This window comes from Apium graveolens, chromosome 2 (assembly GCF_009905375.1).
Source record: "Apium graveolens cultivar Ventura chromosome 2, ASM990537v1, whole genome shotgun sequence".
Lineage (NCBI taxonomy): Eukaryota > Viridiplantae > Streptophyta > Magnoliopsida > Apiales > Apiaceae > Apium > Apium graveolens.
In genome coordinates this window covers 308,192,428-308,264,516 of record NC_133648.1, presented here as the reverse complement: position 1 = coordinate 308,264,516, position 72,089 = coordinate 308,192,428, and the positions used below count along the sequence as shown (strand labels likewise).

At 36.6% G+C, this 72,089-nt stretch overlaps 5 protein-coding genes and 1 non-coding gene across 7 annotated transcripts; 3 read left to right on the top strand and 3 right to left on the bottom strand.

The window, feature by feature from the left end:
- The first annotated feature begins 20,734 nt into the window (after nt 1-20,734).
- On the top strand, nt 20,735-23,151 carry LOC141708692 (uncharacterized). Its single transcript, XM_074512444.1, has 3 exons — nt 20,735-20,888; nt 21,644-21,844; nt 22,452-23,151. The coding sequence occupies exons 2-3, from the start codon at nt 21,651-21,653 to the stop codon at nt 22,921-22,923; spliced, it is 666 nt and encodes a 221-aa protein (XP_074368545.1). The 5' UTR covers nt 20,735-20,888; nt 21,644-21,650; the 3' UTR covers nt 22,924-23,151.
- A 4,100-nt stretch (nt 23,152-27,251) lies between these two features.
- On the bottom strand, nt 27,252-31,105 carry LOC141708691 (putative UMP-CMP kinase 2). 2 transcript variants are annotated; one of them, XM_074512442.1, is made up of 9 exons: nt 30,771-31,105; nt 29,686-29,739; nt 29,295-29,349; nt 28,865-28,982; nt 28,614-28,770; nt 28,382-28,468; nt 28,168-28,275; nt 27,825-27,889; nt 27,252-27,641 (listed from the first exon to the last, which is right to left on the bottom strand). In XM_074512442.1, the coding sequence occupies exons 1-9, from the start codon at nt 30,834-30,836 to the stop codon at nt 27,638-27,640; spliced, it is 714 nt and encodes a 237-aa protein (XP_074368543.1). In that variant the 5' UTR covers nt 30,837-31,105; the 3' UTR covers nt 27,252-27,637. The 2 variants fall into 2 exon arrangements, with proteins under 2 accessions (XP_074368543.1, XP_074368544.1); XM_074512443.1 differs by having other exon boundaries at nt 28,382-28,462; nt 30,771-31,104.
- A 767-nt stretch (nt 31,106-31,872) lies between these two features.
- LOC141708690 (putative serine/threonine protein kinase IRE) lies at nt 31,873-41,181 on the bottom strand. Its single transcript, XM_074512441.1, has 17 exons — nt 40,514-41,181; nt 40,169-40,236; nt 39,918-40,094; nt 38,418-39,749; nt 37,698-37,870; nt 37,252-37,501; nt 36,808-36,900; nt 36,578-36,718; nt 35,953-36,045; nt 34,677-34,881; nt 34,481-34,566; nt 33,841-33,929; nt 33,584-33,635; nt 33,446-33,502; nt 33,190-33,360; nt 32,802-32,882; nt 31,873-32,622 (listed from the first exon to the last, which is right to left on the bottom strand). Exons 1-17 carry the CDS (start codon nt 40,917-40,919, stop codon nt 32,533-32,535), a joined length of 3,564 nt encoding a protein of 1,187 aa, XP_074368542.1. The 5' UTR covers nt 40,920-41,181; the 3' UTR covers nt 31,873-32,532.
- Nucleotides 41,182-42,068: 887 nt separating this feature from the next.
- LOC141703098 (G-type lectin S-receptor-like serine/threonine-protein kinase SD1-1) lies at nt 42,069-42,982 on the top strand. The gene is made up of 2 exons (XM_074506702.1): nt 42,069-42,340; nt 42,535-42,982. The coding sequence occupies exons 1-2, from the start codon at nt 42,069-42,071 to the stop codon at nt 42,980-42,982; spliced, it is 720 nt and encodes a 239-aa protein (XP_074362803.1).
- Nucleotides 42,983-44,643: 1,661 nt separating this feature from the next.
- On the top strand, nt 44,644-45,930 carry LOC141703091 (F-box protein At5g07610-like). The gene is made up of 2 exons (XM_074506697.1): nt 44,644-45,352; nt 45,524-45,930. Exons 1-2 carry the CDS (start codon nt 44,644-44,646, stop codon nt 45,928-45,930), a joined length of 1,116 nt encoding a protein of 371 aa, XP_074362798.1.
- A 2,920-nt stretch (nt 45,931-48,850) lies between these two features.
- On the bottom strand, nt 48,851-48,957 carry LOC141709110 (small nucleolar RNA R71). The gene has a single exon (XR_012569703.1). It is a non-coding gene; the product is annotated as a small nucleolar RNA R71 (small nucleolar RNA).
- Nucleotides 48,958-72,089: the final 23,132 nt, after the last annotated feature.

Here is a 72,089-nt window from a genome sequence, read left to right as displayed (position 1 = left end):
TCTGATAGCTTCAAGTCTTGCAACAGGAGCATATGTCTCATCAAAATCTATTCCCTCTTGCTGAGAATAGCCTTTAGCAACCAATCTGGCTTTATTCCTTATGATAATGCCATTTTCATCCATCTTATTTCTGAATACCCATTTTGTATCAATAGGACTCTTGTTCTTTGGTTTGGGTACCAGCTTCCAAACTTGGTTTCTCTCAAATTGGTTTAGCTCTTCCTGCATAGCTAATATCCAATCTGGATCCAATAAGGCTTCTTCCACTTTCTTAGGTTCCTCCTGAGATAGAAAACTACTATACAGACATTCATCTTGAGTAGCTCTTCTTGTTTGCACTTTAGATGATGCATCACCAATGATCAGTTCAAAGGGATGATTCTTGGTCCATTTCCTTTGAGGTGGAAGATGAGCTCTAGATGAGGTGATCTCAGTATTGTCATGATGTGAGATAGAGTTTTGATTAGTTGAAACTCCCCCTGAGTTGTTGGTCCTTTGCAGGGAACTTGGAGTTCCATCAATTAATGATGTAAATTGATTATCAGTTGATGAGCTATGATCAACGGATGCTTCATTAAGTACTTCAACGGATGATGCACAATGTCTTTCAACGGATGCTGAATTTTGTGCATTATTCAGGAGCAAATTTTGTATTCCTTTTGAAGTGTCGTCTCCATCAATCTCTTCTTCACTATCATTACAATATATTTCAATATTGTCAAATTTGAGTCTCTCATAATGTTCCTCATCTGTTAGTCCATCAATCTTTTTATCATCAAACACAACATGCACAGATTCCATAACAATGTTGGTTCTTAGATTGTAGACCCTATAAGATTTTCCAGCTGAATAACCAACAAATATTCCTTCATCAGCCTTTGCATCAAACTTCCCTTTATGGTCAGATTGATTCCTCAGTATAAAACATTTACATCCAAAGACATGAAGAAAGTTTAGAGTTGGTTTTCTTTTCTTGAACAACTGATAAGGAGTCATGCCTTTAGCTTGATTGATCAAAGAAATATTTTGAGTGAAACAGGCACAATTAACAGCTTCAGCCCAAAAATATGTTGGTAACTTTGATTCTTCAAGCATTGTTCTGGCAGCCTCAATTAAAGATCTGTTCTTTCTTTCAACTACCCCATTTTGCTGAGGTGTTCTTGGAGCTGAGAACTCATGCATGATTCCATTTTCTTCACAGAACAGCCTTAATGTCAAATTCTTGAACTCAGTTCCATTGTCACTCCTGATGTTTCTTACCTTCAAGTCAGGATGATTATTGACTTGCCTGATGTGATTGATAACGATTTCACTTGCTTCATCCTTTGATCCAAGAAAACAGACCCATGAGAACTTTGAGAAATCATCTACAATCACTAAGCAATGTCTTTTTCTTGCTATTGACAATACATTGACTGGTCCAAACAAATCCATATGTAGCAGCTGTAATGGTTCATCAATTGTTGTTTCAAGCTTCTTCTGAAATGATGCTTTCCTTTGTTTGCCTTTCTGACAAGCATCACACAGACCATCCCTTGAGAATTCAACAAGAGGAATTCCTCTTACTAAGTCCTTTTTGACTAGATCATTCATTGTCTTGAAATTCAAATGGGATAGCTTCTTGTGCCATAGCCAACTCTCAACTGAACTTGCTTTGCTGAAGAGACAAGTAATAGATTCTGCATCTGTAGAGTTGAAGTCAGCTAAGTACACATTTCCTTTTCTAACTCCAGTTAGAACCACTTTGTTGTCTTTCTTACTAGTGACAACACAGGCTTCAGAATTGAAGGAAACTGTATTCCCTCTATCACATAGTTGACTGATACTCAGTAAGTTGTGCTTGAGACCATCAACTAATGCAACTTCTTCAATGATGACATTCCTTGTTGAAATCAAGCCATATCCCATAGTAAACCCTTTGCTGTCATCTCCAAAGGTTATGCTGGGGCCAGCTCTCTCTTTAAACTCTGTGAGCAGGGAGAAATCTCCAGTCATGTGTCTTGAACAGCCACTGTCCAAGTACCATAGATTTCTTCTATTTTCCTGCACACCACAAAATCAATCAATTTGATTTTGGTACCCAAGTTTCCTTGGGTCCATTCTTGTTAGCCTTTCTCCTAGACTTCATTCCTCCTGCATCTTTAGACTTAGGTGAGTTTGAGTCAACCTTGGTCTTAGATGTGGTTGGTTGAGGTGTAGAGTTAGTCACAACATTATCCAGCACATTTATAGAATTATTGGGCATGGATTGTGCATACATGTTATTCCACATTGGCATATTGTATGGCAATTGAGGCATACTGAATGCAGCAAGATAAGGATTGTTAAAATATGGCATGTTTGCAAAATGTGCATAAGGATTTTGTTGAGACATAACAGGCATAGCATGTAGAGGTGATACAGACATGTTAGGCATGGAAGAGGGTACAGTTATGGGAGATTTCTTAATAGATTTACAATTAGCAGATAGATGATTAACACTACTACAATGCACACAGCTTTTTCTAGGAGCATACTTATCAGGTGTGTAATTGTTATGTTTGTTAACTCCTACCTTCCCATTTCTGTTGGATTTCCTTTTGGATTCCTTTTTATCCTCAACCATCTTGAGCCTATTGTTTAACTGTTCTAAGGTCATGTGCCCTACATTCACCTTTCTGACATCTTTGGATGTGCTTGCTTCTTCTTTGACAAAGTTCTTTGAAGTTGAACCAAACTTTTTGTTGAGTTTCTTTAGATTTTCTCTTTTAGAAACATCTGCCTGTTTTAATTGAGGAACCTTCAACGGATGTTCCTTTTCTTCCTTCAACGGATAACTTTCATCATCCGTTGATTCCACATCCGTTGACAGTCCATCAATTAATTCCAGTTTCTTTTTATTTTTATCCCAGGCAGTTTCACAGAATGATTCAATTCCTTGGACTTTGGCAATTTGAGCACTTACATCCCTAGATGTTTTCCAGGCTTTAATCACCTCTTGCTCTTTCTCTAATTGATTGGAAAGTATTTCTACTTTCTTAACAGATTCAGCTAGTTCATTCTCAACAGATATACAATGCAATTTGGTTTTCTCTAGGTCAATCAACTTATTTTCTAACACATTATTTCTATTGCTTAAAAACAGATTGTTCTCTTTGATCCTACTATTTTCTTTAGCAAGAGATTTAAGAGACACACGCAAATGATACAATTCAGTAGACATGTCATTGAAAGCATCATTGCACTCTTCTTTAGTAAGTTGTGTTAAATCAGTAGTGATTACCTGATTGCTTGATGAACTAACTTCGTTTTCTTCAGAATCAGCCATGAGAGCAAGGTTGACATAATCCACATCTTCATCCTCTTCATCTCCATCAGCTGCCCAGTCCTTTTCTTGAGTAATGAAAGCCCTTTCCTTCTGTCTGAGTAGATCAAAATATTTCTTTTTGTAATCTACTTGTTCAAATTTCTTCTTTTCAGAGGTTGGCTTTCTGCACTCACTTGCAAAGTGTCCACTTATACCACAATTAAAACACTTGAACTTGGATTTGTCCACCATGTTCTTATAGGGTTTAGTGGCTCCAGTGTTTTTCCTGAACTTCATCTTTGCAAATCTCCTGGACAGAAATGCAAGATGCTCATCAATACCATCAGAGTCATCTTGACTGGAGTTGTCTTCATTTTCAGCAACTTGCCCTTTACCCTTGTCTGATTCTGGATTTCTTACACCATCTTTGGAGCTTGATGTAGATCTCACAGTTTCTTTTCTGCATTCTTTCTCATTTTCAGCTACCAATGCAACTGAACCTCCTTTCTTTCTCCCCCTCTCCAATACCTCATCCTGTTCCAACTCTAGTTCATAAGTCTTCAAGATTCCATATAATCTTTCAAGAGTAAAGTCCTTATAATCCTGAGAGTTTCTTAAGGAAACAGTCATGGGTTTCCATTCCTTTGGTAAGGATCTCAAAAATTTAAGATTTGAATCCTTCACCTGGTACACTCTACCATACAGCTTCAGTCCATTCAACAGTTTTTGGAATCTATTGAATGTGTCATTTAAAGATTCATTCTCTTCAAAATGAAAGTACTCATACTGTTGAATGAGAATCTGCATTTTGTTCTCTTTTACTTGTTCTGTACCTTCACACAGCAGCTGAACTGTGTCCCAAACCTCTTTGGCAGTTGAACAATTTATCACATTATCAAACATATCCTTGTCAAGACCATTAAACAAAATGTTCATAGCCTTCTTATCCTTGTGGACTTCTTCTGTGTCTTCCATTGTCCATTCTGCTCTAGGTTTTGGAATGGATTGACCAACAGCAATTGTGGCCGTAGCAACTGTGGCTACTTTGTGGGGAATGTGAGGACCATTCTCAATGCAGTTTACATAACCTTCATCTTGGGAGAGTAGATGAAGGTGCATTTTCACCTTCCAGTGGTGATAACTGTCTTTGTCAAGAACTGGGATCTTTACTCCAATATCCTTCTTACTCATCTTTGTTAGATTCCAAGATCTTTAAACTCTTTGTGTGTCAAGAGCTTGCTCTGATACCAATTGTTATTCCTAGAGGACTAACAATGAGATTTACAGAAGGGGGGTTGAATGTAAATCTCAAAACTTTTTCAAGTTTTGAGAAGTTTATTAAAGCAGTGTGTTCTAGATGAACAAGTGTATGAATTGCTTTGAGCTAATGCAGACAGATATATATTCAAACACAAAATGTAAAGAACACAACAAACTTTAAAAACTTTTCTGGTGGATTTGTTGTTCCACCAGAGATGGTATATTAGAAAATCTGTGTTCAACAATGTTGATCACAGCTGCATCCTAGTACAAACTAGATGAATTTTCTCTCAAGATATTTCTTAACAGCTCTGGAAAATTCTTTCTAATTACTAGCTTCTTCTTGGTTTATATATATTACCAAGTGTACAAGTGAAAAACAATATAAAATTACAATAGTAAAATAAGTTCTTCACTTGCTTCTTTTCCTGTTCACTCAAGTACTTTGTTGACTATTGCAACTTTGTACTAAAGAAGAACGGCTGCTTTTTCTGTTGATCCTGAAATTCGGCTACCACATCTCAGGTTTTCTCTGTCAACCCACGTGCCTCTGTTTGTAGGTACAACTACCACTTATCAACGGCTAATTAGCAGAACATCCGTTGAAGCTTTCATCCGTTGATGACTTCATCCGTTGAAGGATGTTATCCGTTGAAGCTTTCATCCGTTGATGCTCTCATCCGTTGAAGGATGTTATCCGTTGAAGCTTTCATCCGTTGATGCTCTCATCCGTTGAAGGATGTTATCCGTTGAAGCTTTAGAGACATCCGTTGAAGCTTAGCTTCTCATCCGTTGAAGGTCTTTTAAGTCATCCGTTGATACTACTTCATTTATACAAAATTACAAGGCATGAAATATTTACAATTGGCCTTCCTATCTGCATATCATCTAGTAGTCAACATGACTCATAGTTTCTCTCAACTTCTAAGAATTACAATTTTAAATACAGAGACTGAAATATGCTACAATACTAGACTTATTTCTAAGTAAAGCTACACCATCAACGGATAGCCAAAGTGGTCTTATCCGTTGAGGCTACAGACACTAAATTTCTACTTAAGTGTTTTGTTAAACATATCATCAAACTAATGCACATATATTCCTAACAGGGGGATTCTTTTTCAGCCTTAAGAGCAACTGTCCTTGACTTTCCTCCTTTCCTCTTGCTTCTTTGTTCCATCTCAAGCTCATGAGTCTTGAGCATTCCATAGATTTCGTCAAGAGTTGTTTCATCAAGATTGTAGTTGTCTCTTATTGTCGTTGCCTTCAAATCCCAGCATTCAGGAAGAGCTAACAGGAACTTAAGGTTTGAATCTTCAAGATCATACTCTTTATCAACCAATGACAAATCATTCAAAAGTTTGACAAATCTATCATATAAATCATTCAATGACTCATTAATCTTTGAGTCAAAGTGTTCATTACTCTTGAGTGAGTATTGTCTTCCTGTTCTTCTTAATTGTCTCCGTTCCCTGACACCTTGTTTCCAGAGCATTTCATATCTCCTTAGCAGTCTTGCAGTTGATTACCCTGTTTGACATTACATTATCAATGGCACTATGCAGTAAGTGTCGTACCTTGGCATCCTTAGCAATTGATGCTATATCTTCAGCAGTATAATCACTCTTCTCCTTTGGTACAGTCTTTGCTGCTTCACCTGCAACTGCAACTGCGAGCTTGGTTGGTTTGTGAGGGCCTTCCTTGATTCTATCAAGGTATTCTGGATCTGTTGCTTTCAGGAACATGGTCATCCTTACCTTCCATATGGGATATTCAGATGGTCTCAGTATGGGAACTCTGATGGTCTCATACCGACTCTGAATTTGTGTCTTTGGTTTTTGGTAGGCTTAGTTGGAGTTTCTGTGTCCGACATGATTGTGTTTGGATCTTTAACTGTATGTGTGTTAACAGATAGGCTCTGATACCACTTGTTAGGTCACACACACACTGTAGAGGGGGTGAATACAGTGTATTGTACACTCAAATCGAACTTTAAGAACTTAAGTAACAGAAAACAAACTTTATTGAAACAATAAACTCTGTTACAGTATGGAACTGTTACCTCTCAGTGATGAACAATATCACGAGAGCTGCTAGGGTTACAATGAATAATCTTCTCGAATTATGATAACACTTATAGTGTAAACCCTATGTCTGTGTTTATATACTACACAGTTACAAGATAATCGCTAATTGATATGGAATATAATTCTGCTTCCTAAAATATATCAATCAGATATCTTTTCTTCCAAGTATTCCATTCTTCACGGAATTCCTTCTTCATGTATATCTCTTCTTATGTTTATCTTGATCTTCTTTCCTTTAATCAGCTACTGTCCTTATCTGATCGTCCTTCAGCACTTAAGTTCTGATATCTATCTTCTGATGATTATCTCCTGATAACATAAGTACTGATATCCTTAAGTCCTGACTTCCAGTATAAGTACTGATCAACAGTTAAGTACTGATTTATCCTGTTCAAGTAAAATCTGAAAGCTAAACATAAAACATATTAGCCATGACATTATCAAATATATCTAACAATCTCCCCCAACTTGTAAATTAGCATAATATACAAGTTTAACAGATATTTGATGATGTCAAAAACATTAAGTACAAATGCATGAGAATTAGACTAGATAACTACAACTTACAGTCCTTAAAGCTTTACCAATATTCAACTTCTGATAACAACTTCAGTCTGTACAAATATCAGAATTTAAGCAGTTGTAGATCTTCGACTTGGCTTCATTATTTTCTGATCTCTCTGATGTCAGGAGTTGTTCTGAGATAGTTCTTCAACAAACATTTCTCAGCATATCTGAGTTCGTCAATCATTCTCCTTTTGACATCTTTAAGCTGTGCAGTATCTTCACCAGTTTGAAAGATTGCAGCTCTGAGATCATTGATCTTTGCTTTTCTCAACTCCTGATCTAGTCTTATGACATAAGCTTTGTCAGACTCCAGATTGAATTCAAGTCCCTTAATACCAAGATATGTTCTGATCTGTGCAGTATTAGGCTTCATATCAACAATATCACCATTGTGATCTCTGTACTTTGGAACATATGTGCTGTCAGACTTAACAGAATAAAGCCTTTTCTGTCTCTGAATCTGTTCTTTTAAGTAGTTTGCAGCAGTCCCTGTTATTCTGTCATCCACTTGAAGTAAGAAAAGTACATGCTCCAGTTCTTCAAAATACTTCAATGGAATGGCATTTTGTCTTATATGATAAACCCTACCATCTGTCATGAAATACAACATGATGTATTCTTTCAAGTAGGTATGGTAAACCATCTGTACAGATTCCAGTTGATTCAATCTCTCAGGAGTTGCTCCAATACCCGGTTCACTCAAGGAAGTTGGATCATTGGTAGTGTTGTGTACTCTTCTTTCATCAGCACTTCCCAATCCAGTTTTATCTCTTGCTTCCTTTCCAGTAACTACTCTTGCTTCAAAACCACTTGCAGTAGTCTTCAAAGATTGAGTCTGTTTTGCTTTAGTGAATCCTGGTAGGAGTGTCTTTGGTCTATCTTCTGATATCAAGTTAACTTGAGCTGTGTCAGAGGTTACTTGCTTCTTTTGAATATCAGAACTTACAATTTCTTGACTCTGAACAACTTGAGCCATGTCAGAGGTTGTTTTGAGAACTTTTCTTGAAGTCAGAGCAAGATCATCCTTTTCATCAGTAATTTCTTCATCCTCAGGAGGTACATAAACCTTGATAGGTTCACCAACCTTTTCTTTACCCTTGGATCTATCTGTGGTTGTGATCTAGCCAATGTTGCTTCAGTATGTGTCCTTTCTTTGATCACAATGCCTTTGAGTTTTGGAAGTGACTTTTTACCAGAAGCTTCAGATTTGGATGTGACTTTCTCTGATTTAAGTCTAGCTTCTTCTTCCTTTAAACTTTCCAAGTCCATTCCTGGATTTTCTTGAAGAAATAACCGTATTGACATTTCCTCATCAAGATCTAAAAGTTCATCAGAACTTAACTTTTTATCAGCAGCAGAACTTATTCTTTTCCCAGTATCAGAACTTGTCCTGTGACTAGCTTGTCTTGATGTAAACCTTCTACCTTGACTATGACCGCTACCCATTCCAGAGTATCCTTGGTCATCATTTCCATCATCCTTTCCTTGCTGTGTCTTGTTAGTTTTGCATTTGGACTTAATTACCTTCTCCCCCTTTTTGGCATCAGCAGGTAGTAAAAGAGAGATAAGTAATTCCACTGAAGATTGGATTTCAGTAAGTTGCGATTGCTGAGAAGCTTGATTTGTCAGAATTTCATCAATCTGAGCTTGTTGATGATCTTGAGTCTTCTCAATATAAGCAATCCTGTCAATGGTAGGTTGGAAGAACTTTTTCTTATCAATTTTCCAAACTTGTTCTTGTTTGATAAAGTTCTCCTGAATCTTGTGTAGCTCTGCATGAGTAGTTGAATGAAGACCTTGTAGATGTTTAGTACTCAATGCAGTGACCCTAAGCTGGGTTTTAAAATCATCAGAATTTAACATTGCATCAGCTTTAGTCAAGTGCTCAGCAAGATGTTTTTCAGTTGGAACACATGAAACTGAGTTCCATTCCTTAGTCCATTCCTGACCTGCAGGAGTTTCACTCCAAGGTACTGGTGCTTCCCCGGTAATAAACTGCTTAACCAATTCAGACTTAGGAAGAGTCTGTTGAGGAGTATGTCCGGAAGGACCTGCTGCATCAGTATCTACAACATGAGAAGTTGGAGCAGCATCACCAGTATCTCCAGCATGTGCAGCATCAGAACTTAAAGAATCAGTATCTTCTGATAAGACAACAGTGTGAGTAGCAATGGAGGCTTCAGCATCCTCTAATTACTGATCTTGTTCTAAGTTCTGATCAACAGCCATATCCTGATGCTCACCTAAATTCTGATCATCAGCATCTTGATGCAGAGAAGGTGTTGTTGATAACTCTGGAGTTTGAACATCATCAATAACAGGTGTTGTGGAAGGAATATTTGTTGTTGGAGCTTCTAAGAGAATTACTGCAGGCACAACCAAGTTTTGAACATCAATATCAGCACTTGTGCCTGGATCAACAGAAGACACAGAGAGTGTGTTAGCCTTTTCAGAAACAGCTTCCTGAGATGGAGTTGATGGAGAAGAAGTGACTGGAGCAAATTCCTTGTCTTGTGAGATCAGATATTCCTGATCCCCTTCCTTAGCTGCTTCCTCTTCATCATCTGAAACTGGCCTTTTTGCCCTCTGTTTCTTGTATCTCGTTGTTGATTTGGATTCCTTGGGAGTTTCAGGAACTGTCATTCTTCTAAGCCGTTTGAGAAGCCTAGATCCCCCAATTCCAGAATCCTTCTGAGAAGTCACTTTCTCAGCTTCACCTACAACAGGTTCTGAAGAAGGAACCTGTTCCTCCGTATCAGATTCATCTCTCAGTACAGTCCTCCTCCTCTTTTGAGGTGTTTGAGGAATAGTTTTTGTCCTCTTTGGCTTGGAGGATGAGGGTTGAACAGTCTGTGAAGTAGAGAGATAGGATTTGAGTTAAGTCCTGAGGGTAGGTTGAGTAGTATGAGTGGTAGGTGCTGAGGATGATGGTTTTTGGGTGTTTGTGGTTGGTTGGACATCAGAGTAAACAGATCTATAAGTATCAGGATCAGCATTTACTAGGATCTGTTTTACAGACAGAGGAATCTGTAATGGTCTAACCACTGTTTTCTTTGTATCAGCATTTACCAGATCATTAAAGTATCGTTTTGCAACTCTAAAAGGTGGGGTTGAGGAACTGACTAATTGAGGTTCATCAGTACAAAAAGTATATATAAGTTGACAGAATCTAGCAAAATAGACAACATTTCTATCCTCTGTCATCCTATCCCCAATAGAACCAATTATTCCAGTTGCAAAATCAAAATGAGTTTGATGAATAATAACATACCCTATGTGCTGACTCAGAATTGGGATAGCATCAAAATTCGAACATTTGTTCCCAAAAGCTTTGGTGATGCAGTCAAAGAAGAAACTCCATTCTCTTCTGATATTAGCCCTTTTTAACTGCCCAAGCTTTGCCAAACTCTTTTCATATCCCAAATCAGCCATTAACTCCTGAAGTGCTGATTCCTCTGGAGTTAAAAAAGTACAATTATCTGGGAGATGTAGAGCTTTGCGTATTGTACCAGGAGTGACTGCATAAGATGAATCACCCACTTCAAAAACAATACTGGGAGTGCCATGTTTACCACCATCATCAAAGTGCCCAGTCCGCCAAAACGTCAGAACTTGTTGACTTGAAAAGACTTCAGGCTGAGTTAATGCATACCCAATCCCACTGTGTGCAAGAAGATCTTGCACAAAATGTAATTCAGATGGAGCTTCAGCATGATCAAGAATTGCAGCGTAGTTGTTTGGAACAAACTTAGCTTCATCAATGATTAAATCCTTAGGTGCCATGTGAAAAATTGAGATTCAAAAGTGGCTGTTAGGTGTTTGATAAGATGGCTGTATGAAAAACCAACGTGAGAAGAAAGAGAGTAAAAGTAAGTAAAGAGAAAAAAATACGAAGGAAATAAAAGATTAAAGAAATCCTCTCTCTGTTGTACTTATACTCTGAACAAAAATGTTACCGTTGGACACCTGTCAGACATGCAGTAATAACGGATAGTTACTGGGCTCGAGAAAACAGGAATCATTACTTACCCATTTGCCTAGTTTCAAGGAAAAACCGTTCCATTTATCAAGAGAAACGGTTTTAATTCAAAATTTAAACCGTTATCACTGATTGAATTATTTTTCACTGCATCATTAATATTCTGAAAATAAATCACATGAAAATGACCAAGATAAATTAGATAAGTGCTGAAAACGAATCAGAACTTAATATAAAACAAAATTTATAAGGTCATCAGAATATCAATCAGGATTTATCAACACAAGATAAAATAACTCAGAGACAAAATCTTGAAGTAAAAACAACTTTCATTAATATATCAAGACAATACATTCATGAAATGGAAATTACATCAATACTTATTTTGCTAAAGAGCTGTCATTGTCCTGAAACCTACTGATGAATGAGTTCATGCTTGAGTCCACCTCAACTGTTTTGTGCTAATTTTATGCATCTTTTGAAATTCTATTTTACAGTGGCTTCTCAGTGTAAGTGAGTCACGACTGCTTATCAGAATTTATGCTATTATCAGAGTATTTCTCCAGTAATCATAGAGTGTGAAAAGTCACCAAGAAAATATTTTGCTTTTCTAATGCATATTTACTTAATACCAGCAATGCACTTGGGTCGTCCCTTCCACATTTTTACTCTAGATCTCAAAAGAGTACCTGATTTTATTCTTTGATCTTTTTGCTTTTTCTTTTGATAAGTGAGGTTTATCAGCACTTAGTACATTCAACAGTTTTACTAGTATCAGAACTTAACAGATGAGTAGCATTATTCTAATTTGTGACTTAGTAATAAGATATACAAAGTAAACTTAACTAAGCTCAATTATCAGAATTTGCTAGTGTCATTAGATTTCCACTGAAATAATTACTTCTTACATGGAATCATTTGTTTATTGAAGACTACTAGGTCAGTATCTAGCACAGTTATCCTCATAGGATTGAATAGTTACTTGAACAGACATATCACTTATCAGAGTTTAGAAACATATATCAGACAACAGTTAGTACTTAAAAACATTTATCAATTAAGCACAGAATACACAATGAGATTAATTCTGTAAATACTGAGCATAAAGTCTGATAACACAGAACAAGACTAAGCAGATTTAGAGAAAGAACCTGAAACCATTCCAAGTTCATTTACCAATCTTGTAAAAGTAGCTTCACATAGTGGTTTTGTGAAGATATCTGCTAGTTGTTGATCTATGGGAACAAAATGCAATTCCACTGTACCTTCATCCACATGTTCCCTGATGAAGTGGTACCTGATGCTGATGTGCTTTGTCATAGAGTATTGAACTGGATTACCTGTCATAGCAATAACACTTTGATTATCACAGTAAATAGGGATTTTGAAATATGTTAACCCATAATCCAGTAACTGATTCTTCATCCAAAGAATCTGTGCACAACAGCTTCCTGCAGCAATATACCCTGCTTCTGCAGTTGATGTGGAAATTGACTTTTGTTTCTTGCTGAACCAAGAAACCAATCTGCCTCCAAGAAATTGGCAGCTTCCACTTGTGCTTTTCCTGTCAATTTTGCAGCCTGCAAAATCTGCATCTGAGTAACCTATTAGTTTAAAGTCTGATTCTCTAGAATAACACAATCCCAGATCAGCTGTTCCTTTAAGATATTTAAAGATTCTTTTCACAGTTGTTAAGTGAGGTTCTCTTGGATCTGCTTGAAATCTTGCACAAAGACAGGTAGCATACATGATATCAGGTCTACTAGCAGTTAGATAGAGTAGAGAGCCAATCATACCTCTGTAGTCAGTAATATCTACTGATTTACCAGTATACTTATCCAGTTTTGTTGCAGTGGCCATGGGAGTGGATGCACTTGAACAATCTTGCATTCCAAATTTCTTCAGCAAGTTTCTGGTGTACTTAGATTGACAAATGAAAGTGCCTTCTTCATTCTGCTTGACTTGAAGGCCCAGAAAGTAGCTAAGTTCCCCCATCATACTCATCTGATATCTTGACTGCATCAGTTTGGCAAACTTCTTGCAAAGTCTGTCATTTGTAGATCCAAAGATGATATCATCAACATAAATCTGGACAAGAAGTAGGTCCTTTCCATGGTTGAGGTAGAATAGTGTTTTGTCTATTGTTCCTCTGTTGAATCCACTTTCCAGAAGAAACTGAGCTAAAGTCTCATACCATGCTCTAGGAGCTTGCTTAAGTCCATAAAGTGCTTTATCAAGCCTGTAGACATAATCTGGATGTTTGGAATCTACAAAGCCTGGAGGTTGTTCAACATATACTTCCTCCACCAATTCTCCATTGAGAAAAGCACTTTTCACATCCATTTGAAAGACAATAAACTTTTTGTGAGCAGCATAAGCCAAAAATATCCTTATGGCTTCTAACCTAGCAACTGGTGCAAATGTTTCATCATAATCAATTCCCTCCTGTTGAGAATATCCTTTTACGACCAGTCTTGCCTTATTCCTTATAATTATGCCATCACTGTCAGTTTTGTTTCTGAATACCCATTTTGTACCAACAATAGATCTATTCTTTGGTCTTGGCACTAGGGTCCAGACTTTGTTTCTTTCAAATTCATTTAATTCTTCCTGCATTGCTTGCACCCAATTAGCATCTTGAAGAGCTTCTTCAACTTTCTTTGGCTCAGTCTGAGAGAGAAAAGAATTGTAGAGACATTCATTTGAAGTACCTGTTCTAGTTCTGACACCTGCATCAGGATTTCCAATTATCAAATCAGGTGTATGTGATTTTGTCCACTTCCTTGCAGATGGAAGGTTGTCTCTAGAACTGGATGCTCCCCCATTATCCATGCTATCTTCATTTTCATTTTCTGATGCTCCCCTTGAAACTATGCTCTCTGAGTTGGAGTCTTCAGTATTTAGATTTTCAGCATTATCAGAACTTGGCTTATCAGAACATGACGAATCAGAACTTGAAGAGCCAAATGTATGTTCTGATGTTTCTTGAGTTGTGGTAGGATCTTGAGTATGCTCCCCCTGCATAGGTGCATCTTCCTTTGACGTAGTTACCACAGTTTCAATAACATCAGAGTTTAATCCATCAGAGTTTACAGTATCAGGACTTAGACTGTCAGGAGTTTCAGTATCAGAATTTGAGTCTTCATTTTCAAATCTCAGCTGATCATGGTCAATGAAATCTTCAAGACCAGTAATCTTCTTGTCATCAAAAGAGACATTGATAGATTCCATGACCACTTTTGTTCTCAAATTATAGACTCTGAAGGCTTTTGTGGAAAGTGGATATCCAACAAAGATTCCTTCATCAGCTTTTAGATCAAACTTTGATAGCTGTTCAGGATGAGTCTTGAGAACAAAACACTTACATGAAAGTATTTCAGATTTGGCTTCTTTTTCTTCACCATCTCATATGGTGTTTTTCCATGCTTGTTAATGAGTGTTGCATTTTGAGTAAAACAAGCAGTCTGCACAGCTTCAGCCCAGAAATAGGTTGGAAGCTTTGCTTCTTCAAGCATTATACGTGCAGCTTCAATGAGAGTCCTATTCATTCTTTCAACAACTCCATTCTGCTGTGGAGTTCCAGGAGCAGAAAATTCCTGCTTTATTCCATGGTTTTTGCAGAACTCTTCCATTATCAAATTCTTGAACTCAGTGCCATTGTCACTCCTTAAAATTTTCACAGAATCTTTGACCATTTTATCCAGCTGTTTGACATGATCAATCAAGATAGATGCAGTTTCACTTTTTGTGTGCAAGAAATACACCCATGTGTATCTGGTGAACTCATCCACTATGACCAACGCATACTTCTTCTTTGCAATAGACATGACATTTACTGGACCAAATAGATCAACATGTAGTAGATGATAAGGCTCAAGAATTGATGATTCAGTCTTGCTCTTGAATGAAGATTTTCTTTGTTTGGCCTTCTGACAGGAATCACAAAGACCATCAGGAGAAAATACTGACTTTGGCAGTCCTCTCACAAGATTTTTCTTGACCAGTTCATTTATATTGTTGAAATTTAAATGAGAGAGTTTCTTATGCCAATTCCAGCTTTCTTCAATTGATGCTCTACTCATCAGACAAATTGCAGAACCATCAGTAATTGTTGAAAGCTTAGCTTCATAAATGTTACCACGCCTGTATCCTTTTAGAACAACTTTGCCTTTAGATTTACTCACAATTTCACAGTGTTCTTCAAAGAAATCAACATGATAACCTCTGTCACATATTTGACTTATACTCAGTAGGTTGTGTTTAAGTCCTGAGACCAGAGCTACTTCTTTAATTATGACATTTCCAAGATTGATATTGCCATATCCCAATGTTTTTCCAATGTTGCCATCTCCATAAGAAACACTTGGGCCACTTTTCTCCACAAAGTCTGATAGCAGGGCCTTATTTCCAGTCATATGTCCTGAACATCCACTGTCCAGAACTAGAATATTTTTCCTGTTGCCCTGCAATCACAAAGACCACTAATTATTAGTTTTAAGGACCCAGACTTGCTTGGATCCTTTGGCCTTATTAAGTTTGTTAACATTTGCAGCGGATTTAGCATCAGAGTTTATGTTAACATTTTTCTTATCAGAACTTACACTATCAGACTTTGAATCAGAATTTATACTAGAAGGAACAATGGAAACTTTCTTCAAAGAAGGTTTTATTTGATAATAATCATAGTACAAGCTATGATATTCCTTACAAGTATAAATGGAATGCCATAAACTACCACAATGAAAATAAGGATTTTGTGGTTTGTATCTAAAAGACTGACTCTTAACTCCTGATTTTGAAGGTAAGGAGTTAATATTCTTATTCTTCCTGCAAAAAGAAGCCAGATGGTTAGAACTTCCACAGTTATGACATGTTTTCCTAGAAGCATCAGGAACTGGTTTATAATTATTGCTTTTATTCACAGCTTCCTTTCCATTCCTATTTTTTCTAGGTGATTTTACCTTGTTTGCATTCTTAACATCTTTCAGCTTATACTTAAGCTGCTTCTTTGTCATTAAGCCTATGTTCACTTCAGCTGTCTTTTCCTGTTTTAGTTTGTCAGAAGTTAATTCCTTTGTAACTTCTGATTTCTCATTTTCAGACTTTACAGTTACAAACTTAACAGGTTTTAACTTTGGCTTTTGCTTATCAACAGGCTTAATTTCTTCAGTTCCTTTATCATTCTTATCTTCTCCATAACCTAAGCCCTCTTTCCAGTTTCCACTACTTAGCAAATTTTGAGTTGTTTTGCCAGAGTTAGTCCAAGTCCTGATAATCTCTCTTTCCTTATCTAACTCAGTTTTTAGAAATTCATTCATTTTTAGCATTTCATCCCTGACATAAAAAGCATCATCTCTATCCTTCTGAGTTTGATGGAACATGACTAACTCTTTTTCTAAGAAATCATTTCTTTTCTTAAATGCAAGATTTTCAGAAGTTAATCTTTCACATGTTAAAGTTTGATCTCTATAACTAACAAACATGGTTTTAAGATATCTTCTCAACTCATTAATATCATCAGTATGAAAAGTATAAGTAGTCTGAGGTACCTTTGTTTCAGCAGCTTCAGAACTGCTCTCAGCACTTTCTTTATCAGCATTTGCCATCAATGCATAGTTTTCCTCACTTTCAGAGTCTGAGGTGTCTGTCCAGCTTTTCTGCTTTGTGACAAGAGCCTTGCCTTTGTCACCCTTTACCTTCTTGCAATCAGGAGATATGTGGCCTTTCTCACCACAGTTATAGCATTTAACATTGGTGTAATCTCCTCTGTCAGACTTTCCTCCTCTGCCTTCAGATCTTCTGAAATTCTTCTTATCAGAACTTATGCCTTTCCTGGAAAACTTCTTTCCCTTCCTGAACTTCCTGTATGCAATCTTTGTGATTCCTTTCACCATAAGAGCACACAGCTTCATCATCTCCTCATCAGCATCAGTCTCAGGCAAGCTTTCAGAATCTGAGTCATCGTCACTCTCAGAACTTGATGACTCAGTATCAGACTTTATGAAAAGAGCTTTACCCTTGTCTTTCTTTGAGGAAGCTGCTTTGGGGGATTCTTCTTCAGCCTTAAGAGCAACTGTCCTTGACTTTCCTCCTTTCCTCTTGCTTCTTTGTTCCATCTCAAGCTCATGAGTCTTGAGCATTCCATAGATTTCGTCAAGAGTTGTTTCATCAAGATTGTAGTTGTCTCTTATTGTCGTTGCATTCAAATCCCAGCATTCAGGAAGAGCTAACAGGAACTTAAGGTTTGAATCTTCAAGATCATACTCTTTATCAACCAATGACAAATCATTCAAAAGTTTGACAAATCTATCATATAAATCATTCAATGACTCATTAATCTTTGAGTCAAAGTGTTCATTACTCTTGAGTGAGTATTGTCTTCCTGTTCTTCTTAATTGTCTCCGTTCCCTGACACCTTGTTTCCAGAGCATTTCATATCTCCTTAGCAGTCTTGCAGTTGATTACCCTGTTTGACATTACATTATCAATGGCACTATGCAGTAAGTGTCGTACCTTGGCATCCTTAGCAATTGATGTTATATCTTCAGCAGTATAATCACTCTTCTCCTTTGGTACAGTCTTTGCTGCTTCACCTGCAACTGCAACAACGAGCTTGGTTGGTTTGTGAGGGCCTTCCTTGATTCTATCAAGGTATTCTGGATCTGTTGCTTTCAGGAACATGGTCATCCTTACCTTCCATATGGGATATTCAGATGGTCTCAGTATGGGAACTCTGATGGTCTCATACCGACTCTGAATTTGTGTCTTTGGTGGTTCCTCAGTTTTGGTAGGCTTAGTTGGAGTTTCTGTGTCCGACATGATTGTGTTTGGATCTTTAACTGTATGTGTGTTAACAGATAGGCTCTGATACCACTTGTTAGGTCACACACACTGTAGAGGGGGTGAATACAGTGTATAGTATACTCAAATCGAACTTTAAGAACTTAAGTAACAGAAAACAAACTTTATTGAAACAATAAACTCTGTTACAGTATGGAACTGTTACCTCTCAGTGATGAACAATATCACGAGAGCTGCTAGGGTTACAATGAATAATCTTCTCGAATTATGATAACACTTATAGTGTAAACCCTATGTCTGTGTTTATATACTACACAGTTACAAGATAATCGCTAATTGATATGGAATATAATTCTGCTTCCTAAAATATATCAATCAGATATCTTTTCTTCCAAGTATTCCATTCTTCACGGAATTCCTTCTTCATGTATATCTCTTCTTATGTTTATCTTGATCTTCTTTCCTTTAATCAGCTACTGTCCTTATCTGATCGTCCTTCAGCACTTAAGTTCTGATATCTATCTTCTGATGATTATCTCCTGATAACATAAGTAATGATATCCTTAAGTCCTGACTTCCAGTATAAGTATTGATCAACAGTTAAGTACTGATTTATCCTGTTCAAGTAAAATCTGAAAGCTAAACATAAAACATATTAGCCATGACATTATCAAATATATCTAACACAATAATTTTATTTTCTAATAATAAAATTATAAACAATGAGTGGCATATAGTAATACATCATTACTCCCCAAGTAATAATAATAATTTTTGATTCAATTAAACCTTTTATGAATAATGTACAATGTAATATAATCCCTTTAGCCTTATATTATAGATCAAACTCGAGGCATGCATTGTGTCATCCTATGTTAACGTTTAATCCTTCTTTCCTTGATCAGTGAGTAAACTATTAAACAAATCAGTATTTGAGCACGCCCATGCATTTTATAGTCTTACTCAATCAAGAGGCCAATAATATCACTCCTTTAATATAGGAGGGCTAAATCCTATCTAAATCATTCATATTTCTCATATGATTCATAATATACCCAATGTCTACTTTTATGATTACCCAGTCAAAGATAACTTTTAATAGTATTAAAATATATTAATTCTCGTATAGAAATATAATGATTTCAGGTCCAAGGACCAATACATCATTATCACTGTGAGATTAACTTATGACACTTTAAACATGTAATATCTCAATACGGGTCAATCCAGCACCATGTATTTAATACATGTGCACGTGTTTTGACTTTAGTATCACCATAGTTATGATCAATGAGATCTGATCATGAGTCAACAAAAACACTAGTCTCAACGTATTTATTATCGTCCCTTAAAAATAATACTTGACTAGGGACCTTTAAGATTATTAACACTATTCTCATAATCTCATTTCTAAGTCATGTACTTAGAGATATAGATTTACATATCATATTCTAAGGATATTTATTAATCTAACTTTTTATCGCAGAAAATAAAGATATATTAAATTATTAAAGAATAATCCATAGAATCATGATTAATAATCAAAATGTTTCATAACATAAACATAACAGTGTTGTCTCTAGGACACACACACTAACTCTCTATCCCTCTTAACAAAAACCTACCTTTCTTCCCACACGTACTACACATCTTTCTTTTACTCAAACTCTTCGTAACTGGAACAACAACAGCTGGACTCTCCAAATTCACTAAATTCGCGAAATTCTCACCACTATTAATATCGAGATTACAATCAAATTCATCACTACAACTATCAAGCTGTTCATCGCTTATATTTATATTCGAAACTGAATTTGCAATTGAATTTGAATTTAAATTGGAAATCTTAGCAATATTGAATTGATTGGAAGCACGAGAAGGTCTACTTACAATAGATGTAGCGCTTCCATTTCCAATTTTTCAAAATCTCAAAAACCTAAAAACGGTGATCGGATTGATTTTAGGAAAAAAGGCGGTAAAGGACCTTCGTACTGAACAACGATGGAGTAATCAAGCTGGTATTCGTCCGGAAACGGAGCTCCGGACGACAACATTTTCAGAGAGCTTCTTGACATTGTTTGGAGTCGATGTTTGCTTTTGTACTATTTCCGATGTCATTACTAAACATCAAAATATACAAAGAGAGAGAATAATAACAAAACTGAAATAGAGAAAGAGAGACACAGAGAGAACGAAGTCGGAAGAGAAGGAGAAAGGAGAGTCAGGAGTGTCGGGTGGGGGATTGGGCCGAGAATGTGCATGTAGTTGAAAGAAAGTTAGGAACGTACTTTTGCAAATAAAAATTTAAAATAAAGTATATTTGTAAAAATTTGCTAAGTTGGTATAATAACAAATAAATACATAAAAGTTGGTATTTTTGACACATTTTCTATAATAAAATATCATAATACGGAATACTAAATTATGATGTGGAGAGATCCAAAATAAAAATATTAAAATTAAATTGAAAATATGTATATTAGAAATGTGTTTAAAATAACAGTTATGTTTTCTTTATTAAAATACATTAATAAAACAAGTACGCCACTTATAAAAGCGTACTATCTTTTTAATTAAGATTATTCTAGTGTGCGCGCTCACGAGCACATGTTAAGAGTTAGTAATTGATGATATGTCCACAAAATATTGACGGAAAGCTCATTAATAATGATGGACATCTTTACATACACAAAAATTTACCAATAAAATTTTTATAAGTCATCATTCACAATTTATGCCCGTAGTCACAAACCGTTTTAATTATAAACACCTTTAACCACCCTCCATCGCCCAAGCCAAACAGAGCTTACCCCTTTCTGTGCAGCTAGGGTTTCATCTAATTCAAACAATCAAATCACACGGAGACGATACGCACAGTCAGAATTAGATATAAATACATATAATCTCTGTAAGCACATTTCTCATTTATAATAATCTACTTCATTTACTGTTTATGAGTTGTACTTAAAGTAGTGCTGTTTAGCCTCATTTTAATGGTAAATTACTTATTATATTCTTCTATTTATTGAATAATTGTATGCATTTTGATCTAATTTTAATTAACAGGTATTTAATTAGCTCGTGTTTGTTTTTTGTTGTTGCAAGAAAAATCGATGAATTATTTATAGTTTATAGTCATTGCCTGGTATGAGAATTAAAATTGTCCGACTTTAGGATTCGAAACTGATGAAGAGCAATGCGTGATATTTTCGTGAATTGCGGTTATAGATTTTATAGGGTAATGCTGTTTTTGTCATTTGATTATATTATGGTTAGTCGGCTTGGAATAAAAATAGAATGAGCTAGGTATTATCGGGATATTTTGAAGGTAGAGTGCGAATTTTCTATGATAAGGAATTGTGACACGCATAGGCTCTAGGAACTGGACGATCCTTTTTGGTTAAATACCTATCAATAAACTCTTATGTTACTTTCAATAGTAGGATCGGTTATTTGTCGCTAAGTCAGTGGTATTGAGACGTTTTTTAATGTTTTACCTTTTATAAATAGAATAGATTATGAAATGATAGCTATGAATGTGTACCCATAAAATAGCACAAATTTCATTTGAGTCTCGCCCTAATTGTTCTTTTCAAGCAAATGAAGTTTTAGCATGTGATACTGATTTTTAATATGTTGTATGCCTTATTTATGATGTTAAAGAGGTGACATGGTACTGCCAGCATCGACAACATCATTAAACTATTTGCAGTGTTCTGTTCCGCCAGCGCCTTCTGGTGGTTTTATGCTCAACTTTTTGCTTGTCACTCGTTCATATGATAGTGCGTTGTCGTGGCAGTGGAGAACATCGTCTAAGTTATGCCTATGTTGTCTTGTTCAGTCTTCTCCGATCCACATATCAAAGTAAGTCTTAAGTATTTTGGAGCAATTCTAAATATGTACTCTTTAAGCATTGCTTTTATTTGTGAAAAATATAGTATTAGTATCTCTCAAATAGCTCAAGTATTGGATGTGAGGGTTACATATTCTACATTCAACATTGTTTGAGCTAAGTCATATATTTTTGCAGTCTGTAATTTGTATTGTGTTGCAACCTGCAAAGTTATGACTTCGGAACTACGAATAATATACTGATCTGGTATTTTTGTGATTTCTCCATATAATTTCGTTATCATAGGGAATCAAGTAATCTTACCTTTGAAAGATGGGCCTCTCTGTACTCTTTAAGCACTGTAATACACTTTCTAGCAAATGTCAACTTTTTGTCAGCCGTGAACCTGTAGCTCACATTACTAATGTAGCATATCATATACTGCTTAAACTTTCATCCTCTGACCACAAGTCCATAGCTATAGTTGGGGACTTGGGGTACATAATAAATAAATAATGAAGTCTGAACATCTAACATTCTTGTTGATAAATATAGTTCAGCTAGATAACAGTGAATATGAACATGAGCATCTAACATTCTTATTGAAAATTGAAATAGTCATCTTGTACAAATTTTTAGGAGAACTTGGTCAATTAACAGCAGTACAGGCAGCAGCAGATTTAATTCCCCTCCTGGAAATAGCAGCAATGGTCCATCTCGGCTTGTAAAGATTATCAAAGATTTTCAAATTAAGTTGTTTGCAAGAGTCGAAGATATTAAGACTGAATTTCCAATGAAATTGCTGCTTTTCTTGGTGGGATTTTATTGCGCAACAGGTTTTGCAACTGTCATCGGACAAACTGGTGATTGGGATGTTTTAGCTGCTGGTCTGGCAGTGATTGTTGTCGAAGGAATCGGGGCTCTCATGTATAACAATTCTTTTCCTTTACTAAGAAAGATGAAGAATTTTATTTCCATGTTTAATTTTTGGAAGGCTGGGGTTACGCTGGGTCTTTTCTTGGATGCATTCAAGTATAAAATAGATGATATTCTTGTCTTACCTTCCACTCCTCTCAATTTTGACATAGATGTGTTCCATATGTTCTTATGACAGCTTCTATTTAAAAGCCTGTTTATATCCCTTTATTTTCTTTTGTGAGCTCTGGAAAATTGAGTTTTTTTTTCTTCAGAACAGAGCATAGCAATACATGAATGACAAATGCAGAGGAATATCTCTACACTGAAAACCAAATTGGGTTTTCGCTATTCAAATGTAAATGTAGTCTATCTTTGTATAATATTAATATAAAAGTGGTGCTTTTTTTTTTGTTAAGAAAGTGCCGCTAATTTAAGGTTCATTGTTTCTATTGTTCTGGTATATCTTCCTATCATCCTATGCATCCGGGACCAGCCTTGTTTTTCTTCCTTTCAAACAAGATACAGAAAAATATGCTGGTATATCTTCCATCGCATCCAGAACCAGCCTTTTTATTGTTTCTTTCAAGGAAGATACAATACAATCTGCTAGGCTATCGTACAGTGCACATAGCTTCATAAGTTGAATGAATATACACTGTTTCTTCCTGTTATTTTAAACAATTAACGTACGTTATATATGTTACAGCTTAGCAAGTAAACTCGGGCAGTAATCAACAATTGAATGAAACTTAACGAGGTTAGATTTCAGTTTTTTTTTTGTAAAAGATTATGAATTGTCAAGTACTGTTACTTGATAACCCTGCACTTGTAGAGAAATTTATATTCAGTTCTATATAACTTTCACGAATTTACAGATAGTCGTCATGTCAACTTACAATGTTTTGTTTTTGCAACAAGGATATTAAATTCTTTATGGTTTAAGGACTTGTCCAAGGTTATTGACAAATCTGAGAAATTGGTCCTGACAATTCTGACAACATTCGCTAGATGAAAACTTGTTCTATCAAAATTATGATCCAAACTTCTGATCTGGACCCTCTTGATTCCTTTTTCTTGATATGAAACTAGCTGGTCTAATGTAGCTTCTCTTTGTCCCGAATTACCTTGATCCGTACCCTCCAAAGTTTTTCTTCCTTTATCCTAATCTAAAACTTACTAATCTAATTAGGTTTCTTGTAATTAATTGAGATAGAAAATCAAGTTAGAGTTGTATGATCACCATTATTCAACAGTATCATCCCCCTCTAACGTGAGGGGTATTGGTGTAATGAACACACTATCAGAGCACCTTAAGCTCGCTCTGCAGCTCAAGTTTCCGCTGCAACTCATCTTTTCAACCAGCTCGAGCCAGCTCATCAGCTTCTACAAGCTAGTTAAAATGTTAACTGTCCGCAAAATTCTAATTAACTAAGATAACATTTCCAATGAAATTGCTTATCTTCTTTGTGAAAGTTATTGTGCTACAATGGCGATTGAGATGTCTTGCTAGTCTGGCAGTATTGTCGCTTAAGGAATGAGGGTTCTTATATATGTATAACAATGCTTTTACAATGTTTAATTTGTTACAGAACAATTCTGCAGGAGTTGCGTAATCTATTTGTCTTGTCAGTGTCTGAACTTCTGTTGGTTCTTGTATTGTATATCTCCCTTTTAACCTGAACCATCTTTGTTTCCTTTGTTTCTGAACATAAATACCCAATATAAACGTCGCATGGCTAAAAGAAGAAAATGGATCTATGGTTTCATCAAGTAGAATTAGGCTCTCCACAAAATAATTTACGCGAATTCGGATAATTCACAGTACACTGCTGAGATTTGAACTTTGTGAATTGACTAGTCTCAAGGTTAATCATCCATCCTCACCATAACTTTGTCCTCATCTATAAACCCTACTGCACGACTGTTTTTCAAATCAAGACTCAACTTCTTGTCCCACCAAAACTCGCCTGTGCCACTTTGTCTCAGTATCCATATCACCACATCTTCACCATTACTAACATTAAGACTGCCACATTCTATAAGGGCTATTGATTCTCCGTCTGCTTTCATCCTATATCGCTTCTCAAATATAAAGTTCAGAACGACATCAGGCGACACACTAAATCTGCAGAGGGTCCTGGAGCATTTGGCAAGTATACTGCTTTGATCCTCTCACGACTCAAATCAAGACAAAAATTTTGAAGAGTTTCTACTTTTAAAAAATATGCAAGACCGTTCACTAAGCTGGCGTACGGGTGGTGAAAGACGACACTGGAAAAATGATGAATGTTATCCGGAACATCAATGTTATAAACCTTCCAGTCATTAGTACTTAGGCTATAAACACAAACTTTGTATATTCCCTCAAACTGAGCCATCTTTATTACCTTGTAATCATCGTCGTGACGACCAAAAGCCAGACTAGGGGTCTCAACACCATCACCATGATCATGTGTAGGAACTATTTTCACTCTCCTGGCAATAGGATTCCATAAACATATAGAATTTAGTTTATTATCCGATAAGCATAACAACCCATCACATATTCCATGAACCGTTAATTGTGAATTTATTCCGAATATCGGTGCTCGATAGTGTCCTAAAGAAGTAGTTTTAATAAAAACACATGATTCGGTGTCAATGAGGTTTGCAGAGTAGCCATCGCAGTGGTCGCACAGGAGATATTTCTGTGTGTTTGAGGAGCTTTTCTTATGATTTAGATGGAAGTTACAAAAAGACTTACTGCTGATGATTTGATTCCAGTATTTGCAAACGCATTTGATTCGCAAAATGTACTTGACAGGCAGTCTTATGAAAATCAAGTCAATCAGATCTTCTGATAAACAATTAATTATAGACTCCATGGAGACAGGTGAGGCTGCTGAGAAGAAGGCTTAATTATAACTTAACCCCCGAAGTATGATCGAATGTACGTATACACCCTTAAAGAAAGAGGTCATACACGTCAACCCCTGATGTATCAAAATATATACATCATGACCCTTATTTCGGCCAAAAATTTCGAATTATGAAATCTCAAATTTTCAGGCAAGTTTCGGGGTAAAAAATTATTTTTTCGCTCCAAGTCTTAAGTCAGTTATACGTCCAATACATTAACCTCCCTCCTATATGACATGAGATGAATCTATCGAATTTATTTATTGAGATAACCCTCAAACGATACCTACCATTTAACGATTTAGGAGTGTTTGTTGCGCGGGTCAAGATATACACTTTTGATACATAAGGGGTTGCTGTGTACAAGTTTTATCTTCAAGGATTTATGTGTACACATCATTATACTTTAAGGTTCAAGTTGTAATTAAGCCTGAGAAGAATGAACGCCTGTTTAGTATATAGGGTTCTGCTGGGCTGAACAAGTTTCTTTTGGGTGAACGAGAGTCCAACCTAGAACTTGGGAATCGACGGATAAACTCTTATCAATTGAGTTATAACGATCTATAGTCTATTTTAGTTTATGCAAAAATGATGAGGTTTTAGGTGATAAGTTGATTTCGACTATTATTATCTTTCCAAATATTAATAATATTTTTTAAAAAATACCATAAAAGTATGCATTTCGAAAAGGTAACTCTGTTCTTTTGATAATAAGAGTTTGAAAATAGAACAGAGTTTCGATCAAAAAATCCTGGTTATGAATTCTAATGATTTGCGTTACTAAACAGTCCAAAATTAACTACTTACCTAGCAACTATTCTGTTTAGGATCAGCTGGACTCTTTCGTTTCTTCCTCGATCATCATTCTATCATCTTCTTCTTTAATTTCTTCCGAGTTCCATATAGCATGAATATATTCTTCTATGTAAAACAATAAATCTGAACAGTTGTTTATCTGCTGATCATAACGAACAATCTTTATTACTTTTTAATCATCATCACGGTAGCCAAAAGCTGAACCAAGCTACTGAACTGCGCAACCGAGTACATACAGAGGAAGTTTTGTTACTCCTGCCAATAGGATTCCGTGTATATGTACTTTCTATATGCAATCAAAACTCAGATAAACATAAAACGCAAAAATCACAACATGCCAATGATCTGTAGCAGCATATATACTGGATTGCTGGTTTCAACATTAACCATATGATTCATTGTGGATAAAGATATTTAAGACAAAATTAGGAGGGTCTAATAAAATTTGTTTTAAGCGCGTAGAGAGACCTAGTACCTTATTATTTGATTTCAGGATTTGCATACACATCTAAACTGCTAAATAGTTGTATTGACACACTCATATTCAAATCTTTAAAATCAAATCTTCCACTAAATATTTTTTCATGAACTTCATCAAAATAATCGTAGATCAAAGGTCCCATGATTGTTAAAACAGGGCTCACGCTGTTTTAGTTTTTATGTATATCTATTCGATTCTTATACGGGTGCCTAAGGATTAAAATAACCATCCATCACACTGGTTATAGACTAGTATCATTAAAGAACCAAATCAATAAAAAATTTAGGCACGGACAAACATGTACTATCAAAAAGATAAACGGACACTAATGAAGAATTTTGGGCGAGTTCTCATTCTATTTAACTTTTATGTCACATTAATACATAAACCCGACCTTTTTGAGTATCAGAGAGAACCCCACATTTTCATAAGGTACAAGAAACATATTCGTATACCTATAACATAGGTTTAATATTTTGAGATTATGTGCAGGCGTACTACATGAAACTGTTGCTTACAAGATGCAAGGAAAACCAATCTTTTCATATTAGGTGCTCCCTCCAACCACTTTAACCTTCAACTTGAGACTTCTTGGCTAGACCGCGCATACTTTTAACTAATAACAAGGTAAGTGCAATCAGAAAATCTCATTTAACATCTTTTTTTCAACTTGTTTTTTCTTCTCGGAAGAACGCCTGTTGGATCACATCGATTATCTGGAAACAAAAGACAGTTTTGTATGTTAAAAAATTATCATGCTTAACTGGACCTAACACATAAGGTTTCGAAACACCCCCAACTTTACTTTGAAAAAACAAATTAATAAAATAGAAGTGGCTATAACCCACAAATGTAGATCTTATCTTATTTGCATCATAGAACAAAAGAAAAGCACATACTTCCATGCATCAAAAACTGCACGAACTCGTTCAAAGATCTCGTCTTCTGTTCCAGTACCATCAATCTGCAGGCAAAAACCCCATTAGAAAAATCTACATACCATCACTAAAAACATACCTCCAAGGAGATTTGCAAAAGTAAAACTAACTTCGTACCTGGACAAGAACATTAATACAGAAAATATAATTAAAAAAACATAATAAACCTGACCAGTAACACCCAGTACTAGAAACAATATACTACTGATGGTAAAAAGTTTCAATCATTGAATTGGTTGATAAACATTAGCATTATGTATATCTATTAGCATGATAATTTAAAAACAAATTGGAAGAAACATACCTTATAAAGTACTCCTTTGTTGGAATAGTGATTTATGACGGGAAGGTTCAGAGATCTAAATGCTTTAAGACGTTCCTTAACCGTATCAATATTATCATCAACCCTCCCCTACACCAAAACAAAAACACCTCTTACCCTTCCTCATAAGATTATATAGAAGCATGAGAAGCTTATTAGTTTATCTTTTTAATATGGCTGAATGATATAAAAGCACCTCATTACGGCTTAGCACTCGTTTCACCATCACTTCTTCAGGGCAATCAAAGAAGAGCACAATATTTGGTTCTGCTCCGATCTGCACCTAACATTCTTATATTTATCATTTTGCAAGGATCAAATGACCTTATATTTTCTCACCAAGACTGGGTAATACAGCAACATTGTTCATGTACAATGTTAGAGAGGCAGAATACAAATATGGGTATTAATAAATCATGAGAACTCACAATACGTTCATACGCAATACGGTTTTCCTCGGTTCTTGGAAATCCATCAATAAGAAACTTATCATTTTCAGTTGATTCAATTGCTTTTCGAATTAGTCTGATTGTCACTTCTGAAGGAACAATTTTTCCTTTTGCAATTGTGTCAAGAATCATGGCGCTGAAATCATATCAAAGCATCAGTGCACTACTTCACAAAATGGGAAGGTGTACAGAGGAAGACATTATTAGCTGGACAAAATCTTGACTCCTACCCGTTTTCACTATTCATAGTTATTTCTTTCCTTAATAAATCACCAGCGCTTAGATGGGTGAATCCGTAGGTGTCAACAATCCTCGAACATTGTGTACCTTTTCCACTACCTGGGCCTCCTGAAAGTATAAATCTTAAGCTTTAGCACTATCACTATTTGAGTACTGTGGTAAGAAGTGTACATAATAGTCAGTTTGAAAGTATCTTGGCTGTGCAAGAAGGGTAAGTAAGACCGTCATGTGAACCACAAAGGTCTTATATCTTAAATCCACAGAGGAAGTGCAGATTAACTTCTCCACAAGTTTCTAGACAGCAAGAATATATATATAGTAAATGTGCTGAAAGATGAATAAGAATACAGGAAAAAAAACAGAATCACACTTCTAACAGAAATGGAAATTTAAATGACTTTATTAAGTAGAGTCCATTACCCAAGACAAAGGTGATAAATGGGGTTCTATCTTTTGAGAAGATTCCACCTCCCGGCTGCATCCAAATGAGTATACATATTAACAAATATAACATCCCGAAAAAATAGATTACTAGATCATAGATATCCTTTTCAGCAAGGACAAGTAAGAAGAATTTATTATCTAAAGGGTGAAATCATTTTGGAACTGGATGTATAGACATCACTAACTTTACAGTCAAAAAGACATCAGTATTTCTCCAATATTCAGATTAAAATAAAAAAAGAAAACTACAAATAAATAAATAATAACGGCCTAAAACTAGAATATGAATATAATATGTTAGATGAGATCTGTGCAAAATAATAATTCTCGCTATTCTAATAAAAACAAATCAAAGAATTTTCTAGACCTGTTTTAATACTTCCGTACTAAGTGTTTCCCAGATCTTCGGTCCATAGCTTGCCTGAAATTTCGAACAATAATTGTTAATGAATATCAGACAACAGTTGTATGCAGGCATCAGGCATCGGGCAATAATTGTTAAATAGTATAAAACAACAATTGCAGAAGTTGTAGATTGACAACTTCACCAAAATCTTAAAGTCTTAATAGAAGCGACTATATAGATTTCATACTTTTAACACTCTCCCTCACTCCCACAACTGAGCCGCCTTTATAATTCGTCTACTAGACTTCTCCCAAACATGAGTTCAGATACAATGTTAAGGTGACCAAACTCTAAAGGTTTTACTAGAAAGCAATATGTAAATTCTATATTCTTAGCAATCTGAATATAAAGTAATAACAAATTTAACATAGAAAATCTAGATAAGATGCAGACTACCGTCCTTAACATATTCTTCTATTTAGATTTATTCCTCAGATTGAATAATTGACTGGATAGAAACACCAGGTATGCCTTCTCGCCCTACTTTTTTTTCTTTTTTTTTGTAAATACAGATCAAAACACAAAAGACAGCCAATATTAAAATTAACACAATATTTTGTCAAATAGTTAACCATATGCCTACTAATACAACATTGCCTCAAAAAGTAACATCCGAAAATTTCAACACTCAACACTGACTCTAGTGCATAACTGAATCTGGATCCACAATAACACAGCAACACACTTCAACGCACTCAATCTGCTACACACAAATAAAGCCTAAAGACAACTTAATAGCACCTATTACTTCACATGATGAGTCATGATATCACACCAACACAGAATACTACACTATTGTTTACAGCAAATCAGTGTTGATCTGTTACATCACCTACTTGTTCACAAAGTTCAGTGAGAATCATAAGCTTAAAAAACACGTAAATAACATCGACATTTTTACTAAATACAGTAACAATCATAACGTAAAAACAAGTAAATAGCACCGAATAGTTCTCGAAAATCAGATACAGTAATGTCGAAGAAAATGATGATATAAAATAAAATTACAATGAGCATTGTATAATGAAACTGAACAGATGACAAACCGGAGAAAGTAGAGATGATTTGGAGGAAGAAAAGAGATGAGACAACGATGCCGCTCGTCTCCACATCGTTACGATCTACTCTGCTATCTCTGCTTTGTTTTTACAATGAGCGAGATTTATAATTTCTGTTCAGCTACGCAATTTGTCAAACACCTTGTGCTCAAACTGAAAAATCACTAAATCGTAGAGAGAGAGAGAGAGTAAAGAAAATGATTAAAAGTTGGATTGATTTTTGTATATCTTCTGCTCGGAACGTGGCAAATGGGTAAACTAACCGGGTCTCTGTCGTCTGTAAAGGGGCAGTTTTTACCTCTGGTAAATAATTGTAACAGTCAAACCGTCAATTGTCAAACACACAGGAGGGGCGTGAAGTTGTTTAATTAATTATTTAATATTTGAATTAATACAAGTTATTAATTGATTTTTAGCGTTGCAAATATGGGTAGTTTTGTAGTTTTGATTTTATGAAATTGATTATTACTTTTTTGTTATTTTTATACTTTAAAATGTTATATCATTGACAAAACTGTTCAAATTCAATCAAAATTTAAAATCATTTTTGACTTGTTTATGACAAAAATAACTTTGGATGAAAGAAATGATTCATAAGTTTGTTCTAATTGAAACATTTGATGTGAAAAATCGATTCATCTTTTTAAAAAAATTGATTGCTTTTCACGAAGTTTAGTTGAAATTTATTTATTGTTCCCCGCTAATTCTCCGTCATTACTCCCATGTTTTTAACATGATGATCAATACGTAAATACGTAAGCAATAATTCAACTTAAAATGTAGTACATACCTTTTTCCGCTAGTTAAATAAACACATTCCGTAAAAATGAGGTAAATATTTTTTTTAGTTTGGATTAATAGTTATTCCCTCCCCCATTTTTTTTCATCAATCAAAATCCACATTTTATTTAGTTAAACCAAATAAATTAATAGGTGCCATAGTCCATAATATAGAATTTGAATAATCATATTTATCATATTTTTACCTTTTATTCATCTTTATTTACCATAATTATTAAAAGTGAATAATTTTTTTGTGACATGCGATAATAAAAATAGTGGACAAGAAAATCGGGATGGAGGGAATATAGAGAAAATCAACATAAGTATGAAACACACCAATTTTAAAAATGAGAACTATTCGGGCATCCCTTATATTTTGTGTACAGATCAGTAAAAAGAGCAGAACACGCAGATTGCAGCATGTTCTTTTGATAACAACGACATCTGTGCTGCTATGCACCATCAAAAGCAAATATCTGAAGCTGCAGCTGCGCGTTGCTGGACAACTAAAATGCAGGTCTAGGCAAAGCTTAGTGCAGAACCAACTTTATGGAAGTAGATTCGTTTACGTTTAACACAAGAATCAAATTCGAGAAGCTATGACATTGACTTGTAAACCTACCCAAAACATATGTGCATTTCTTCTTACAATTTTTGCTTTGTGCAAACAGTTTCTGAACGCTTTAGAATCGTCAAGAACAATTTTCAGTATCCAATTTCAATGGTCCATTTTTATCTGAGAGAATCTTTTCGAGGATGATCTTACAACAGAACACCACTCACTCACCATCATCTTAACTAAAATCATTGCTAGTTACTGTGAAATATCTCAGCCGCGTATATGCATTACCTTCTCTCACATTTTCACTGTGAGTTGTATTATTAGATCTGGAAAAGGTAGGAATGAGATATCTGAAAGCAAAGTTGAGAAAGCACGATGAAATTTCTTGGGAAAAATGGGATTTTTTCAGGGAGCATCTGGTTTTGAAGCTTCTACTGATTCTTTAGCACTTTTGATAAGTAAATCATAATTGATAGAAGCAAGCTGAGACAAGTTCTGCAACAAACAGCAATAACAGTTTAGTTAGGATAAAGGTCAAAATGGCCACCTGTGGAAAATGAAGACACCTCCTGCAGTCGATTCTTCTAATGTTCTTATATCATAAAGTTCAGAGAAACTATACAAAAAAAAAGAACTACCTACAATAATATGAATATCAATAAAAGATGTTTTACCTTGAACGAAAAATTACTGAACGAGTATTTCACATCAAGAGTTGGACCGCCAAATTCTGTCAAGTTGCCAAATTCATCCCCCTGCATCAATGTCACTCGATGTTAGTATCCAAAGAATACATCTTCCCTAATTTTTGATTGCCCTTAGCAACGAGGAAAGTCAAATTTCTTTACACCAAGAGTATTGTGGCGGATTGTAATAGGATGTAAGTATGAAGAAAAATCTGATTAGATATCATTTCTAACAAGTTCGCCACTACATTCTTTATAGGTAAGAGATGAAAATTGGATTACAGGTGATGTAATTCTTTACGGTTTACATAGCAAACTGATGTTAAGTAAAAGCAAATAAACGACGTATTCATGTATATTTAGTATGCATACATACATCTTCATCCTGCATGTTGCTGTATGAACTGCTGCTACATGAATGGCTGGCTGTGTCAGTCATATCATCAAAGTCACTACCTCCATGAAGATGTTCATTTTCTGGATTCCAAATATACCGACTTGTGAAATAACTTGTGTCAAGTGCTTCGGCTGTTGGTATGAATGTAGCCTGCGAGAATTGAAAATTTTCAGTATTTGAACTTTTTACATATATCGGCATGCCTTCCACAAATGAAGGAAAAACATAGGATGACCTTCTGCCTCGCAAGTGTGTCCCAATTTATATCTTTGAAGAAAGGATGATCCTTTACCTACCAGAACAGTGCATCATAGAGAGTTTTATAAATTTTGATTGCCAATATCAGTTGAGAATCAAATAAAAATTATGGTACCTCACTAGCTCCTGTTGCACCTAGTCTTTGAACTGGATTTTCATTTAGCAAACTGAATTGCAAATCAGTAATTCGTAAGTACATAAAATTACAGGCTAAATTTGAAATTTAAATGCAAATATATTAAATTATGAGTTCCATATGAACTTTAGGTCCACGACTCATTTCAGATTACCCAATTAACAGTAACACAGAAATAAGAAATGGAAAAAATAGGCTAATCTATATGTTGACTCTGAATATGTAATACAGCTTACTTGTCAATCAAGTCATATGCTTCACAACTCATTTCCTCTGGGACTTTAGGCCAAGGTATGTCTCGGTTCATAATGTTGTCAAAAATTTTCTGCGCATAAGGATACAATTATTAGTATTGACCTTCTAGTCGACCAGTATCACATTCAAAACATCCTTTTAGAACGTGGCCAAAAAGTTGAGTTTGTTGTTGTATTCTAAATTTTCTTTTTCCGATGTGTACTTAGTGTTGAATTCATTTACTTTTTTGATAGGTTACATAGTTTATAGGAAGTGCAAGGAGAGGAGGTGTGAAAAGTATAACTCATACCCTTGTCATGGGAGGACGGGGTGGGAGATGAATCTTTGCCAACAGGCTATTTAGGATGCACTCTCATTTGCTCTCATATTCCATCTAATTATTGCCCCAACTCTAGTTTTTCTTTAATAATTTAGACATTTTCACCTCCTCCGTGTAATATTTTATCATTTATTATTAAGTTTTCGTGCATCTCATGTAATACTAATTAACAAGGCAACATACAGGGCTGTACACACAGGAAGTTTGATGTCAGCAACCCTTTATCCTCTGGTTAGTATTGATGTTACTAACAAAATTGCCATATTTGGATGCAAGTCGACTGATAGAGTAATGTGGCCTACCTGAGGATGATCTGCATTAAAAGGGGGGATACCAACAATAAGCTCAAAAAGAATAACACCTACTGACCACCAATCTGCTGTTGCACCTACAGAATAGGATGGAGCGAGAGAAATATAATACTATGTAAAAGAAATAGGAATTGAAAACTATTAGCAGCTTCACTAAAATGATCAACTTAGTAATAGGAAATTAAACCATGTCCCATGCCGAGAAGTATCTCAGGTGCCAGATAGTCAGGGGTGCCAACAATTGAATGCTTTTGGCGCTGGTCTTTTTTTATTGATGATTGTGTGTCTGTTTCAGATTCATCATGAACAGCAGTAGCACCGCTGACTGACGGGCCTGATAAATCCTCTGTGCTGTTGATAAGACCAACTTTGGAGAGTCCAAAATCTGTCAACTGTGACAGGATATATTAGAAAGTGAGACACAAGTATTACCAACAAATACAGCGTTGATGTGGTTATAACATGTATGACATACATGGAACATCACAGACATTTAAGTCTTTAAGCACAGAAGAAACATAGAAGTTGAATAGGACAATAACTTTGTTAAGCAATTTGCAACATAATCTCTTTATGATCCTGTTTAATTCCTGCTTGTTTGTAATCTTTATTAACAAGACAATAAAGAGTAAAATAAGGCAATTTCAATCTAAGTACTCCACTAAACAAATCTAGAATTCAGGGGTGTAAACAAGATCTTCAGATGAGCTTCACAGAACATAATTTAGGTTTGACTCATTAAACCTCCATACAGCACAAAACATCATGGCTTTATAGGAAAACAATCTTCTGACATGTGTAAGATCATCTGACAAACAGCAAGGAATATACACATCATTCTATAAATGTAAGTAGAGTGGGGGCATCCGCATTCAGGGATTGTACCATGTTTTCGGCTTATTGCAAGTTCTAAATAAAAACCTGGCTTGTACATGGAAAAATCAGTGCACAGTAGACATTGTATTGCATCTATTAGTTCTTGGAGAGAACAGCCTAACATAAAAGATACCGATAAAGGAAAGAACGTTAAAGACAATTTTAGCAAAAAGAAAAAAAAGCAATAATGATTGACAATATCCAACTGGCAAAGGCTCATCCTCCCTCCCCTCACCCCCAATCCCTCTCCCTATGACAATGTTATTGTTTTAAATGGCAACTAATGTACAACTATACAAAAAAACATTCAAGAAGTTACCAATTGACATGGTAAAAAATGACTTCAGTAAATATCCTTTTTTTTTGACAATTTCAGTAAATATCTTTAATACCCTTCACAGAGAACACTGCGTTATTTAAATTACACACAACTGAATCAACAATGTCCTAGGATGGGGCATAGAATTGGACACTTTTTGAAAGTCATAGAATGATTATCGCAAATATACATTGCATCTCATAAACCAAATAATGACATGGTGAATGTCTTATGCAAACAATTGGAAAAACAAGATTGTATTATTGACCTTGATATGACCATCTGGACCTATCAACAAGTTGTCAGGCTTCAAGTCCCTATGAATAACATTCATAGAATGCAAATACTTTAAAGCAAGGACCTGTAAGTAGAATTTCAGAATTATAAGGGTAAGAAATACTGGTAAGATAATAATGGAAATGGACTGAAGAGCAATATCTTGCAGGTAATTCTGATACTCGATTATTTTATATTTATTATTTGAAAATAAATTATTAAGTAATTTTTATTAGGTAAATTATAGAATGTCTGATATATTCTAAAATATGAAGGTCAAGTTACATTAGCTGCTGAATTTGTTCTGTGCTTTTTTTAGTTATAGTAGATGAGTAGTGAATGTGACTTGTAAGCCCAAATTTTTTATGAGTAAATTAATTTTGATAGGGAGTTTACTTGGCTTCGAAAGTGTAGAATCTTTACATGAAGCACTGCAATTTTTTCTTATTAGAAGAATTTCTTTTTGTTAAGATCTTTACTCAACTTCTAAAGCAGTATGAATTTAGAGCATTGAATTCTTTTGACTTGATAATAGGTTTTAGAATGAATTGTCTCAAGTCCTTGACCCCTGTCCGACATAAGGATACAGTAGATGAAGACCAGTATCTTATCCTTACAAGTTCTGCAATGTATACACGTGCCATGTCTTCTTCCAAGCAGCCAAGATTTTTCAGTAGAGAGTACAGATCTCCTCCATTTAAGTACTCCATGACCAAGTATAGGTTATCCCGACACGTGAAGGAATAAAAGAACCTGACCTGTTTATCACAAAAACTATGGCTGCATTAGAACATATGTGCACAAACAGCATGTAGTTTAACATGTTACAACGTCGTGACCTACTCACCACAAATGGATTTCTAATTGAAATTAGGATATCACGTTCAGCCAAAATGCTTTCAACTGCATTTTTACGAATCATATCAGCCTTTTTTAGAACCTGAAAAGAAACCAAATAAATGAAGCGTAACCAGGTGCCCATTGCATTTATAGACTTTGTTTTGATGCACAAAATTATACTTGTTGTAATAGTTTAGCTTACAACACCCTGTAGGGAACATATTCACACTAATTTTTACGGCTACTTATTAAGTCAAATTTTTAAATGAATAGGCAGGAAAAAAAAAATCTTGCTTCAGCTATGCACTGTACTTAACAAGAATTAGTACATGCTAGTATAAAACCATTGAAACACAAAACTGAACTGTTTTTTTCATATGTATCAAATTCATTTTTAGGGTAAATAAATGTAATTCATTTCACTTCATCCTCACAAGAAATTAGCATATACCTTAATAGCAAATAAATCACCCGTTGCTCTTTTTCTGGCCAAGAAAACTCGTCCAAAAGCCCCTCTACTAATGGGCTTTATAATTTCAAAATCTTCAATAGATGTTCGATCCTTATTATATGGATTAACAGGACTAGCACGCAAACTGCGAACTGCATCTTCTTCCACCGAACTATCTTCATCAGCCACGTTGGTAGATGATTCGACCTTTTCATCTTCAATCTGGCCACACAGCTGCACATATTTTTCCCTGTGGAGTTTTATAGGCAAAATTAGATGCATATACAGACATGGAATTTAAGAAATTTGAGATACTTCAGACATGTAATTCATGTCTCCACCAAAAGACACAAGGGATGATATAAAATTTAAATATGTACCGAAGTAGAGAACGTATTTAAAAGTATTTAAATCACTGCAATAGTTTTTAACTAAATAAAACTCACTGCAATAGTTTTTCTATTCGTCGGCCAAAGGTTTCAACAACTAGCGCGTCCACCTTTCTATCTTGGATGGAGTATTTGAGGTCTTCCAGACGATCAAGCATATACTCCAGCGCGCTGTACTCATTTGTGTTAACATTGCCTATAGATCGAGCAATTTCCAGTAGCTTATTTATCTGTCAATCAATGGTAACATAATAAAAACATGCAATTGAACTAGTTTCATTATATTCTTACAAGAACAGGGACAGCAAAAAAGAATTGTTCAAGTGAGAACAATAAAATGTTCTTTTCCTAGAAATATTTGAGGATACATATTTTAGATTGAAAAGTTATTACAACTATCACATTTTAGTTGTTCTAATGGAATGTCTTTACATTCTTCACTTCTGGTTCACCACGCGAGTTAAACTCCAGCCACTAATACAATTTATTAACCAAAATTTTATAATAAAGCATATTACTTCCCCATATCCGTATGCATATATTGTGCAGGCCGGCCTATAAAAATATAAGAAGTAGAAGTCTAAGCAGGGAAATGGAAATAGAGGCACGAGGTTTCAAACAAAGGAAACAAGTAAATGCTTTAGTCATCTGTTATGTTGTATTCTTTATCTGCCTTCAAATGATAACTGAATAGAGAGCTAATATGTATGACTTCAGATGATAGAAGACAGGAAAATATGACTAATCTAGTTTTCTTTTAATAATTGATGCAGGTACCTGGTCATAGCTTTCGTGCTCAGATATGTTTTTCCTTCCACTCATTAAGAATTCAATCTGGTTCGTTCGTGGGGTTAATAATGGTGATCGGGGCGTCAAACTACCATGTGATGAGGCTTTCTTCGGTGTTAAAATTCCACGTGTTTCACATGGCATCTCAGGAGACAGACTGTCAGAAAATGCAGAATCAACTTCAGGGACACAGTTGAGAATGTCCTCCGAGAATCGGCGAGACAAACCGTGTCGTCTAGGGGAAAAATCATCCAATTCTTCAGATGCACTTGAGGTAGACACTCTCGATACCTCAGGACTTCCTACAGCAGAGTCAGTGCCTTTTGGAGTCCATGTCTCAAGTATCCTTTCAAGAGTTTCTGCAACTCTGTCAAGTCGTTCATTTACTGTTAAACCCTTTAAATCACATCTGTCAGCAATTGTGCAAATTCTAGAGTGCTCTTCAACATGTACAGTGGGGATTTCAACCTCACATATACGACAGATTAATGAGTTCTCATATGTTACGAGGGGATGGTCTCCTCCGATACCCAAAGCAACTCTTTGTACTTTCAAGGGTGTACCTGAATGATCAGAAGTGCATATGACCGGTTCTGATGTCCTGAAACTGTCATCAGCCCTATTTATTTCATCTTTCAGTTGCATACTTTCTGTTTTATCCTTAGATGAGATATCAGCAGTTTCCACGCCTATCCGCTTCTTTGGAGATGGTGATGGAAGCTTTTTGTAGGATGCCATCCTAATGCTTCCAGTTGATGAAGCAGTACTTTTGGCTGTGCTAACCTCCGCGGTGTCAACCTTGGCCTCTAAATTTTGGTTAGATTTACCTTGACTATTAGCCAAATTTCTTCGGATACTGGCACGGTTCTTCCTGGACTGTCCATGTCTTGCCTCCTTCCCACCAAATGAGCTATTGAATTCCTGGTGTGAGGTCGCATTAATTTGTTCAGAGTACACTCCACCCAAAGCATGGTCTTCTTCGTAGCCACACTCCTTATGGAACTGTACAAGCCTAGTGCATCGAGTTAGAATAAATAGAAGGCGAGTATGTAACTGTTTGAGGGTGCCCATTGGTAGTTCCTGACGTCGATCATCTAAATTCTGAACAATGCGTTCACACTTTGTCCAAAACTCACTTGATGGCATTTTAGCACATCGTCTGGACATAATTAATAGATCTTCCAAACTATCTTTCCATTCTGGATGAGACTCTGAAGTGTTCTCAAGTATATCAACCAAGTCCCCGGCATATATACCCAAGTCAGAGTTAACTTCTTCCTTTAACTTGTCAAATTTGGACCTCATCATTACCATGATTTCCTGAAAAGATGCCAGTAAATGAGCTTTTAACTGTGGAATTAGAGCAATTTTTTTTATATCTTTTCGCTGACTTAAAGTAGAGCAATATTTACCATTAACCAAAAAAACTGAAAGTAGGGAGAAAATTCAAAGGGTACAAAAAAATGCTCTAGCTGAAAAGATTGATACCTCCATCCGACCAAATGCTCGAGATTTCCAGAATGGAAGAGGCCTCACACCTTTGGAATTAAGTTCGTGAGAAAAACTCTTGATATCTGATGCCTTCTTATAACGACCACTAGTAACACGCAGTATAGCCTGGAAGCGTGGAGAATGAATCTCCTTCGCCAAAGCAGCATGGTGACCCTACAACAAACAAAATGAAAATGCATACGAACATAGTAATCCTCTGAAAGTAAACCGAAAAATAGCTGGCACACCTCACTTCCTGATGGGATTGAGCTTGTGATTCTTGTAGATTTGGATTGACCCCATTGCATTTTCAAGCCTGTATTCATAAACTACTTGAAGTGATTACTTTTGCACTTAATCCGTATTTCTCGAATACAATGTTCAAAAGCCAAGAAAAATAACAGATAATGAACAATTCAAGCAGGTAAAATATACTATGTAGACTTATTAGTTATTAAGCTTCCACGAATATTAATACTGGCATTATCTCAACAAGATTATCGACATATACATGTACAAATATAGTCTAAACAAATTCTACAAATAAAAATAAAATTGAAATAATACATTAAAAAATGGGTAATTGAAATCACCTGGTTCCAAGGTAATTGCATGTTGAAGAGGAATAGATAGCTTAGCTGTTTCTTTAGGCGGTTCAGGAGGCAATTGATCATCTTTACCTAAATTAGAATTTTTTCGATCTAAAGAAGAAGAGAATCGAAGACGAGAGGGATCGGATCGTGTCCGAATATGATTAAGGCCAAGAGCCGAAGCCTGAACAATGACAGGATCTTCATCATTATTAGAATCATCATCATCTTCATCACTACATTCTTCTGAATAATCAGATGATGTATCCTGAGTTTGTCGTATTGGAATAGGAGGAATTTTCCTCAGCTTCACAATCGACGGGGTAGATGGCGATGAATCGGGATTATTTGTGTTAGTAGATTGTAAATTATGATCTGAAGAATCATCATGAGGTGGAGTCGACGACATTGTAGTCGCGAAAATGCAATATTCTTCATTGCATTGTGAGTGCACAAGATTATATAATTACTAGTGCTTGTAATTGTCTAGTTTCGTAAAATGGTGATTATTGCTTGGATCTTGAAAACATGCATGTGCATGTAGTATAGCTTTGAATCTTCAATTGTAGATAGATGTTAGCTTGGAATCTTGGATCTTGCACATATATGTGTCTTTCACAATTTTAAAAAAAATGATTATGTGAAATAGTTGTGTATGATGATGAAAATGGAGAAAGAAAAGAGGTAATGGAGGGTGAAAGGAAAAGAGATAAAGGGGTTTGTTGAAATATTGAGGGTGAGATTTTCGCGGGAAGTGGAATGTTAAAACTGACAAAGCTTATCCGTTTGTAATGTGCACTAGCTAGCCATTTGTTTGCTATTTTTACTAGGCCATCTCTAGGATTATATTGTGGAGCAGGTTTTTTAGTTGTACAACTAGTAAAACAACTAAATTTAATCCTAATATTCTAGGCCCAAAATATCACACATATTACATGTTTATAGACAATGTGCGATGACATAAGGTCTAAAATATCATGCGTCTAAATACATTATGTGGAATCCGCATCTCCCACATCCGTGTACATGCGGTTGTATTACGAAAAATGAAATTAAAAGATTTATCTAAAAACTTAGACTTAATTGCAGTATGATGACCTGAATTTTAATTTTTTTGCACAAAAATGGCTCATATATAATAACAGGCACCCGCATGACTGAATTTTAATTTTTTTAACGGACGATTGCATTCTGTCAAATCAGTTTAACAGACGTTAATTTTGCAGGGGTAAATTCGAAAATTTAAAATTAAAGCTATACATATATATTTGTATATATAATCAGAAGAGAGGAAGGACAAGTTCTACGACATCGAGTTTATGTAATGGTGATTTTGAACTTGGTTTCTTTAGTCTGGGCAGTTCAAAGAATTGGTACTTAAGCATATGATACAAGAGGGCATTTGAGACGATAGCATGGCTTGCCAATAAAGATGCACCCCTTACTAATTCATCGGGCATGCTAACTTTAAGTAGCGAGGGAACTATATATCAATATTCTCGATGGTAGAAACAACATAATATGGTTTTCAAACTCGTCAAAATATTTGAAGAATCCCATGGCACAACTATTAGACTCGCGAAATCTTGTTATTCGAGGAGATAATGACTCTGATCCAGCAAATTTTCTTTGGCAAAGTTTTGATTTTCCTGATAACACTCTTCTAACAGGCATGAGGTTAGGAAAGAATTTGGCAACTGGGCAAGAATGGTACTTAAAATCATGGAAAAGCACTATTGATCATTCTCCAGGAAATTTCCGATTTGAACTTGATGTCAGTGGTTGTCCAAAATTAGTCATATGGAATGGATCAGCTAGATACGTGAACAGGTCCCTAGAATGGTGTTAGATTCATTGGCTTTCCTACTTGGGACCCAAGTGATACATTTATATCTGAGTTTATGTCGAATGAGTAAGACATATATTATAAGTATGAACTTTTTCATAGATCAGTGCTTCTGAGGATAAGCACAGAGCCTGATGGGCAAGTAATACTCTATCTACACATGAACTGACGGTTTTAGAGCGTGGAATCCGTCTGTATTGCTTCAGCCTAAATACTGTGATGTTTACCCACACTGTGGGGAATTTGGAAGCTGTAACAATGACTCTCTTTGTATCTGTTTAGATGGATTCCAGCCCAAAAATATTGAGGCCTGGAGTAGTTTAAATTTTTCAGAGGGGTGTGCCCGAAAGATACCATTAAATTGCAATAATAAAGATGACTTTAAACGGCAGTCAAACATGAAATTGCCATATACAGGGAGCTCATCGTATAATATGAGCATGAAACTTGAGGAATGTAAGATAAAGTGCCCGGAGAACTGCTCTTGTACAGCATATGCAAGTACCACTATCACTAAAGGAGTAAGTGGTTGCTTGCTTTGGTTCAGTGGCCTGATTGATATCAAAAAACAAGACCAAAGTGGGGATGTTTTCTATGTCAGAGTGGGGAGTGATTCAGTGGCCTGATCGACAATGTGGGAACAGTAAGAAGCCTTTTGCTAGAAAGTTCAGGACCAAATGGAAGTTCAACTCAAAATTTCAAAACTTTCAGTGATAAACTGTTCACCACTCAATTAATTATTAATCCTTAATTAGTATGCGATGATACTCTGTCAAGAATAATTTGATTTCATCAAACTTTGTAACTTGCCCTTCCGCCCTTCTGATTATATATACAAATATGTATATATAGCTTTAATTTTACATTTCCGAATTTACCCCTACAAAACTAATGTCTGTTAAACTGATTTGACGGAATGCAATCGTTCGTTAAAAAAATTAAAATTCGGTCATGCGGGTGCCTATTATTATATATGAGCCATTTTCGTGCAAAAAAATTAAAATTCAGACCATCATGCTGAAATTAAGTCAAAAATTATCACAAAACTTGCTAGTGCCATCATGCCATGTGATATTATTTTAGGTATGGTTTTTTAAGTTGTGCTGTTTTGATCACAGCATTATGATTATGTGGTAGAAAGCACACTAAACGGTTTACATTTCATTTTGATATGTAGAATAGTATTCATTTGCATGAGAAGAAAATTAAATAGAGTCTGAATTCATAAATGTGAGGGAAAAAGATGATCTTGAAATGTTGGTGTACTATCTAATGTGATTGCAGAATTGTTAATAGAATATTTTACGGGTTTATTTAAATCGGGAAGGCCATTAAAGAATGACATTGGCGAGTTAGTAATTTTTGTAAATTGCAAAGTAGATGATTAATTCAATTAAGCTTGGTTGCAAAAATTCAATGCAGGGGAAGTTCAGGAAACTGTTATGCAGATGCACCCAAACAGCCTTCTGGAAGTAATAATTTTATCACAATTACTGGAAAAGTATTACTCAGATGGTGGAGACTCAGGCGTACTTTTTTTCTCGTGTTTTTTTAAAGCCTACATTGTACAAAAAGATGGTAAATGAAAGGAGTTCAAGAAATTGACCAAATATACCTGGCAAGATTAAACATTTTGCTTCAAGGCGAAATTGTTTTGTTCAAATGTGTGGCAAAGAATTTAGATCAGAGTTGCATAACAACTAAATCAGACTTACATTTCTGTTCTTATGCGCAGCAGCCAGCAATTATGGCAAACAGAATATGCCTGAATTATGTTCGTTATAGCAAGATCGAAAGAAAATGTGAGACAACAAAGCCCTTATCAAAAGTCAACTGATTGATGGTCTGACTAATTTAGTTGACTGATTCGTTGTTTACTAGAGCAAAGTGTGTTTGAGAAATCCTTACAATGTAGTGACCGGTAATCTGATACTTCCTCCGTCCTGTCACATTATACGTTTCCTATTTTGACTTTGACACTATTTATGATACGCCATTGACTATTAATTTACATCTAATCTATAATATCAAATATAGTTATGAGTATAGTCATGAGTGATCTTGTTGGATTCGTATTTATAAGTACTTTAATACAATGAAATTTTTATATTTAATACTAATACGAAATTAAAAATATGTTTTTAGGGACGTAGGGAGTAACATTATTTAATTAGGAGTACACTGCAAGGTTTTGGAGGCCAAAAAGCCAGTGTGCATATAAATATGGAGAATGTCTCTGTATTAAACATCAATCTAACAGATAGTCTTGGAATCAATTATGATTAAGATGGGAGCTAAGAGAAGCCGAACAACCAAACAAATTTCTCCCATTTCATGTGATTCTGGCCTGAAATCCTCTGCTATAATAGCATCTGCGGTCATAGTTGCTTCAAGCGAAGACCTTCTGATTCAGATCCTGTTGCTTGTCCCCATAAAGACACTTATGGGCTTCAATTCTGTATCAAAACAGTGGTTATCTCTCATTACTGATCCACGCTTTATTCGTCTTCGTTACCCTCTCCCACCCTCTGCATCTGCCCTCTTCTTCCGTAGCTCCAGCTGCAGCAGCAACCCTGACTACCAATTCATTTCTCTTGACATCACCGAAGTTAGCCCAATCCCCTTCAAAACTCTTAATTTTACTCGTGACCCTTTAAGTTCAGGCATATCCGTTCTTCAATCATGCAATGGCCTGTTATTATGTGCTAGCCATCAAGCACGTGAGTTCAATCGCAGATATTATGTGTACAACCCTACAACTAGCCAATTTGCCACCCTTCCTAGAATCAGACGTGAATATTCAAAACACGTTCTTGGAATGAGTTTAGCCTTTGATTCTTTAAAGTCACCTTCCTACAAAGTTGTTTGTGTTCGAACCTCTGGTAAACTTTTACAGATAGAGATTTATTCATCTGAAACTCAATTGTGGAGAGTCTCTGGTGAACCTTTTACCGCACCAAAGTACATGGAATTCGGAAATTCTAGATTCTGGAATGGTTCTGTTCACTGGTGAAATAATTCTTTTCACAATAATACTTGGAGAGATGATCCATATTCATTGTACTTCAAAGTTGATGAAGAGAAAGTAGAGCAACTGTCAATGCATGTAAAGCACAAAAGGACGGTCCAAATGCATGTGTATGAATGAGTGGAAACTTATCTTGTAGCTTTTTATCTTGGCGAGTTTGAGGGCCATTGGCATCTTATTGAAGTCAATTCTGATTTCACTAGTTTGTTCGATGTGTATGAGATGGCAATAGATCACTCCTGGTGGTTTGTGAAGTATCAAGTTGATCTATCTGCAATTTCTAGTGTATTTCCAGAAATAATAAAAAATAACCGGTATGGCTATGCATTTAATATTATTTCACTAGGAAGGAGAGGAAGGGAAGAAGATGATGAATCTTTTTTGGTCTTGGAGATACCTGGTGGTAAGATTGTGCATTACAACCTTGTGGATAAAACTGTGAAAAAGCTCTGGGAGTATGCTCCAATCGGTTACAAGTTTTATAATGATGATGGTCTAAGGTATTGTCGTGCTCTACCATATATTGAGTCGCTTGCTTGTGTGTGAGATGATCCATGTACGTTTCAGTTTTGTTGACGGAGGAATTTGGGAGTAACAAAGCCTGAGGTTCGTAGCCGGAAACAAGATCTGTGACGGTGGTTCTTCATCGGAAACGTGAACAATAATCGGTGGATCTGATGAATAGTGTTCGGAAAATATGAATAGTGTTTGGTTGTAGTTGTTATTGGTGGCTGAGATTGCTTAGTGTTAGTGGTGGCTCCTTCGCGCTCTCGCTTCCGACCCCTTGCAATTTGCCTACGTATCCCTATTTATAGGGAATCAAGCCAATGTAGTTCTTGGGGAACAAGAAACCTAATAGGCTTAGATCTCTTGTCCCGAGACCCAGTAGGAAACCTACCGGAAACTGCCTTCTACTAGATTTAAGAATGTCCGCCGATGAGGCCCAACCACAAAAGCCCAAGGCTCGTCCGCGACTTCGAGACTTCACGGATAAGGCATCTCCCTGTCCAAGGGTAACCCTCCGCTACCAGCTGTTTCTCTAGTCCATGGACACAGGTATATCCGTGGTTCACCCCAAATATTGGACGCATCCTTGTCCCCCGGATAAGGAGCCCCTATCAGATTGCAGAACAAGTGATCCTAAGCTTTTGGGTGCAAAGTGCAGGATACTCCGAAGTCTCCCAACGAGAACACCCATTGACTACAGAGACAGAGCTCCCAAAGCACACACCCGGATTTACCCCACATCCCCAATGAGGACACTCATTGACTACAGGAGGAGGCCTTCCGTCCAGAATTACCCCTGGAGGTCTCTGACCACGGACACCGTCTTCCTGTGGTTGCATTACAGGATGGAGTTCTTCAATAGGGTACCTGCAGCAAACTGTTGAGTGGCGTTTATGATACTTTATAATGTTCTAATAAGCTTTGGATTGATGCATTTGTACTCAAGTTGTTAAGTGTTTTAACGTGTTTTCTAGTGTTTTTACATTTCAGGCATTAATCTGTGAATTAGGTGAATTAGCATTGTTTTGGTGCTAATTTGGTGTCAAGGTGGTGTTGGAATAAAAGCTCGTGGAAAGTCGGCTCGAAGCAGCAAGGAAAAAGATGAAATCTGATTTTTTCCTAGAAGGACGGCAGCGCGGCCGCGCCAGGATTCCAGAAAGGCAGCACGCCCGTGGTGTGATAGCGCGCGGCCACGCAAGTGCAAAAAATATGAATCCTGATTCTAATTCGATTTTAAGTGGGGAGACTTCCAGATTGCAATATATTCAAATAAGAACGTTTTCATGAGGGAGACGTACCAGGGCGCAAGGATAGCCGTAAGAAGACCGTTTTTAGCACAATTCAACGAAGACGAAGAAGATCTTGTTTTACTTGTGAATCTTTATTTTAAGTTGTATTTGGATGCTAGTTTTCTTATTTGTGAACCTTAATCTTGTTTTGTACTTGGTTTTATTTATTCGTTATAAAGACTACGTTTGTTATACCATGCTTTCATCGGAACCCACGTTGATGATGAGTCTGATTATGGACTAATCATTATCGTGGGATTCTAGCGGATTTATTTATGGATTTCTTTGGTTAAATTATTTCGATGCCTTAGTATGTGGTGATTATATGATATCCTAGTATTGGTTGTGCGTATTCGTCTTATGAGCGTCGCAAAATTATAAGATAGCGTGTTAATTCTTAATGAAGCGACAATGAATTTAAGGATTTAGAACTTGCCATGCTAGCATAGGTTCATGTATTCTCATGCATGATTCGTAGGTAATTTTAACCATCTTACTTGCCCTGTATAATCAAGATAGATAACTTGTGCTTAAACCGTTATGTTGTCAAATTCTATAGACATATAGGGTCTCAATATAATTGGTGTCTATTCAGCTTCTATCTCTTTTTTAGATGTTTGGTAGTATGGTACTCGTGCAACGAAAGTTGGCGTTTATCAGTTTCGTGTTGTCTGATTAGTGTTATCACCATTGAATGCAAAGGTTGAGAACAATAAGGCTATTGAATGAAGTATTTAATGAAGTTAGAATCCCATGTTTGTCATATATATTAATTTAATCAATCTTATTCTCTTAGTTATAATTGTTAGTTAATTCTTAGTTATAAACAACCTCAATTTGTTATCATCTTAGCATTGAATAATAACCATACATTGTTGTTTAAGTGCGTGAATTAATTAGTTAACCAATACAGTCTCTATGGGAACGAACTAGAAAATATTCTATACTACTTGTGAACGCGTATACTTGCGTGTATTATTAGCGCGTGTTTAGCGACTAACAAGTTTTTGGCGCCGCTGCCGGTGACTGCAGTGTTAATTATTAGTTTATGTATTTTCCATCAGTGGCCGTTAAAGTTCATTGACTCGGACATTGTTACTTAGCTGTTTCCTTATTTTATTTCAGGTACTCTAGCGAGGGTGTATGCATACGCGTTCGCGTACTCGTAAGAGAAATCTGGATCAAGCCGAGGAGGAAGCGATAGTGGTTCGTAAGGAAGTTTTTGAGGAAGAAAATAAGGAAGAAGAAGAAGAGAAAGTTGAAGAACCAGCTTTAGTAGAGATGGGTGATCAAGCGGAAAATCCGAAGGCTTTGATGGACTATTCTCAGCCTAAGATTAATGACATTTAGTCAAGCATCATCAGACCAGCCATCAGGGCTAACACTTTGAGATCAAGTCAAGCACGATTCAGATGATACAGAACTCAGTTCAGTTTGGGGGTTCTCCTACTGAAGACCCCAACATGCACATCAGGGATTTCATCAAGATCTGCGACACCTTCAAGTTTAATGATGTGACCGAAGATGCTATCAAGCTACGCCTCTTCCCATTCTCTCTAAGGGATAAGGCTAAGTGATGGTTACACTCTCTACCAGCAGGGTCTATCACCACTTGGGAGGATCTTGCGTAAAAGTTTCTCACTAAATTCTTTCTTATGGTGAAGACTGCTGCAATCAGGAAAGCTCTTACCCAGTTTGCTCAGCAAACAGGAGAATCTTTGTGTGAGGCTTGGGATCGATATAAGGAGATGCTAAGGAAGTGCCCACACAATGGCATGCCTGATTGGATGATTATCAACTGTTTCTACAATGGATTGGATGCTACTTCTAGACCCATGCTTGATGCAGCATCAGGAAGAGCCTTGTGGGCTAAGAGCTACGATGAAGCTTATGAACTAATTGAACTGATGGCTGCTAATGAGTACCAGAATCCTTCCCAGAGGTTGACTCAGGGAAAAGTCGCAGGAACTCTGGAGTTGGATGCAGCAACTGCTATCGCTGCCCAACTTAAGGCTTTGACGATGAAGGTGGACACTTTGACTAATTATGGAGTTAATCAAATCACCAGTGTCTGCGAGCTATGTGTTGGTGCCCATGAGACTGATCAGTGCACAATTTCTAATGAATCAGCTCAGTTTGTGAGCAACTTCCAGCAATCGCAGCAACCAATACCAGCCACCTATCATCCCAACAACCGCAATCATCCTAATTTCAGTTAGAGCAACACTCAGAATGCGGTTCAACAGACTTATCAGCAGTATCCAGCTAAGTAGTACAACCCCCTGGTTTTCAGCAACCGCGGTAGGCACCAAGACAACAACTCCAACTGCAACAAGATGATGAAAAATCTGAATTAGAGGAGTTGAAGCTTATGTGCAAAAGTCAAGATGATTCTATCAAGACCTTGGAAAATCAAATTGGGCAAATTGCCAATACCTTGCTAAATCGTCAGCCTGGTACACTACCCAGTGACACTGAAGTACCAGGAAAGAGGGAAGCTAAGGAGCAGGTAAAGGCAATCACTTTGAGGTATGGAAAGGTTGCGAATCCCGAACAAACTCAAGAGTTGACTAAAGAAGTTGGGGATGAGAAAGAAGTAGAGCAACAAGATGAAGAAGTGGAACCAAGGAAGACTACTGTTGAGCACACTCCTCCTGAGGGTAATACAGGGGAGAAACAGATCTATCCTCCACCGCCTTTTCCCAAGCGGGTGCAGAAGAAGAAGCTGGACAAGCAATTTGAGAAATTTTTGGAGGTGTTCAAGAAACTTCATATCAACATACCTTTCGCTGAGGCTCTTGAGCAGATGCCTAGTTATGCAACGTTTATGAAAGGTATTCTCTCTCGGAAAGTGAATCTAGATGATTTAGAGACTGTCGCTCTCACGGAAGAATGCAGTGCTGTGCTGTAACAGAAGTTGCCTCCGAAGCTTAAAGACCCAGGAAGTTTCACTATTCCGTGTACTATTGGAAAAGTGTCTTTTGACAGATGCTTATGTGACTTGGGAGCTAGCATCAATATGATGCCTTTGTCAATTTTCAAGCAGTTGGAGTTACCTTATCCCAAACCAACTTATATGACCTTGCAGTTAGCGGACCGTTCTATTACATATCCGCGTGGTATTGTGGAGGATGTCTTGGTCAAGGTTGATTAACTCATCTTCCATGTTAATTTCGTAATTCTTGATTTCGAGGAGGATAAAAAATTCCCAAAATCTTGGGAAGACCTTTCTTGGCAACTGGCCGAACCTTGATAGATGTGCAGAAGGGTGAGCTCACAATGTGAAATCTGGATCAAGATGTTACTTTTAATGTGTTCAATGCTATAAAATTTTCTACTAATAATGAGGAGTGCTTAAGAGTGGAGTTGGTCGATTCGGTGGTCATATCGGAACTTGATCAATTGCTAAGGTCCGATACCTTAGAAAAAGCCTTGTTGGGGAATTCAGATAGTGAAGATGATGAAAGTGAAGAACAATTGCAATATTTGAATGCTTCTCCCTGGAAGAGGAAGATTGATATGCCTTTTGAATCTCTGGGAATGGAGGAATTGAACAAAGCTCCTAAACGCCTCAAGCCATCTATTGAGGAAGCTCCCACTCTTGAGCTTAAGCCTTTACCTGAGCATTTGAGGTATGCATTTTAGGTGATGTATCTACTCTGCCTGTTATTATTGCATCTGACCTTTCAGGTAGTGATGAGGAAAAGCTTTTGAGGATTCTGAGAGAGTTCAAATCGGCAATTGGATGGACTATAGCTGATATCAAGGGAATCAGCCCTTCTTACTGCATGCATAAAATTCTTCTAGAGGAAGTTAGCAAGCCTACGGTCGAGCAGCAAAGAAGATTTAATCCAATAATGAAGGAGGTAGTGAAGAAGGAATTTTTTAAGTGGCTAGATACAGGGATCATCTACCCTATTTCTAACAGTTCATGGGTAAGCCCGGTTCAATGTGTTCCAAAGAAAGGTGGAATTACTATGGTAGAAAATGAGAAGAATGAGCTTATTCCTACTAGAACAGTCACGGGGTGGAGAGTTTGCATGGACTACAGGAAGCTGAACAAAGCCAATAGGAAGAATCACTTCCCTTTGCCCTTCATTGATCAGATGCTCGACAGGTTGGCTGGTCATGAGTACTATTATCTTCTGGATGGTTATTTAGGTTATAATCAAATTTGTATCGCTCTAGAAGACCAGGAGAAAACAATCTTCACTTATCCATTTGGTACTTTCGCCTTCAGACGAGTTTCTTTTGGTCTGTGTGGTGCACCAGCCACATTTTAGAGATGCATGATGGCCATATTTTCTGACATGATTGGCCATAATTTGAAAGTATTCATGGATGGCTTCTCAGTCTTTGGCGATTCATTTGATGAGTGCTTGCAAAATCTTGGACACGTTCTCAAGAGGTGTGTTGAGACCAATCTGGTTCTCAATTGGGAGAAATGCCACTTATGGTGCGGCATGGCATTATTATTGGGCACAAGGTTTCTAGTAAGGGTCTTGAGGTGGATAAGGCCAAGGTGGGGGTCATTGAGAATCTTCCTCCGCCTATTTCTGTTAAGGGAATTCACAATTTTCTTGGTCATGCGGGTTTCTACAGGCGTTTCATCAAAGACTTCTCTGAGATTTGAAAGCCATTATGCAGTTTGCTAGAGAAAGATGTTCCTTTCAAGTTTGATGATGAATGCCTTGTAGCTTTTGAGACATTAAAGAAGAGTTTAATCACGGCACCGGTCATAATTGTGCCTGATTGGAATGAACCTTTTGAGATGATGTGCGATGCAAGCGACTATGCAGTTGGAGCAGTTCTTGGGCAGAGGAAGAACAACATATTTCATGTGGTCTACTACGCTAGTTAAACCCTAAATGGTGCTCAACTGAATTATACTACTACGGAGAAAGAGCTTTTGGCTATTGTCTATGGTTTTGAGAAATTTTGATCTGATCTACTTGGGACTAAGGTGACAGTTTTCACTGATCACGCTCCAATTCGATATCTCGTCTCAAAGAAGGACTCGAAGCCTAGATTGATTAGATGGGTTCTTTTGCTTCAAGAATTTGAACTAGAGATCAAGGACAGAAAAGGAACTGAAAATCAAGTCGATGATCATCTCTCGCGTTTAGAAAATCCTAATGCTACTTCATTGGATAAGACATTGATAAATGAGTCTTTTCCCGACGAGCAGCTATTTGGAGTACAAGAAGAAGAACCGTGGTTTGCAGACATTGTGAACTACCTTGTGAGTAATATCATGCCTCCTAACTATCTTATGCTCAAAGGAAGAAGTTTCTACATGAAGTGAAGTGGTATATGTGGGATGAGCCATTTCTTTTTTGACAAGGAGCTGACCAAATCATTAGGAGATGTATTCCTTACAGTGAAACGGGAGGGGGGGGATCTTGCGAGATTGCCACTCAACGGCTTATGAAGGACATTATGGTGGAGAAAAGACAGCAGCTCGTGTTCTTCAAGCAGGTTTCTTTTGGCCGACATTATTTAAAGATGCTCACCAATTCGTTTTGAAATGTGATCGATGTCAATGTGTGGGTAATATGTCTAAGAAGGATGAGATGCCTCTTAATGTGCTTCTCGAGGTTGAGGTATTCGATGTTTGGGGAATTGACTTCATGGGGCCATTTGTCTCATCTTGTAACAATCAGTATATCTTATTGGCGGTTGATTACTTGTTGAAATGGGTTGAAGTTAAGGCGCTGCCAACGAACAATGCGAAAGTGGTGCTTAATTTTCTTCAGAAGCAGATATTCACAAGGTTTGGAACTCCAAGAGTCATAATCACTGATGAGGGGTCGTATTTTTGCAATCGCAAGTTCACTGCTATGATGAAAAGGTATAATGTGAATCATCCCATTGCTAATGCTTATCATCCTCAGACGAATGGTCAAGATGAGGTATCTAACAGAGAGATCAAGCGCATTTTGGAGAAAGTCGTATGTCCATCGAGGAAAGATTGGTCTTTGAAGCTTGATGAAGCTATTTGGGCTTATAGAACCGCATATAAGACTCCATTAGGAATGTCGCCGTTTCAGTTGGTTTATGGTAAGGGGTGTCATTTGCCTGTGGAGCTCAAGCATAAGGCATACTGGGCTTTGAAGAAGTTGAATCAGGACTTGGATGCGGCTGGAAAGAAGAGGATGCTTCAATTGAATAAACTCGATGAGTTTCGACTTCAAGCTTATGAGAACAACAAAATGTATAAGGAGAAAGTCAAGAGGTGGCATGATCGGGGTTTAGTTCTCAAATCATTTGTGCCGGGGTAACAAGTTCTATTGTTCAAATCTCGTCTCCGTCTTTTTCCTGGAAAGTTGAAGTCAAGATGGTCAGGGCCGTTTATTGTCAAAACTGTGTTTCCACATGGAGCGGTGGAGATTTTTGAGAATGATCCTGGTTAGGCATTCAAGGTAAATGGTCAGAGGTTAAAGCATTACTATGGTGACACGGCAAACCGTGAGGTGGTTAGTGCCGTTCTATTGTCCGTTTGAGCTCAAGGTTCTACGTCGAGCTAGCGACGTAAAAGAAGCGCTTCTTGGGAGGCAACCCAAGTTTGTTGTACAATAGTAGGTAGAGGAAGCAAGAAGAAAAGAGAAAAACAAAAAAAATCAGAAAAAGAAAAAAAATCAGGGCCAACTACAGAAGCTGGGCGCGCCCGCGCTGATCAAGCGCGCGGCCGCGTCGGGTCCCTGTTCGAAAAAAATAAAACAACAGTTTTAAAAGAAAATAAGGAATTATTAGTCAAAAATCAATTCCAAACCGATTTTTACTCTCCCACATCCCATAATTCCCTCTCCAAATCAAACCCATTACTCCCATTATTCCCATATTCAAATCCCACTTCTATTCCATATATAATTCTCTTTTCACCACCTATATATACATACACCTCATACACAAACCTCTTCACCAATTCACAAATTTTCAAACACAAGTCTCTCTCAAACACTTAACTTTTATTCTTTCTCATTCAATCCCAATGGCACCGAGGCAAAGAACGCAAGTAGACAGCAGCACCACCGATTCTTCATCTGCGAGTGGTGTGAGGCCCAGGTTTTCTACTCCTGGGCTGAAGAGCAGTACACGAGGCTTTTCTCGAAGCCTATTGCTAAGGAGCGAGGTTTTCTGCCATCAGGGAAGGATGGTAAGCTCTTGGAGATGATTTTTGAGATGGGTTGGGTTCCTATTTGCGAGGCACCCACTGCTGTGCCCATGAGTGTTGTTCGCGAGTTTATGTGAATGCCAAGACCGAGAAGAATGGCTTCACAGTGGTTCGAGGGAGGACGGTGGAGTATAGTGCAGAGGCTATCAGAACTACGATTGAGCAGCCCGCGAGGAAGCCCGGGCAGGACACCTGGAACGATAAGACTCCAGAGGACTTTGATCTGGATCTTATTGTTGATACTTTGTGCCAGCCTGATACTCACTAGAAGATCAAGAGGGGCACACCGAATATTCTATGTTCCCGGCTTCCAGAATGAACAGGTTTGCCCGTGCATGGAACACTTTTATATGTGCTAAAATCATGCCATCTTCGCATGTGCATGAAATTACTGTGGAGCGTGCACGGTTGTTATGGGGCATTCTTCAGGGTGATTATATAGATTTGGGGATGGTGATTTATCAAGGGATTCTGAAGTTCTTGAGGGGGAGTACTACGGGGTCTATTCCATATGTGTCCGTGGTGACGAAGCTGTGTGTGGCAGTTGGTGTTCATTGGCCCGCACACGAGCAGTTGCAAATCCCGAGTGCTCCTATTGACAACACTACTTTAGCTACGATGCAAGAATGGGATGGAGACAAGCTCGATCTGAAGGGGCTTGGTTATACTTTTGACCACCTACCTGGTAAGAGGCCAGCTGCTGGGGCCACTCAGGCGAGCAGGACTGTATAAAGATCTCAGCTAGGAGATGAGGCAGGGCCATCACAGCAGGCGCATGAGGAGGAGGAAGGAGCTGATATGGGAGCTGGCATGAGCATGACGCAGTACAGGCATCTGGCACGGATGATGAATACGATGCATGACATCCATAGCAGGTTCGCACGTGATCTCACCCAGGCACTTGGGACAGCTTTCAAAGCCACCGGTGTTGATATCCAGTGGCCAGTTTTTGGTGAGGATTCCGTGTATCCACCTCCGGACACACCCGACACTCCACCCCGTTGAGGGTGAGGAGCCTGATTCTGATTGGGTATGCCTGAATTCCTTACAATTTCCTTCACCGAGGACTATATTTTTGTGTGAGTCTCATATAGTTTGCATATTCATGATAGTTTAGTTCATTTAGTTTGCATATTTTTCCATATAGTTTTTTTTATTTTGATATTTTTATGTTATTTTGTTCATATAGTTTTCATGCATTTGTATTATAACATGATCTCTTAGATGATTTTCCGATTGAATTGTGATATTGATGCTAGTGTAGTGATGTCGTGTTTAGAGATGTTAAGTCGTATTAAGTTGATTTGCATGCTAGAGACACTTGTATTTCACTAAGTCTTATAGGTTGCTAGAGTGCTAGATCTTAGTCGTGGTTTGTTGGTTTGTCGAGGTTTAATCGCTTGTTTATATTTAGAATTTAGGATATTCTCTTAATAATAAAAGACATGGATATTTAAAAAAATTTGGAGAAAATTGGATTTCATTGCTAGTTGTGTGGCTAGGTGTTAAATGGCTAGTAGCCGGCTCATATTTATATGAGTAGTCTAGGGTTGAATGAGATGAAGCGAAACGCACTCATTCAGAAATTCGTTGGAAAAAAGAAAAAAAAAGAAAAATAGTAAAAAAAAGAAAAGAATAAGTGTTATGTATAATTAATCACGAGTGGGCTCTATAGTACTCGAGTTATTAAGTTCTTAGGAGACTTTGTGCCTAGTGACCTAAGGCTTTTATAGTCTGGGATCCGCTAACCTAACGCTCGCTACATGGGTACTATTGTATAAGTATTTTGTGGACCTCACTCATTGCACGATCAAATAAGCATATGTGTTTGTTTTGTTTTGAATAAAAGCATGACTCCATATAAATCTCCGATATAAAAATTGAAGTGTTATAAATTATTTTGAGTCTAGCTTTTATTCTGTTTATAAACTTGCGATTATCTTGATAAGTAGTGAGTCATGATTGTTGATCTAGTTGCGATAGTATATCTGTAAGCATCTGCACACACGCACGTCTCTAGTTTGTAAGTTGATTTGTATGATTTAATTGGTCTTTACGCGAGTAGCTGCATTTGTTGATATATTGCTTGTTAAGTGGTTGAGTTATTCAATTGGGATCGTTGCATTCATATTAGTTGCATTCATGCATTTTTATTTTCTTGTTCTTTGAGTCTGTTTATGCTTGAGGACAAGCATCGATTCAAGTTTGGGGGTATGTTGAGTGGCAATTATGACACTTTATAATGCTCTAATAAGCTTTGAATTGATGCATTTGTACTCAAGTTGTTAAGTGTTTTAACGTGTTTTCTAGTGTTTTTGCATTTCAGGCATTAATCTGTCAATCAGGTGAATTAACATTGTTTTGGTGCTAATTTGGTGTCAAGGTGGTGTTGGAATAAAAGCTCGTGGAAATCCAGCTCGAAGCAGAAAGGAAAAAGATGAAATCTGAGTTTTTCCCAGAAGGACGGCGCGCCCGCGCTGGCCGTGCCAGGATTCCAGAAAGGCAGCGCGCCCGTATTGTGATAGCGCGTGGCTGCGTCGGTGCGGAAAATATGAATCTTGATTCTAATTCGATTCTAAGTGGGGAGACTTCCAGATTGCAAAGGGCTGCTATATATATTCAAATAAGAACTTTTTATGAGGGAGACGTACCAGAGCGCAAGGAGAGCCGTAAGAAGACCGTTTTTAGCACGATTCAACGAAGACGAAGAAGATCTTATTTTTACTTGTGAATCTTTGTTTTAAGTTTTATTTGGATGCTAGTTTCTTACTTGTGAACCTTAATCTTGTTTTGTACTTGGTTTTATTTATTCATTATAAAGACTACGTTTGTTATACCATGCTTTTATCGGAACCCACATTGATGATGAGTCCGATTGATGGGCTAATCGTTATCGTGGGATTCTAGTGGATTTATTTATGGATTTCTTTAGTTAAATTATTTCGATGCCTTGGTATGTGGTGATTGTATGATATCCTAGTATTGGTTGTGCGTATTCGTCTTATGAGCGTCGCAAACTTATAAGATAGTGTGTTAATTCTTAATGAAGCGACAGTGAATTTAAGAATTTAGAACTTGCCATGCTAGCATAGGTTCATGTATTGTCATACATGATTCGTAGGTAATTTTAACCATCTTACTTGCCCTATGTAATCAAGATAGATAACTTGTGCTGAAACCGTTATGTTGTCAAATTCTATAGACATATAGGGTCTCAATATAATTGGTGTCTATTCATCTTCTATCGCTTTTGTGGATGTCTAGTAGTATGGTACTCGTGCAATGAAAGTTGGCGTTTATCAGTTTCGTATTGTCTGATTAGTGTCATCACCATTGCATGCTAAGGTTGTGAACAATCAGGGTATTGAATGAAGTATTTAATGAAGTTAGAATCCCATGTTTGTCATATATATTAATTTAATCAATCTTGTTCTCTTAGTTATAATTGTTAGTTAATTCTTAGTTATAAACAACCTCAATTTGTTATCGTCTTAGCATTGAATAATAACCATACATTGTTGCTTAAGTGCGTGAATTAATTAGTTAACCAATACAGTCTCTGTGGGAACGAACTAGAAAAGATTCTATACTACTTGCGAATGCGTATACTTGCATGTATTATTAGCGCTTGTTTAGCGACTAACACAAACATGTTAGTAATAATCATCCATCGTCTTCCCGAAGTATTTAAAGAGTCCTTCCTAGTATTATGTTAAAGTTCCATCCAAGTCATCTTCTTGCCTTAGGGCGCGCCCTAACACTTGTATTTAGGTGCTGCCGTCAGAAATCTATCATAGTCTACTTCTCATTTTACTTGAGGGCACGCCTTTACTTATTCAACGGTTAAGGCTCGCCTTAACTCTGTCCAAGGAATGGAAATGTATGAATCTGTCAAATTAATCATGACTGAGGAATCCGTCCAAGGAATCTGTCAATCAAACTTTTAGGGCTTTCCCTAATTTATCCAAAGTTAAGGGCTTGGTCTGACTTGTCCATGGGTTTTGGCTCGCGCCAACCTATCCAAGGGATTTGACTCGCGCCAACCTTTCCAAGGGATTTGGCTTCCGCCAAGATGTTCAAAGGCTTGGGCTCGTGCCAAGCTATTCAAAGGCTTGGGCTCGCGCCAAGCTGTCCGCGAAAACCTATTTCCTTGGTGTTCCGCCAAATTGAGTTATGTTGATCCAACTTTGACTCGGATATCTCTTATACCAAATTTTGGGCATAAAAACTACCCCCCAAATTATATATGTCATTGGAAATGGGATTGGAATTTTTAACTTTCTTTGATTCAAAAAATTTGTATGCATCGTTCTCTCAATAAGGGACACCTATGTTGGTGTATCTCTCAGGACGCAGCCAAAGAATTTCAACCGATTAATATGTTAATTGTGGAAGACATTCATCCCCATTATCTTTAAACCTAAGCAAAAATTTATGTTATCCTTTATCATGAGGGCGCGTCCTCCGCAAGAGGAGCATCTACCTCGACAAGGACCTTCATCATTGGAGGGCGCGTCCTCTGCAAGAGGAGCATCTACCTTGACAAGGATCTTTTCCTAAAATCATAATTTATTTATTATTTTGATAAAACAAGTGCAGTCTGAGCTAAGGGGAGGTAGACATACACTGCCTCCTAGACCATATATATTCATTTAACAACGAGGTATTTCACGTAAAAGCATCTCAAATATAAGAATCTCACAATGAGGCATCTTAAGTATAAACATTTCACGAAGTGGCATATCAAGTAGAGTCATCTCAAAATGAGACATCTTCTCGGAGGGATTTTTAAGAGTTTCCTCGAATTTGGTCACTTCCCTGACTTTGAGGAAAGTCCATTTATCTTATGCTCGTGGCACCATGTGATGCCACATAACCAATCATATGCGTCCTACCCCCCGGGTGCGCGATCTCTATCGAAATATCATCTACTTCGATGAGGTATTTATAATTGGAGGGCGTGTTCACTTTAAGAGGAACGACTTAACTCGACAAGGGTATTCATCTTTAGAGGGCGCGTCCTCTATAAGAGGAGCCTCTACCTCTACAAGGGGAATCATCCTTGGAGGGCGGCCTCTGTGAGAGGCGCATCTACCTCAAAAAGGGGAATTATCCTTGGAGGGCGCAACTTCTGTGAGAGACGCATCTACCTCAAAAAGGGGAATTATCCTTGGAGGGCGCGGCCTCTGTGAGAGGCGCATCCACCTCCAAAAGGGTTTTTATCCTTGGAGAGCGCGTCCCATGTAAGAGGAGCATCAACCTCGACAAGGTTTTCTACAAAATTTTCATGTAATAAAACTTCATATCTCCAAGGTCAATACTTTGGAGGGATTCTAGAGCAGGCTCAACAAAGCACATGGAATGTAGAAACCGTCTTATGAATAAGTATCTCTTTACAAGATATTTCTTTTGGAGAAATTTTCTTGAAGCTTTCTTAACTTGGGAGTTCTCCTGAGCTTGAGAACAATCTATCTATCTTCCACCCGTGGCATTATGTGAGGACACAGATTCAATCACATGTACCCTACCCCCAAGGGTGTGCAACGATGTAAATACCTTGATCGATCCTCTGCTCCCTGCTTTTGAATCTTTCACGCTGCTGAACTTTATCGTCCTTATATCCCACGAGAGGCAGATCCTTAGAACTTAAGAGGGCATGCTCACTCCTTTTTGGTTTTTGTTTTACATGCATGCTTTCAGCTCTCTGCACTTTTACTTGCACAATCATCCATCCATTTATACTTTTATAAGGCAAAATACCATTGACTCCGCCTTACACTTCCGAGCTCCTGCTACTTCTCACTTTTCTTTTACTTTTCCACGTGGACTCTGTAACTTTATCACACTCATACCTTTCATGCAAAATCTTTTATTCACCAAATCACCATCAATTGCACTTGGGCTCATTAACTTTACTTTTATATTCTCCCACTTCATTTTCTTTACTCCTGGATTTTCAATACAAACCCCGCTATCATGTAGGTAACACAAAGTTTCTTGTTGATTCGGGAAGCCGCTGTACAGTCATCCTCTAATTATAAACCGCGTGTCCTTACAGGAACATCACCACCCTCGATCTTCCGTAATTTATATTCACAAGAACGCGCCCTGTTGCTCCTAATGCTTTTATTTAATTCATCACGTCAATACTTATTCTCTCTGAAAAATTTATTCCGAGGGCTTGCATAATATATCTGCATACAATACTATCTTTAATTTTCACAATCACATACTCACAGTCTACCACTTAATTGCTTTCGTTATTCTTGTCGTAGGACTACTTCTCTCCTGCTTATGCTCTTTGTTTCTCACTGGCCACTGTCCAAGGCGCGTCTGCATGCTTCCAGTACCTCTATTTTATCCATGTTGCCAACTACATATTTTTGCATCACCGTGGACGCGCCCTTAGTTCACTGTCGTCTTTTGCTGATCAAAATAATATCACGTTTAACCATAATTTTTTATTTTGAAAATGTAACATTATTCCTTATTCCCTTATCACGTGCCCCTCCAGCATAGTTGAATCTTTTTCTCTAACAATTCTGCTATCTATATATATATATATATTTTTATCTAGGTCGACACGTCAATATGCTACAACAACATGGCTTACCTCATTATACTTTATCTGTGTCATTCCACATATTTGTCCATCAATTATGAGCTTGCGTCTCATGTAAACCAACACCCACGGAGTGTAGGATATTTAAGACGCGTTGTGCGAGAGAAATTGATAATCTTGTATATGACTTTCTTGGATAATTTGGATTTCTTTACGTCACAATTGCATCTAAATCAGCATGAACCTTTATCTGTTTCTAATACCTAGCAACAAAACTATTGGGGTCAGCCACCTTTTATTTGTGCCACACATGTTGAATAACTAATAATTTCCCTATTTTGATAAAATTGACGCGCCTTGGAGACCTTTTTCCTAGCTGGAGAGTTAATTTTTTATCGGTGTATGCCCACACCAATAATTCATCTTTTTCTAATACCTAGCAATACGAACGTACCATGCATGTGACTACTTTGTCTCTTTTTGGTTGGAGCCTGCATCAAATATTCTTTACCACGTATTATAGGCAGATTTTATCTCATAATATTTCAGTTCAATAAAAGATAGGGCCCGTCCATCACTCCTTCAAACGAAAATGTCACGTAATAAAGTTGCACCTCTAACAAAATTATATCACACCAAGTCTCTCTTCGGTACCAATAATATGCAAATTCTTACCTTTTTTACTCGATTAATTGAAGCTTCAATATATGATTTTGATAATTCCTTACTGAGGTGCTTCAAATATCAAATTAATCAACAAGAATGAGAGCAGACATTAATACTTTTTTTTCAAAAATTAGTAAACAGAGGGGCTCACACAAGAACATGAGGATCTCAACTTCACTTCTTATAAGGTAAAGGAGCTCTGTCTAATGTTCTCGGGCCGCATCTCTAAATACTATTTTTTTTCGAAGTTCCAATAACAAATTACTCTCATATCACGTATATAATTATCTACTAAGAATATGGACTAATTTCCTGAATTTTTCTTTAAATATTGTTAGCCTTTTTCATCTCTAGATCTCGCACTGCGTTTTATAAAAACACCATCATGATGGAACAACTTTCCTCCTAGATGCAAATCTTGATCAACCCCTTCCTTCCAGCACCAATTTGTTGACGGAGGAATTTGGGAGCAACAAAGTCTGAGGTTCGTAGCCAGAAACAAGATCTGTGACGGTGGTTCTTCATCAGAAACGTGAACAGTAATCGGTGGATCTGATGAACAGTGTTCGGAAAATATGAACAGTGTTTGGTGGTGGTGGTTATTGGTGGTTGAGATTGCTTAGGGTTAGTGGTGTCTTCTTTGCGCTCTCGCTTCCGACCCCTTGCAATTTGCCTACGTATCCCTATTTATAAGAAATCAAGCCAACGTAGTTCTTGGGGAACAAGAAATCTAATAGGCTTAGATCTCTTGTCCCGAGGCCCAGTAGGAAACCTACCGGAAATCATCTTCTACTAGCTTTAGGAATATTCACCGATGAGGCCCAACCACAAAGGCCCAAGGCTTGTCTACGGCTTCGAGACTTCACGGATAAGGCATCTCCCTGTCCAAGGATAACCCTCTGCTACCAGCTGTTTCTCTAATCCGTGGACGTAGGTATAGCCGTGGTTCACCCCAAATGTTGGACGCATCCTTGTCCCCTGGATAAGGAGCCCCTACCAGATTGCAGGACAAGTGATCCAAGCTTTTGGGTGCAAAGTGCAGGATACTCCGAAGTCTCCCGACCAGGACACCCGTTGACTACAGATACAGAGCTCCCAAAGTACACACCAGAATTTATCCCACATCTCCAAGGAGGACACTCATTGACTACAGAAGGAGGCCTACCATCCAGGCATACCCCTGGAGGTCTCTGACCACGGACACCGCCTTCCTGTGGTTACATTACAGGAAGGAGTTCTTCAATAGGGTACCTGCAACAAATATGTTAGTAATAATCATCCATCGTTTTCCCGAAGTATCCAAAGAGTCCTTCCAAGTAGTATGTTAAAGCCCCATCCAAGTCATCTTCTTGCCTTAGGGGGCACCCTAACACTTGTGTTTAGGTTTTGCCGTCAGAAATCTATCACAGTCTACTTCCCATTTTACTTGAGGGCGCGCCTTTACTTATTCAACGGTTAAGGCTCGCCTTAACTCTGTCCAAGGAATGCCAATGTATGAATCTGTCAAATTAATCATGTCCAAGGAATCCGTCCAAGGAATCTGTCAATTAAACTTTTAGGGCTTTCCCTAATTTATCCAAAGGTAAGGGCTTGCCTTGACCTGTCCATGGGTTTTGGCTCGCGCCAACCTATCCAAGGGATTTAACTCGCGCCAACCTTTCCAAGAGATTTGTCTTCCACCAAGATGTTTAAAGGCTTGGGCTCGCGTCAAGCTGTTCAAAGGCTTGGGCTCGTGCCAAGCTGTCCGCGAAAACCTATTTCCTTGGCGTCCTGCCAAATTGAGTTATGTTGATCCAACTTTGACTTGGATATCTCTCGTACCAAATTTTGGGCATAACAAGTTTTACTTATTGTAAATTTTTAGGTGTGATGTAAGTTTTTTATGCATGATTCCAGTTCAGTTGTATTCAAGTCTCAAAAAAATGTGAATATAGGGTTGGCCCCCTACACAACAATTTCATTGTTTATCATATTCCTTGTAGTTCATCGCAGTAAATTATGCTTAAATTGATGATCCTGAGTAAGTCTTTCTGATGTATTTTTATTTTATGCGTAATCATTCCTGCTGCATTTCTTTTCCTTGTTAGTTGCTTAGAGGATTTGCTTTAAAATAACTATGTTAAGTCTTCACGGAAATATTTGCAGTCGTTGAAAGAGATTTTTTTGTGTAGATCAAGAATACGAAAAGGCATAGGCACATCGATAACTCTGGTGTGCGGGCTGCTCCTTCCGATGTCGCGCCTCAACCCTTCTTGTAGTTGTGGTGTAGCTATTATTGGGTGTCTTCAAAACAACACCGGAGGGAGTTTTGAGCCCCGCGGAGCGTCCGGTGTGAGAGTAAAAACTCATTTTGGGAAGATGAAAGTAAATAGAAATGCAAGGTGGTTGTGTGTATATATTTGTGTGTAAGAGAGCGTAACCCCTAAATCCCTCACTCTTGGGGTATATATAGCCCAAGGGTAGGGTTTAGGGGTTGGTACCTTTAAATCAAAATTATTCGTTGCTCTGGGCGGAGGAGCCTGACTCGGATGGATTTCATGCACGTGCCTAGGTAAGGATTGCCTTTAGAATGCATCAAAGGTGCGCAGACGCGTGTTATGCTTGTCTTAGTTATTGATAGTTGTTATTATGCCAGGTTTGTGGCCGGAATTTCCCTGAGCCCAGCTCACTCTATGAGAGGGTTGGACTCTAGTTGGGAGGTTACTCCGAACCTAGACTAGACTTCGGTCTGGCTATCCATGTGAGCCTAACTCATTCCATTAGGTTGTCCCGGGGTCGAGGGGGCCTTGATTCATCCTAGAGTAGGGTATAATACTAGTCAGGGTGCTTGTACCCTATGACACACGAAGATAAAATCTAAAAGAGGAAATTACAAAAATTAATAGATGAAATACAAAACAAAAAATCTGAAGTGGGGAAATAAAACAAATAAGTAGAATTTGAATACAATAAATTACAGAATTTAAGATTGATAAACTTTTAAGCAAAAAAAGTGAAGAACATGCATGATTTTTACCGGATAAAACATCAATATTGGAAAATAATGATTAAAATTTTATGTTTTAATCAATTGACATTAAGATAGTTTTGTTATATAAACTAGGGAAGTTTAAAAGGGTTAAAGAGGGAGTGATAAACACCTTACGAGTCAGTAACAATGTCGCTTACGGAGGAAATTGCATTTGCGGCAGAAGAAATTACGAAGTACCATATTCAAAAATATTGCTCAAATATGACTCCTTAATGTATATACTATAATGTCGACGTCAAAAAACTCAACCTGATTCAGTTAATTTATCAGTTATAGCCGATTAAGTGACTACATCGTTTATAATCTATATTCTTGCTGATCGAGATGCCATATGCCATTTTAGAAAAAAAATCCCCCCGTTTTCCTGAAATACTTTCGAAATAACAATTTTGCGCCTTTGAACCCAAGACATTTTTCGAATAAGCTAATTTATTTGGGTCCTGTGAGGGGCGAAGTCCACACGCTAAGATACTAGTTCTTTGATCTGTTTGCGCTTTTGGGTCTTAGAGTCTCATGGTAGGATACTTGACCAAAGTGTGACATGTTAGCCCACAAGTAAGTATCTTGAAATTTGAAACTCCCTGTTATCTCGTAAGTATAGGAATTTAGTAGAAGTTATTGGTATTAGTCGGTAAGAGTATTGTACTAAAAGTGAGGTATTATTGAGGCGGACAAAAAAAAGATGACATAGCTTTTAGTTTTTTCATGTTGTCAAAGAGTTGATTACTCGTGTTTTTGACATGAAAAGTCTGTGGTTATTATAATAACATAAAAATGTTAATTCACGATTTAAAAAATATTTTTCCCGCCTATTTTCTAGATAGATCTTTAACCAAGCCTTTAAAATAAAAATGTGTTAGCATTTCTCGATAGATCATATACGTAATCCATTCGACCATTCGTGAGACATACTATAACTAGATATGACCCAATCAGCTTCAAATTTGAAAACTCCGTCTAATGTTATTCTCTAGTATATTTTTTAAATAAATTGCCCCAGAATGATGGATACCTCATGTTATTCTCTATCAACGATTCATCATATTTAAATGCAAAATCACTGAAAGTTTATCTCAAATTATCGATTTACACACAATGTTCACCACCTCATCTGAGATTAAACTGAAATCACTATTTTATATTATATAAATTACTGAATATTTTTACAGAAATCACTAATATGTACTACCAAAATCACCAATTTATATTATAAAAATCACTAAAAAATGATACATTTATTATATATTGTACACAGTCATTATAACATTACCGCCTATCTCACTTTCATCACTATCTTGAATTAGTTTATCATCGTAACCGTACAACAACCATAATAGCAAACCGTAATCACTAACTTAACTATCAATAAAGTGATTATTCTATTTAGAGTGAGGTAGGGAAGAGAGAAAGGTAATTGCAAAAGAAAAATTCAGGGAACATGAAGGGAGGAAGATGTGAGAAATGGATAGGAACGGGAAGGGGTGGTGGCAAAAAGGGTGATCGCAGTGGTGGAAGTGATGGCGATGTTAGGGGTGGGGTAGGTTGAAGTATATAGTCTTGGGATTTTGGGGGAGGAATGAGGGGTTGGTTACAGTAAATTGAGAATAAGTTGTGAATAATACTAAATAAGGGTTTTTGGTGTCTTATATATATTATAAGCCAACATAACTTACGAGCCTAACTCCTTAGTTACCGAACCTCAACTCCTGAGCCAATTTATTAGAAATCTTACGAACCTGTTTCCGGACCTAATTAGTGAGCCTTTTATAAAAAATGTTGTTGATGGGATTTGAATCCCTAACCACAAATTACTTAACGTAAACCCATAACCAGCTAAGCTAGGAGAACATCTAGCCTTGTGTTATAATTCAATAACTAGGTACATAAAGATTTCTTCGTTTATAGTCTCCTCTATAAATATTTCACTATAAGAGTTGTAAATATTTTACTATTAATATAAGATACAATAGTTGTAGACTATTGCATGATAACTTGTATATATTGTTTTATTATATGCAAGCATGTACCTATATACACCTATTTTGATACTCCCTTCATCCCATATTATTATTAATAGTCCACTTTGTAAATTTCACACATATTAAGAAATAGAAGATGCAATGCCCACTCATTTTCACATAATAATGCAACTTAGTTTTTATATATTACATTAATTACACATACTCTAACAAAAAAGTAATTGCACATGTGTATATATACACACGCAAAAACTATAAAATAATGTGCATTTTGAATTTATATAGAATGACATTTATGAATAGGGTTTTTTAGTTAATATTGAAACAATAAAATTAGCAAGGATTAAAGAACATGACAAATATTTTGGGAAATTTTTATTTTGCAAAGTGGACTGTTAGAATGGGATAGAGGGGCTATTTTAATTTTACTTATAAAATTAAATAGATTAATAATTCCTTTGAGAAGTATTACTTTGATCAATTAAAATATATATACTAAGAAAATATGAAACTTTAGAATTTTTTAAATAATGTTTAAATAAGTTTGGGATTACACATCGACTTTCTATTAATAATTACATAAAATATGTAGTTCAATAATAAGATGACATTATAAAAAAATATTATAAACACTAAAAAATATATTAAATTAATAGTAAGAAAAATAGAGAAAATAAACAATGAAAAAGCGATATCTCATTTTTTTGGGAAAGTTTTGGTAAAATATTTTTGTACCTCTAGAATTACTCTTATAGTAATAACAAATTTATTTCAATGGTTGGTCTATGTATTCACTCCCGTTAATGAAATACTTTTGTGAATGGAGTTATTAAGTGATTAAAAAATGAATGCATTTATTATTTAAGGACATGTTAGGCACATGATTAATTTGAACTTATGATGATTGAAACACAAAAAATATTTATCCAGATATAATTGACATTGATCATTATATAACACAACATAAATCTATTCAGTTAATTACTCAAAATTGAATTGTTTAATATCTTGAAATACATTAATATTGAGAAAAAGAAAGAAAGACAGAAAATGCTTAAAAATACTAGAGATTAGAAGAAAAATAATACGAAATAGTTAGAAAGAACGTCTCGAAATATGAGAGAACAAGGATTGAGTAAAGTTTTAGAAGATTTTGAAAGATTTGTGAATAAAATGAGAACTAGAACTTAAACTTTTAGGATGTAACATTTGAAAATTATCAAGATTTTATCAGGAAGATTGTTGGTGATGAGTGTCCAGTTCCTTTAATATCATTCTTGAAGAATTGGAAGTAAAGCATGAGTATAAATATTCTGAAAAATTATCTTAATTTGACAACACCCACAAAACACTATAAATATATTTATAAGCCACGACAAAGTTAAAAATTGATAATAACTGTAACCTCAATTAATAAAAAAAATGATAAACAAAATTACTACTTTGACTAGATGCAAACCCTAATTTTATTTAATCGCAAATACGCAAATAATCTTCTAAAAATTTTAAGCGAATGTCTATAGTTACATCTAAAATATTTTAAGGAAATATATCCATAGTCGGTGTACTTCAGTTAAATTCGAAATCATAATTTGACCCAATTTTTTTTTAAAAAAAAGACTTGAAATACTTCAACTTAATTTGAATTCGAAATTTGGCCCATTTTTTTGAAAGATATTCGTCATTGACCATGTGAACCGATTCACTATATAGGTTTAGTCAATTTAATTTACGAGTCTGACAAAGACATCTGACATTTGAAAACTATTCAAATTTTATGAGGAAGATAGTTTTTGATGAGTTAAAATTCATTTAACATCATTCTTGAAGAATTGGAAGTAAGACATGAGTATAAATATTCTGAAAAATCATCCTATTTAGACAACACCCACAAAATACTATAATTATATTCACGAGCCACGACAAAGTTAAAAAAATTTGTGCAGCAGTATCAATACTACTCATATCAGATTTCAAATTACAAACTTCTTTAAACAATATTGTTCATACATAATTTAATTTTACACACATAATTTAAGTAACTGCCTCGTGCCTCGCACGGGATTTTATGCTGGTTTTTATTTTAAAGTTTATTTTTATTTGACCATCTTCCTATATATATACATAGGCAAATGATCAAATAAAAACTAAACTTAAAAAAGAAATTAAAAACTAATCTAAACCATTAAATCAATCTAATCTAATGCCCCCTAAAAACATCACGCCCAATTAATATGTACCATTCCACACACAATCTCAGCTTTTCCCCTTCGTTTTTAATTTGATTCTTCCCGTCAAACAGTAATATTTTTTTAAATCCGACTTCACTGTAATTTTCTCCATCTCTCAACGATCGATTTGCATACCATATATGTCATATTTTGAAATAATTTTAAAAAAAAATATTTGGTTTCTAATTTCTATTCTAAAATTGGTTTCTATTAGAGTAGCCTCTTACATACATATTTTTTTATTAACCCGGTAATTCCTTATAAATAATTATGTCCAAATTTCTCTTTCTAATAGATATATTTTTTGTTTATTCAACTACCTATATTTTTTTTCTTTTTTGTTTCTTATTTTAGGTTGTTTCAGGAATAAATGTATTTTTTTTATCAGTAATTAAAGTTTTATTTTCTAAAATTTCGCGGTTATCTTTGCATGTCCGACAGTTAGAGGATAAATTTTATTGAATGAAAGGAACACATTGTTGTGTCTATTGTATTCTGATACAATTCATCTACGTGAAACGTATTTATTGTCAAAAAAATGTATTTAATACCGAGGTTAATTTTGTAAATACATGATGAGTCTTATATCATTACAAAATTATCATGCACTATTTATACTGAAAATTTGTCTAAACTCAGGTAAAGCTTGTGAGGTTGAACTCAGAACTCTTTTCTCTAATTTATATACATCTCTAAATTATTACTGATCTTTTAACGAAATAAGATTATCCAAAGCATGATAATATTTAAACAAAAATTTATTTAACAGTCTAGTTATTGATGAAGAAAAAATAAAATAAACAATAAAGGTGTGGGAGAATCAATGGCTTGATTTTAATCAACAAATTGAACATTCAAAAGATTAAATTACATTAACATTAATCCCGATTCTCTCCATTCATGTGAGAGGTTGTTTTTCTCTCCTTATCTGTAACTTCAGATTTGTGTGAGTTTGCTTCAATGGCTCGTTATCAAAATATCAATGAACAATTAGCAGATCTCAATGTGGAGGATGAAGAAAATGAGGATTTGATCTTTGAAGGGGATGTAGAGGAGGAAGTAAACATATACGATATTTGCCTAGTTGGAAGATTTTTTACTGAAAAAAATATCAATACCAGGGCCATGAAATCAAAGTTAACGGATGTTTGGAAACCAATAATGGGTATCAACATCAAAGAATTGGAATCAGGTATCTATCTGTTTCAGTTCTATCATAAAGAAGATAAGACGTGGGTATTAAATGGAGGGCCATGGAACTTTGATGGTGCAATGCTTCTGGTGGATTCGATCCCGACAGGAGAGGATCCTCTAAAAGTTCCTCTATGGTGGTTAAAGATATGGATACAAATTCATGACTTACCAAATGGTTTTATGTCTGAAGCAGTAGGGGTGCAACTGGGCAATTTCTTCGGAGAATTCATCTCATATGATCCAAAAAATAACAGTAGCATATGGAGGGAGTGCATGAGAGTTAGAATTAAGTTGGATGTAAGGAAGCCACTGAAGAGGAAGAAGAAAATTAAACGGAAGAACGGTTCAGAGTTTGTAGTGTCATGTAGATATGAGAGACTAGGGGATTTCTGCTTTGCATGTGGTCTGGTTACTCATACTGAGAGATTCTGTCGTAAATCTCTGGATACGAGAGGTCAAAATGCTATCCAGGAATGGGGCTCGTGGCTACGTGCACCTCCGCGTAGGGGTTCTGGGCAGAGTGGCAGCAAATGGCTGAGGGAGGAGGACGATGTTGTGTGGGCAGAGAAAGTCGGTAGGGGGAGTAACTGCCCTGTTTTTTCGGGCGGAAAATCTGGGGATAAGGATACAGGAGAAATCTGGGGGCGCGATGGTAGGAGTGATGGGGGAGAAATTTCAAAAAACACGTTAATTAGGATAACACAAGGCGGGAACTTAAGTGATAATGGGCCGCAATCTTTTAGTCAAATAACAAATGGGCTTTATGAAGAAGAGGAGGATGGGCTAGATGTAGAGAAGAGAAAAAGAAAAAGTATTGGGCCTCCGTCAAAAACCCCAATGGATACAGATGACATTTTAAAAGGTGTAACGCAGGGGAACACATCAGTGCAACCGAAGAAAAGAGTATTTTCTGATGCAGATTATACTAATTCCAACAAAAATGTTTTGGCTACGCTTGCAGTGCAAGCTAGCCGTCCATTATGAATTACTTGAGTTGGAACTGCAGAGGAATGGGGAGCCTCCGTGCAGTTCGTATTTTTGGAGATTTAGTTAAATCTTCAAACCCTGATTTTGTATTTTTATCGGAGACTTTAGTTGATAAAAAAATATCAAAGAATTAGCAGACAAATTTGGCTTCTTTGATTATTTTGCAGTAGACAGAGTAGGGAGAGGGGGAGGTTTGGCAATCATGTGGAAGCGTACCGTTGCGTGTAAAGTGATTGATTCTTCGATTAATCATATAGATGTGCATATCATGGAAGAGTTGAATGCTTCTTGGAGACTAACATATTACTATGGCTTTCCAGAGAGAGATCGAAGGCATGAAGCGTGGAATTTTCTTCGAGGCTTGGTGAAGTTTGATAGTGTTCCGTGGTGTATCTTTGGGGACTTTAATGACATGATGTGCTCTACGGATAAAACAGGTCCGCATCCGCATCCTCAGCCTCTGTTGGATGGGTTTAAATCAGCAATTGATGACTGTGGGTTATTAGAGATTGATTTGAAAGAAGGAGATTTTACATGGGAGAAGAACAAGAGTAAACCAAACTGGGTCAGAGAAAAACTAGACAGGTCTTTTGCTAAGCTACTTGGTGAATGAAGTTTCCTTTGTGTAAGTTGTCTGTGCTTCACACGATTAAATCTGATCATGATCCTATCTTGCTTGAACCTGTCAATACGCAGATCTCTAGGAAGCAGTTCAGGTTTCGGTTTGAAAACACGTGGTTACAAGAACCAAGCTTTAAAGAGGAGGTGACACAGTTTTGGAACGAGATTCCTAAAATCCATCTTCTTCCGAAATTGTTATCGGTTTCATCGTTCATGGCTAGATGGGGCAGAACGTTCTTTCATAAGTTTCGAGATAAAATTAAAAAACAAAAAGTGGTTCTCTGTAGTCTGGTAAACAGATATGACGAAGAGGGAGTTAAGTGTTATTTTGAAGAACGACAGAAACTGGAGGAGCTACTACTTTATGAAGAGTTGTATTGGAAATAATGGGCAAAAGCCTTTTGGTTAACTGAGGGAGACACTAATTCGAAATTCTTCCATGATGCAGCGTCTAGGAGGAAAAG

Coding starts and splice junctions, on each gene's coding strand:
- LOC141708690 (XM_074512441.1), bottom strand. CDS start 40,919: ATGTCGTCGACTCCACCTCATGATGATTCTTCAGATCATAATTTACAA. Junction 40,095..40,168: donor CAATCCCATCAGGAAGTGAG/GTGTGCCAGCTA, acceptor TGTTTGTTGTAG/GGTCACCATGCTGCTTTGGC. Junction 37,502..37,697: donor CGAATAGAAAAACTATTGCA/GTGAGTTTTATT, acceptor AAAACTCCACAG/GGAAAAATATGTGCAGCTGT.
- LOC141708692 (XM_074512444.1), top strand. CDS start 21,651: ATGGTACTGCCAGCATCGACAACATCATTAAACTATTTGCAGTGTTCT. Junction 21,845..22,451: donor TCTCCGATCCACATATCAAA/GTAAGTCTTAAG, acceptor ACAAATTTTTAG/GAGAACTTGGTCAATTAACA.
- LOC141708691 (XM_074512442.1), bottom strand. CDS start 30,836: ATGTGGAGACGAGCGGCATCGTTGTCTCATCTCTTTTCTTCCTCCAAA. Junction 29,740..30,770: donor AATCATCTCTACTTTCTCCG/GTTTGTCATCTG, acceptor TCGAAATTTCAG/GCAAGCTATGGACCGAAGAT. Junction 28,276..28,381: donor GAGTGCTAAGCCGTAATGAG/GTGCTTTTATAT, acceptor GTTTTGGTGTAG/GGGAGGGTTGATGATAATAT.
- LOC141703098 (XM_074506702.1), top strand. CDS start 42,069: ATGGCACAACTATTAGACTCGCGAAATCTTGTTATTCGAGGAGATAAT. Junction 42,341..42,534: donor TCAGCTAGATACGTGAACAG/GTCCCTAGAATG, acceptor TGACGGTTTTAG/AGCGTGGAATCCGTCTGTAT.
- LOC141703091 (XM_074506697.1), top strand. CDS start 44,644: ATGGGAGCTAAGAGAAGCCGAACAACCAAACAAATTTCTCCCATTTCA. Junction 45,353..45,523: donor AAATTCTAGATTCTGGAATG/GTTCTGTTCACT, acceptor CTTATCTTGTAG/CTTTTTATCTTGGCGAGTTT.